The 68,937-nt window shown below is 54.2% G+C and overlaps 2 protein-coding genes and 1 long non-coding RNA gene across 4 annotated transcripts; 2 read left to right on the top strand and 1 right to left on the bottom strand.

The window, feature by feature from the left end:
• The first annotated feature begins 130 nt into the window (after positions 1-130).
• NHLH1 (nescient helix-loop-helix 1) lies at positions 131-4,217 on the top strand. The gene is made up of 2 exons (XM_042976137.1): positions 131-403; positions 3,618-4,217. The coding sequence occupies exon 2, from the start codon at positions 3,790-3,792 to the stop codon at positions 4,189-4,191; it is 402 nt and encodes a 133-aa protein (XP_042832071.1). The 5' UTR covers positions 131-403; positions 3,618-3,789; the 3' UTR covers positions 4,192-4,217.
• Positions 4,218-31,685: 27,468 nt separating this feature from the next.
• VANGL2 (VANGL planar cell polarity protein 2) lies at positions 31,686-54,764 on the top strand. Its single transcript, XM_042976713.1, has 8 exons — positions 31,686-31,836; positions 45,929-46,189; positions 46,339-46,459; positions 49,077-49,684; positions 50,387-50,523; positions 50,982-51,117; positions 53,461-53,692; positions 54,347-54,764. Exons 2-8 carry the CDS (start codon positions 46,119-46,121, stop codon positions 54,605-54,607), a joined length of 1,566 nt encoding a protein of 521 aa, XP_042832647.1. The 5' UTR covers positions 31,686-31,836; positions 45,929-46,118; the 3' UTR covers positions 54,608-54,764.
• On the bottom strand, positions 35,827-41,796 carry LOC122235973. Of its 2 annotated transcripts, none has more exons than XR_006214151.1 (4): positions 40,947-41,796; positions 36,616-36,791; positions 36,108-36,396; positions 35,827-35,868 (listed from the first exon to the last, which is right to left on the bottom strand). It is a non-coding gene; the product is annotated as an uncharacterized LOC122235973 (long non-coding RNA). The 2 variants fall into 2 exon arrangements; XR_006214150.1 differs by having other exon boundaries at positions 36,654-36,791.
• Positions 54,765-68,937: the final 14,173 nt, after the last annotated feature.

Raw genomic sequence — 68,937 nt, 5'->3', positions numbered from 1 at the left:
GGGGGAGCTGGGCCAGCCAATGGCGAGCTGGGGGTGTGTGTGTGTATCTCCATATATATATACATAGGGCTGGGCCAGCTCAGGTGTGTATGTGTCCGTGAGTGGTGAGTGTGTGTGTGTGTATGTGTGTGTGCGTGTGTGTGTGTGTGTGTGTGTGAGTGCCAGTGGCTCCAGTCCCTGACCAAGCCCACCCCCTCCTCCTGGGCCCTATATTCCCACCATGTGTAGCCCTCTCATCTGCCCTGGAGCCTGTACAGCCACGCCACGCCGCCGTCCCCGAGAGCTCTAGAGAGCTGGTCACTAACTTTGCAGACGGATGAGCTCCCAGCAGCCAGAGGAGACCGGGGCTGTCAACGCTGCCCCCTGTCCTGCGAGCTCAGACCCCCTCGCAGGGTCTTCCTAGGTAAAGGGAGAACCGTGGGCTGGGGAGGGGTGGGTGTGTCCCTTGCACTGTGGCTCAGGTCCCCTCCCAGAGCCTTCCTCGAGTTCCTCTCTCTCGTGTGTCCCCACACCTCCCTCTCCTCCATTCCTGCCCCTGGACGCTTTGTGCCTGTCTGTTCTCAATCGGGTTGAGCATGGCGGAAGGGGGGGCAGGAGATGAGCATCCCACCCCAGATGCTTGGAGCTGCTGGCCTCCCTCATCCTCGGAGCCTGAAACTTTGGGACCAGAAGTGGATTTGGGGTGAGGACTTGTTGGGTACATGGAAGCCGCTGCCAGGGCCTGAGCCGGGGAAGACAGCGGGGCCAGGAGGTGGGACGGGGATCAGACTGGGAGCACACAGAGGGGAGGGGAAGGCACGGCACAGCGGTCAGGGGTGAAGGGACACAGGCAGAGGGAGAATCTGGTGGTGACAGATGTGCTGGGAGCCCCAGAGCCGAACTCCTGAAGCCCGGAGCTGGGGAGTGGGGACAGTAACCGTGTCCCGGGAGGGGCTGACTTCGGGGCCTCCCCCCTGTTGCAATCCTCTCCTGTTCCTTTGGCCCCCGGGATGCGGAGCGTGTTCTGAATTTCAACACCAACCGCCTTCCGTTTTGTGTTGTGGTGACGGCGTGTCTGTCAGATGTCGACTTACACTTACACCCATCACCCCCCAGCGCTTAGTAACTATTTGTCAACGACAGCGGGGTCGGGGGCAAGGCTGGGGGTCCATCAGGCCGGAGAACCGGGCTGGTAAGGAAGGGAAGATGGAGACTGAAAAGGAGCCTCAGTGCTTCTGTTTCTGGCCATTGAGTCCCACGAGCTCTGAGCAGAGTGGCCCTCTGTTCCCCCTCCACACTCGTCCTAAGCAGAGCCTCGCCCATACCTTTCCCTGCTGCCTCGCCCTGACCCCCTCTAGTCCCCGGGACAAGCAAACCTTAGCCAAGTCCCAGAACGGTGTCCAGGCACCCGCGCCCCCCCCCCCCCCGCAGGCCACATCTGAACTGATGGTGGGCTGGGGGAGGACTCGAAGCGGGACGCCGACTCTGGTCCCTTCCCGTCATCTTCTTTGCAGAGTCACCAAAAGGGCCAGGGAATGGCAATGGTTGAGGGTGTTGAGGACAGAGCTAGAGAAAGGGGCTGGTCCCGAGCAGGGCAATCGTGGCCAGAAGGGACACTTCCGGACTCTAGTGGATGGGGTGGTAGGATCACGTGTCTGTGGTGGTCATGTTGGGGGTGGGGGGCCGGCAGGGACTGGGCTGGGACAGCTGTGCCGAGCTCCATATGTCCCAGTCCACTCTACAATGGGCAGTCTGCGTGCTTATCCCCTCCCCCCCCCCAGAGGCAGCAGGACTGCAGCGGGGCCCTGGGGGGGGGGGGGCTGATAGTGAGGCCAAGGCTCGCAGCTCTCCCATCACAACTGGGGAAGGTTTAGAGGGTTTAGAGTCACGGCCAACCTCTCTTGGCGCTGTGACTGCAGTCTCGCTTGTTTGTTGTTGTTTTTTTTTCCCTTTCATTTTATTATTAAGCATTTTTGGTAAAAAATGGTAAAAAAACACGTAACATAAAAGCTACCATTTTTAGTTTACGGTTCAGTAGTATTAGGTGTATTCCCATGGTGGTGAAACAGATCTCCAAAACTTTTTCATCCTTCAAATCTGAAACTCTACCCCCTTTCAACACCACCTCCCCTCCCCGCTCTTCCCCCTGCCCCTGGTAACTGCCATGCTACTTTCTGTGTCTATGAAGTTGACGACTTCGATTCCTCGTAGAAGTGGAATCGCTCAGTATTTACCTTTTTGTGACAGGCTCATTTCGTTTAGTAGGACGAGTTTCAAGTTTCATCAGTGCGGCAGCTTGCGATAGGATTTCCTTCCTTTTTAAGGCTGAATAATATTCCAATGAACGTACTCCTCGTCCATTCATCCGTCGATGGACATGTTGTTTCCACGTCTCGTGACTAGAGCTGCAGTCAACGTCCACATGCAGATATCTCTTCAAGATCCCGATTTCACTTCGTCTTTCGATATCTACTCAGAAGTGGAATGACTAGGTCATACGGCAGTCCTGTGTTTAATTTTGAGGGGAACCTCCGTTAGGCGTTTCACAGTGGCCGCACCAGCTTACGGCCCACCCCTCACCTCCGACAGGGCACAAGGGTCTCGATTTCTTCACATCCCCATCCACCCTTCTTATTTTCTGTTTTGTTTTCGTTTGATAGCAGCCATCCTAGGGGACGCGAGGTGATAGCTCACCGTGGTTTTGATTTGCTTTTCTCTGGCGCTGAATGATGTGAGCATCTTTCCGTGTTTGTTGGCCATTTGTATACCAACTTTGGAGAAACGTCTGTTCAAGTCCTCTGCCCATTTTTTATTTTTTTAAATTTTTTTTTCAACGCTTTTTATTTATTTTTGGGACAGAGAGAGACAGAGTATGAACGGGGGAGGGGCAGAGAGAGAGGGAGACACAGAATCGGAAACAGGCTCCAGGCTCCGAGCCATCAGCCCAGAGCCTGACGCAGGGCTCGAACTCACGGACCGCGAGATCGTGACCTGGCTGAAGTCGGACGCTTAACCGACTGCGCCATCCAGGCGCCCCCTCTGCCCATTTTTTAATTGAGGGATCTGATGTTTTGTTCTTGCCAGAGTTCTTTATAATATTCTGGACACTCCCCCCTCATCAGAGATCCGATTTGCATGTATGTTCTCCGGTCTGCTGTCTGTTGCCTTTTCGCTCTTCTGATTGTGTCCTTTGACTTACGAAAGTTTGCAAGTTCGACGTGGTTCCATTTGTCCATCTTTGCCTTTGCTGCCTGTGCTTCTGGCATCATATCCAAGAAATCACTGCCAAGCCCGATGTCATAAAGCTTTCCCCTGTGTTTTCTTCTAGGAGCTGTCCAGTTTTAGGTCTTTAATCCCCTTGCTCGGTTTTATCCTGCCCCCCCACCCCCTCCTCATTTCTCCTCCTTCCTGTCGCTCACCCCCAGGATTCTCTTCCATTCTTACCACCTCTCCTCCTACCCCTTTACAGCGTCCACCTGCCTGTCTCTCCCCACGTTTCCGCCTTTCTTCCCCCGACTGACTCGTACAGGACCTCCCCACTCCCAATCCTTCTCCAACCTTCCTCTTGCCCTCCCCGTCTCGGAGCTGTCTCCTTCCTCCTCCCTCGGCCCCCCTCAACTTCCCCTTCTCTCCTCCAGGCTCCGGACTGGAACCCTGACCATGGGACCTTGAAGTGGCTCTCACCTCCTCAGCTCAGTGGCAGACCCCACTCCCCCAGGCCCTTCCTGCCCCTCCCACAACCAGCTTGGAGGCTCCCGGAGGGAGGGGTGGGGAGGGGATCCTGATCTCACCGGGCAGGGGGCCTCCATCATGATGCTCAACTCAGACGCGGTGGACCTCGACCTGCCTCCCACCCACTCCGAGACCGAGTCGGGCTTCAGCGACTGTGGGGGCGGGGCGGGCCCCGACGGGGCGGGGCCTGGGGGTCCCGGAGGAGGCCAGGCCCGGGGCCTGGAGCCCGGAGAGCCCGGCCGGAAAGACCTCCAGCACCTGAGCCGGGAGGAGCGGCGGCGGCGGCGCCGGGCCACGGCCAAGTACCGCACGGCCCACGCCACGCGGGAGCGAATCCGCGTGGAAGCCTTCAACCTGGCCTTCGCCGAGCTGCGCAAGCTGCTGCCCACGCTGCCCCCCGACAAGAAGCTCTCCAAGATCGAGATCCTGCGTCTGGCCATCTGCTACATCTCCTACCTGAACCACGTGCTGGACGTCTGACGGGGCTGCCTCGGCCTGGCTGGGGTCCCCCCCGCCCCTCCCCCCCCCCCAGCTCCCCGCAGGGCCCCCGGGGCGGGGGGGAGGGGCAGGGAGGCAGGGTGCCCTCCGGCTGGGTGGCTGGGTGGCTGGGTGGCTGGGGCTGGCTGGCTGGCGAGGGCCACCTTCTCCTGCCGACCCCCCCACCCCCCACCCCAGGGCGATTCTCGTGCGCCTCCCACGGCTTGTGGTTGGGGCCCAGCTGGTCAGAAACGTTCGCCTGGGTGTTCGGTACCCAGTCCTTGCTGGCTTTCCTAGGCGGCCGCCCTTGGCCGCTCCCCCCTAGCTCTCTCCCGGGCCGCTGCCTCTTCTTCGCACCGTCCGCTTGCCTGTCCCTCCCCTTGTTTCTGCCCCGCTTCCTCCGCTCTTCCAGGGCCACTCTTACGACCAGATTTCTGGAGACCCCAGACCCCGTCTCTGTCTCCCATCCCCTTTCCAGCCTCGCCTGGCCTGGGGTGGGGAGGGGGCACCCATACAGGAAGGGGGAAGGCTGGGCTCCGAGTGGGGTGGGCTTCTACCCCAGAGATCTAACCCCGGGGACGCGGGGCCTCCGGAGATACTCCTGCCAAGGGGAATCTTGGCGGCCGAGAATGATGGGAAAACTCTCTTGCCCCTGAGCTTAGCACATGAAGACCTCGTATCGGACTTGGTAGTGAGTGCCTTGCCCTCTCTGAGCTATTTGGCCCCCTCCCTGCGCCCTCCCGCCCACCGTCCCAATTTTCTCCCTCCCTGTGTGCAGCTAGAGAAAGGGAGACCCGGATCCTGGAGGAAGGGCTGAACCCCCAGAATCAGCAGAGGGCCCGGGGCGGTGGGTGAGCCAGATCCACATCTGCTTCCTCCACCCCAGCACGCTGGGAAAATGTGAAAACCCACAGTGCTTCCTGCCTCAGATGCGGGGGGGGGGGGGGGGGGGGGGGGGGGGAGGGAATGTTCTATTACTGCCCTCCAGAAATGCTCTGCCCTCTGGGACCTAGGGCCAGTTCGTTATATATATTTTTTCTCCTTCCTTAAGCTTGCCTTCGGCAAGGGAAGACACCCCCTCCCCATCCTGCTCCACCCACCCCCAGCAGGCTCTCCGCACCCCTTCGCACCCCCTCCAGTGTTACTGAGTGCAGCCCAGGGTCGGAATGAAGGGCCAGAGGGCCCGTGTAGAAGTGAGCTCACTGCCCTTCCCGTGCTCCCTCCTCCCCCACACCAGACTCCGTGCTCTACAAGGATATTATTTATTTACGTATTTATTTATTTATTCATCTATTTATTTACTTATTTATTTATAAATATTACTATTTATTGCCGAGTTGTGCACTTTGGGGTAGAGTGAGGGGGCTCCTGGCAGCCCCGGCCGGGTCTCTCTTGCTTCCTCCCTGGTTACTCCTTTCCCTTTCTTACTCCTCTGCAACCCCAGGTGTGTGTGGGCATCCTGTCTGCTCACCACACCCATGTCCCTTCCTCAGATCCATCTGTCCAGACACCCCAGTCCTCTGGGATGGTGCCCTTCCCCCAGCTCCAGGGCTCCTGGACCCTTCCATAGTTCCCTTCACCCCCAGACAGTCCCGCCCCAGTCCTGCCTGCCTCTCTTCTCTCTCTAGCCCTCTCCCATGATCCTGATCCCCTCCAACAACGGGCCCCCAGGGTCTGTGTCCTGCATCCTGTATGTGATCCCCTCCCATTGCATTTCTGATTTCACACAAAAAGAAAAATTAAAGTGACCTCGTTCCAGCATCAGGTATGGCTGTGGATCATTCGATTGGGTTGGGAAGCTGGCCCGCAGGCTGTGAGAGGGTAGGCAGGGAAGGCCCTAGGCTTTGAAGGCTCTTCTGATGGGGCTCTGAGAGCTCAGTGTGGTGGGTAAATGATGCGAGAGAGAAAAGGAGGGGCCGGAGTGACGGGTGCAGGGAAGGGTATAATACACAGGTCCCAGACCTCCCCACCTAAAGTCCCACGTACCTCCAACTTGGTATTTATTGAGCGATACTTTCTGACCCTTCTGATGTTGGGCTTCTGCTCCTGCTCTCTATGGGCTTGAGAAAGAGCTTGAGTTCCCACTGGAACCCAAGTAAAACGGGTCTGTGGTCCATGCTGCTGGGAAAAGCCATGACATGAAGCCTGTCTGTCCTCATTATTGTCTCTGAGCTGGGTCAGTGTTCGTTGCAATTTGTTCTTGGCCCACTTTGTGTTCCCCAACCTTTAAGATATGGGGAAGAACATAATGGAGGACCTGGGACTCAGAGACGGGTAAGGAAGGGGATAAAAAGGGGCTCTGAAGGAAATCAAAGGAATCCTGGAAAAGACCCTAAATCAACTTACAGATGAGGAAACTATGGCCCAGAGAGGAGGAGGGCCTTGCCCAAGGTCACACAGTGGGTCAGGGGCAGAAGCGAAGTTCAAACCCAGATTCTTTACGTCCAGTACTGCCAACACCCGGCTCCCCTGAAATGACTCGGCCTGACAGGTGGCCTTCTGTGGACCCCGTACTTTAACGAGACGTTGATAAATTAGAGAGTATTCAGTTTTGTGCCCAAGAAGGCAAAAGGTCTGGAGACAACTTTGCAGAAAGAAAACCGCAAATAGGTGTCTCCACAAGAGTAGATTAGGGGCAATCTGATCCCCAGCCTCAAATACGGAGAGAAGAAAGAACAACAGACATCCTGGGCGGCCCCAGGAAGCAGAATCAGGACCAGGAGGCGGAAGTTGCAGCAAACAGATTTCAACTCGAAGAAAAACCTTTCGACTCCCGGAGCTGTCCAGCAACGGAAGCGCCCACCTCAGGAAGAGGCATCCGAAGTGGACGGCTGGAGAATGGACCCCAGACAGAAACCGGCGAGTACCTTCCTGCCCGGATGGAATATCGGCTAGGTAAACTCGGAGAGCCTTCCAAACGCGAGGTCGTCTGAGGAATCTGAAGGCAAGCAGTGAGAGGGAAATGCTGAGACGCCTTCCGGTCTCTGAAGGTGCCGTTTTCATCCCTGACACCAGCCGCCAAGAGAAGTTTAAGCTACACTTAGGGAGAAGCCCCCACGCAGGAAGGAGATGACATCTTTCCTTCAACACTTGCATTGAAGAGAGAGAGAGGGAGTGAGAGAGAGAGAATCCCAAGCAAGCTCTGAGAACTGCCAGCACAGAGCCCTCCCACTTCAATGGGAGCAGAGACCTGAGCAGAGAGCAGGGAGGGCTGAGCAGAGACCAGGCAGAATCTGAGGACTACACGGCAGGAGCTGGAAGAGAGCTTGGCAGTCACCGAATCCAACACCTTGTTTTATTTATTTATTTTTGTTTGTTTGTTTGAATATTTGTTTATTGTTTATTTACTCTTGAGAGAGAGAGAGAAAGAGCGCGAGCCGGGGAGGGGCAGAGAGAGAGGGAGACACAGCATCCGGAAGCAGGCTCCAGGCTCCGAGCTGTCAGCACAGAGCCCCGGACGCAGGGCTCGAACTCACAAACTGCGAGATCATGACCTGAGCCGAAGCCCGATACTTAACTGACTGAGCCATCCAGGTGCCCTTGTTCGCTTGTTTTTTTAAGTTTGTTTATTTATTTTGAGAGAGAGAGAGAGAGAGACTGAGTTGGGGAGGGACAGAGAGAGAGAGGGAGAGAGAGAGAGAGAATCCCAAGCAAGCTCTGAGTACTGCCGGGCCCAAACTCATGAAACCGTGAGATCATGACCTGAGCTGAAACCAAGAATCAGATGCCTAACCGACTGAACCACCCCCCTCCCCGAGGCGCCCCCAACCGGCTTGTTTGAAAACCGGCTTGTTTTCAAAGCCGATAGGTAGGCCACCGTCCACAAGGGCCGTGTGACTCACCGGTGTTGGTGGACTGGGGTGAGAACCAGGGTTCTCCATTCCGGGCCCTGGTGCTTGGTGCCTTCCCCTGCCCAGCAGCCCCTGCGCTCAGAGCTGCCTGCCTCCCCCCTCATCACTGCCCTGCTGGAAAGCAGAAGGGGTTACTGGGCCCCTCCGCTCAGGGATCCCTCAGGGCCTGGGGGTGGGGGGAGGGGGCAGCCGCAGCTGTTGTGCCAGCTCCGAATTTCTTCAGATAATCAATTGGCCTCGCTGCGCTCTGCTCCAAGGACCAGGACCGAGGAGCTGGAGGCGGGGAGGGGGTGGGGGGGGGGTGGAGAGGGCAGGAGGCCAGGCGCTGGGAAAGGGGACCGTCTGGGAGACCGAAGCCCCCAGGCTCTGAGGGAAAGTGGGAGCCTGGGGCTAACACAGAGGGAGGGAGGAAGGGAATGTTAGGAGAGGAGGCATCTGGGGCCCTCATTCCACGTCCTCCAAAACCCAGCACGTGGGCCAGTGGGATGGGCGCGGGGTGGGTGGGGGCGCCAGGCAAGTGGGACTGGAGCACCTCACCCCTCCTTCCTCCTCCAGCCCCTTCCCATCCCTGCCAGCCCCTTCCTGCCGTTCATGCCCTCTTCCTTCTGGTGACCGCAGGCCCTGACCCGCCAGTGCTCTGCCCCTTTCTCAGCAAACTCCGCCCCCTGTGGCAGAGCCCACAGCAGGGCCCCAGGGGCTTGAGAGTGGAGGGGAGGCTTTTAGTCACTCTTCGCCTCCCCCTTCACACACACACACACACACACACACACACACACACTCTCTCTCTCTCTCTCTCTCTTCGTAGGCTACCAGGCATACGGTCCCTTTGTGCCACACAATGGAAGCCTTGCCTGTGACCCTTTCCAGTCTGGGCCTGGGGGCTCCTCTCTGTCCTGTCGCCCCCCCCCCCCGTCCTTCCTTCATCCGCAGTGCAGGGCCTACGTTTGCCTTCTCCTCTTCCGCTAGCTGGACCGCCCCCCTGCCCCCTGCTTCCCTCTTTCTGCCTCTTGTCTGCTTGCTTGTGTCCTTTCCCGAACTCTAGAAATGGAAGGAACCTGAAGAAGGCCATGGTCCTCGGAGGCTGGTTTGGGGAGAGGAACCAAGCAGAGGGGGCCATGTTGTGATGGAGGGGACAGGGAGCCCACAACTGGCAGCCCGAGGACCTGGGTCCCAGCTCCGAATGCACCTTCACTCTTTGTCCTGTAAGGGGCCAACCACATGCCCTCCTGGGCTCTCAAGTTCCTCACCTGTAAAATGGGGGATACACTAAGACCTGCCTCACAGGGGTGTTATGAGGGTGAAATGAAATCATCCTGGGGGTGCTCAGCGTGACAAATGCTCACTTAATGGTACAGTAAGGGGCAGTAAGTAAGTAGCAGGCCCAACCTGTACTGTTGTACGGTTTGCGCACTCTACAAGGTGCCAGGCCAAGGTAGTGAAGGGGCCTGACATCCAGCCACAACCACCGGTGGCAGCTTCCCCCGACAGGGAGCCCTGGGAAGCAACCCCTCATGTGGGTTCCCGAGCATGAACTTCCGGGAGTCCAACGGAGCACCCAGGAGTCCTGACAACCCTGAAAAGCAAGACAGAGCCAGAGGCGACCAGAGGCTACGGGGACCCCAGAGAGGGAGATCCCTGAGCTCAGCCTTCCCTGGAAAGGCGAGAAAAGCCAGACTAGGAAATCCGCGCCACCCATCGAGGCGACACCCCAGCTGAGACGAGGGGGACCGAAGAAGCCGAAGAGCTGGGGGGTGGGGCAGAGCTCAGCAGGTGTGTGGGCGGGAGCACCCCTGGCTCTTGCCCCTCCTCCTCGGTTCCCCCGCTTAAGCGACGTCCGCCGAGCCCGCCTGAGAATCGCTGGTTGAACACCGCCCCCTGCCGGCCGCCAGCCGAGCCGTCTCCCTTCTCTCTGGAGCGGCGCTGCCACCAATCTGGGAGAGAGGTCCGCCCGGCCTGGGGTGGGGGGGGGGCAAAGGGTGAGGGAGGTGTGGCGGGGGTTGCAAGCCACAGCTGCGTGGTTGGCAGAGTTTCTGGAAGGCGAATGAGGGCGGGTTGCCGCCTAGGGACGAATAGGGACCAGAATTCGTAGGTGGGTCATTTACGTGTGTTAATGTGGTCGTGTCCGGATGGATTTTTTTTTTTTTTTCCTGTCTGTGTACATTTCATTGGCTGCGGGTCTGCGTCCGTGTGTGTGTGTGTGTGTGTGTGTGTGTGTGTGTTGTGTCTCCGGGGTGCTCGCCTGCTTCCGCGCTGCTGTCTGGGCGCAACATGGGTGTGCTTGATTCTGGGTCTTTTCTTACAAAATTGTATTTGTGTCTTCTTGGGGTGGGGGAGGGGCAGAGAGAGAGAGAGGGAGAGAGGGCATCCCAAGCAGGGTCCTCGCTGTCATCGAAGAGCCCGAGGCGGTCCAACCGACAGTCATGAGCCAAAGCCAGGAGCTCAACCCACCGAGCCACGGGGGGGTGGTGGGGGGGGGTGGGGAGCCTCCTTTTATTATAACCTCGTGGCTGTCTCTTCATCGGCCAGTCCCGTTTTATTCAACGCACTGCGCGTGGGTTGAACAGCCAACGTGTGCCAGACACAGTTGTGGGTTCTGGCCACAGTTCAGGCCCCTGTGGGTACAGGCCGTCTACAGGAGGGGGCCGGCGGGGAGACAGACGTCTGAACACGTCGACCCCGTGACGGTGACGAGAGTGGCTCAGGACCAGAGTGGAGCAAAGGAGGAGGAGGAAGTCAGGGGCAGCGTTGGTGAGGGGGGGAAGCAGGTCACATGGGAGCCGGGCTTTGAAGACAGGTAGGGGTGTGCCAGGTCAGGACAGGTGCTTGTGGAGAATTCCGTGGGGCGCTGTCGAGACCCCCCCCCCCAGCCCCCCACCCCCTTCACACATCTCCTCCTTCTGGGGACAGGGGCTCTCACCTCCCCCGCCCCACGAGTGGCTCAGGAACTGCCTTGGGAGGAAGACATCTGCTTTGTCTGAGCCCCCTCCCTAGGGCAGTGTGCGTGCAAGGACTAGCAGGTGAGGGTTACAGAGCCCTTGTCCCGGGGCAGCCGCAAAAGGCTGGCTCCGCTTGAGACCTCCCGAGGGACAGCCAGGGTGTTGCCTTTCAGCTCTGTCCCTGCTCGCTGCGGCTTCTCTTACACCTAACAGGTGTCCCCCAGAGTGCCCCCGAGTCCTCTCCTGCAGTTTCAGCAGGCTAAGGCAAGGTCAGCCGAGCGACGACAAGAGTCGGTGCTGAAGCAGAATGGAGAAGAGAGGACAGACCGAGGGGAGCTATTTAAACGAGACTCGGTAGGGCTGGGTGATGGATTCGACACAGCGGGCGAGAGGAGAGCCCCCAGGTCTCCGGCGCGGGCGCCTGGATGGGCGGAGGTGCTCCCTTCCAAGGCCGACCACAGAGGAGGAGGCTCGTGGGGAATGGTGGGGGCACCACGGTGGCCGTGGCGGTGACATTCCAAGGAGCGTGGCACAAAGGCAGGCGGGAACCTTCCCGCGGTGAGGTCTGGAAGGAAGTTGGCTCCTCGGGCGTTTGTCGATTAGCCAGACCTCTTTACGAGGACGTCTCCCGGAAACCTGCAACTCCGTATACCCAACACTGGCCTCCCTGTCCTCTCCACCCTCAATTCGCTTCTCCCTGGGTGTTTCTCGAAGGAGCAAATGGCGCCCCCTGCATTCAGTTGCCCTGGCGATCGCGCTTCTTTCCCTCCACTGCCACGGCCAATCCGTGGTCAGCATCCATCCCTCTTACCTTCTACATGTGACTGGGATCTGTTTCTGTTTCCCCACCAGTCTCCCCCCTGGCTTTCCCGCACTGGTCTCCTTGCCCCTTGGCTTCCTCCCGCTAAATCTGCCTTCCCGACTGCCATCTGAGTGACCCACCCTGAATGCCAGTCTAATCAAACCGGTCTACACTCAGATTCTTTTAATGGCGCCCCATTACCTCTCAAATACAATCCAAACTCTCCAACATGGCCTGGAAAGCCCTTCGGGGGTGCAGCTCCTGCTGGTCTGTCTGGCCCCACCTGCCACTTGACCTTCTCGCTCTGTGCTCTAATGTTCTAAGGAGCCTCGAGCTCTCTGGCACGCTCCATAGGGCTTCCGCTCCCGTGGTTCCTCGTCCTACGTCACCCAGGGAAGTCCGGATTCGTCCTTGGAGACAGTGCAGGTGTCTTCTCCTCGGGGACACCTCCCCACTTGGTGTGCCCTCCTACAGCCCCGAGCTCAGCACCCCCTGTGCTCCTTAGCCTTCTATACATCTCTCGACTCTTGCCCTCCCCACGCTGAACTGTGCTGAAGTCACCTACCTCCTCTCCGGTGCGTTTCAGTGTGACCTGGGGTTGAATTACCTGAAATCTCTGAGCATCTGTTTCCTCATCAGAGATAACATCAAGGCTAGCGCATAACAATGCTCCATAAATGGTGGTTATATTAGGATAATTATTGCTTTTATTACCTTCCTCCTTCCCAGCACCCACCTGTTACCATTGTTTTAATTGTTTATCTTTTTTTAAAGCTTGTATTTTTAAGTAATCTCTACCCCCCGCGTGGGGCTGGAACTCACAACCCCGAGATCAAGAGTCACCTGCCCTACTGGCTCAGCCAGCCAGGCGCCTCACCCCCGGTGACCGGTTTACCTTGAGAATATGTATTTGTTCACCTGTTCCAGTCCATTTGACATCTCAGATGGGGTTCTCGTAAGTTACTTCCCTCCAGAAGCCGTGTCTTATCTTTCCACCTCACTGGAAGCCATAGGATTTCTCATTTTATTTATTTATTGATTGATTTATTTAAGGATTTCTCATTAAAATTTTTTTTTTAATCTTTATTTATTTTTGAGAGAGAGAGAGAGAGAGAGAGACAGAATGTGAGCAGGGGAGGGGCAGAGAGAGAGGGAGACACAGAATCTGAAGCAGGCTCCAGGCTCTGAGCTGTCAGCACACAGCCCGATGCGGGGCTCGAACTCACAGTCCGCGAGATCATGACCCGAGCTGAAGTCGGACGCTCAACTGACTGAGCCACCCAGGTGCCCCGAGGATTTCTCATTTGAAAAAAGTGTTTCAAAAATTAACAAAGTAATATATGCCTATTGTAACAAATTCAAAGAATACTAAATCACACCGAGTTAAAAGTAAATGGGGCGCTGGGTGGCTCAGTGGGTCAAGCATCCAACTCATAATCTTGGCTCAGGTCATGAGATCGAGCCCCACAGGATTCTCCCTCCTCTCCCTCTCTCTCTGCCCCTCCCACGTGTGTGTGTGTGTGTGTGTGTGTGTGTGTGTGTGTTTTCTCTCTCCCTCTCAAAATAAAACGGGGGCTCCTGACTGGCTCCGTCAGTTGAGCATCCAACTCTTGATTTTGGCTCAGGTCATGATCTCACTCACAGTTGGTGGGATCGAGCCCTGTGTTGGGCTCTGTGCTGATAGTGTGGAGCCCGCTTGGGATTCTCTCCCCACCCCGCCTTGCGCACTCACGTGCATATGGGAGCTGTCTCTCTCTCTTTCTCTCTCAAAATAAATAAATAAACATTAAAAAAAGAGAATGTACCTTTAAATTTTTGATAAATGCTTCCAAACTGCCCTCCAAGACGTCTTTATCAAAATATACACTACTTCCAACCACATACGAGAGTCTGCATTTCTTCACGCCCTTCATAGCAATGTATATTACCATTCTTTTCCATTTCTTTCCAAGTTCATGGGCAAAAGGGAATATTGAATTTTTCTTTTTCTTTTTTTTCTTTTTTTAACATTTATTTATTATTGAGAGACAGAGAGAGATAGAGTATGAGCATGGGAGGCGAAGAGAGAGGAGGAGACACAGAATCCGAAGCGGGCTCCAGGTTCCGAGCTGTCAGCACAGAGCCTGACACGGGGCTCGAACCCACGAACTGTGAGATCATGGCCTGAGCCGAAGTCAGATGCTCAACCGACTGAGCCACCCAGGTACCCCTTGAATTTTTCTTTAATTGAGATTTTCCTTACTTGAGGTTGATGATCGTGATGTCATATGCTTCTTAGATGTTTGTATTTCTGCTGTGAATTGTCTATCCTTGGCCTATTGAAAAAAACTTGAGTTCATTTTTTAAATTTTATGCTATATTTTTTTCTTAAAAACATACAGTGTCTTTTAAGTAAAACAATGCTCTTGCCCTTCTTTTGTTTAACTGGAATGATCAGCGAAATCCCTCAGTTTGTGGCACATGAAATCATTAGGCCACCCCTCCCTTCTTACTGCCTCTTCTTTTGCCATTCCTGTCCCCTTCTCCTTGCCACCGCTTCCGTGGGCATGCCGATTTATTTAGTCAGTGCAGTGGGCCCTCCCTTTCATTCATTTATTGACACATATATGTATACCTGATCAATGCATCATATTGTTTTGTGGGGCACCTAGGTGGCTCAGTGGGTGGAGCATCTGACTCTTGATTTCGGCTGAAGTCATGATCCCAGGGTTATGAGATCGAGCCCCAAGTTGGGTTCCACATGGAGCTTGGAGCCTGCTTAGATTCTCTCTCTCCCTCTCCCTCTGCCCCTCCTTGGCTCTTGTGCTCTCTCTTTGAAAAAGCGTATCATAGGGGCACCTGGGTGGCTCAGTCAGTTAAGTGTCTGACTTCAGCTCAGGTCACGATCTTGCGGTTTGCGAGATCGAGCCCCGCGTCCAGCTCTGTGCTGACAGCTCGGAGCCTGGAGCCTGCTTCGGATTCTGTGTCTCCCTCTCTCTCTCCCTCTCCCCTGGCTCACACTCTGTCTCTCTCTCTCCCTCTCAAAAATAAATAAACATTTAAAAAGTTAAAAAAATATATATATGTATATGTATATTTGTATATATGTATATATATATATATATTATCTTGTGTGTTTTATATTTCCGGACAATAGCGTAGTATAACATCTCATTCTGTTGGTTTTACTTTTCTTTTTTCTTCTTACTAAACACTGTGGGTTTTTTTTAACCTTCATTTATTTTTTGAGAGAGAGAGAGAGAGAGAGAGAGACCGTGAGCGGGGCAGAGGCACAGAGAGAGGGGGGCAGAGAATCCAAAGCGGGCTTTGTGCTGACAAGACAGAGCCTGATTTGGGGCTCAAACCCACGGGAACACAGCGTAACTACAGACTTGTTGTATCACCCCGTTGGACACCCGAAACTAATGTAACATTGTGCGTCCACTGCACCTCAATAGCAACAAACAAATAAGTTCGAAACATCAACAACTTCTATTCTGGCTTTCTGTCCTTGCTGCTTGCCACTTGCTGTGCCGGCCGTAAGCTCCCTGGCACCCCTCTTGGTCACGCCTTGCAAAATTGAAGAAATCAAGGACTTTCTGCCCCTGGCCAGGTGAAAGGATGCCAGAACTGTTGAGATCACGAAAACTAAGGGAAAGGTGAAGGTTAAAGTTCAATGCAGCGGGTACCTTTATACCTTGGTCATCGCAGACAAAGAGAAGGCGGAGACGCGGAACAGACCCTGCCCCGGGTTTGGCAATGAAGGAGCTGAAACGAACCTGGCGCCCTGATCGGAATTGTAGTAAAATTTTCAGATTCTCTCTCTGTCTCTTTCTTTTTTTAAAGTAGGCTTCTCGCCCAGCGCAAAGCCCAATGCAGGGCTTGAACTCACAACCCTGAGATCAAGACGTGAGCCGACATCAAGAGTCAGACACTTAACCAACTGAGCCACCCGGACACCCCCAAATGTTAATAATTCTTTGAGAAACACACACACAGAACCTTCCATTCTGCTTTTATGTATGAGATGGAATTTAAAAACAATATAGGGTGGACTAGTTCCTTCTTTGTATCCACATATGCCCTGTGCACCTTCTACCGTGAATTTAACATACAAGATTGTTTCCCAGTTTTTTGCTGCCATGAGTATTCTTGAACTTGTCATTTCATGTATCCATTATAGGGTTATTTTTGCAACCTAGTCCTGGGAACGGAACTGGATTATAGACTTTACACATCCATATTCGGTTTCCTTAGACACGTCCAGGCTGTGCTACAGGACCTATCAGATTAGACTCCCAGCAGCCCCTGTGGATCATCTTGTTTCCCGCCACCTCACGAGCACTCGATACCAACTTCTAGATTTTGCTGCTGCTGAAGCTGCGGTGATAGGTATTCGTTTCCTGTTTGGTGTGACTGTCGGAGATTTTCCAATTGGTTGTATGATCTCTAGGACTATAGGACTGTAGGATCGGTAGGATCATGGATAGTTAAGGCTTTTGGCGTGCAGACGTTTTTATTTGATCACATTTATAACCTTGTCTTCTATGATTTCTGTATGTGGGGCCTTGGACATCCCCGCTTCAAAAGCATAAAAGAAAGAAAGAAAGGAAACACTCGATTGCGGCTGTCAACCAAGAGGAGAGGCTAGAAAGCAACCAAATGCATTTATTTGGGGCCTTCGGGATTGTAATCCCCAAGGGACAAGGCATGGAGTGGACCAAAATTGGAAGTGTCCTCCCCAATTTTGAGAGGGGAGTGCAGGCTTATAAAGGTTCAAAAGCCACAAGGTTACAAAACTTGTTTTAAAAGAATTGCGATTGGTGCTGCAGAGTTTGAATTCCCTAACGCGATGGGCGGCTCAGCTAACAGGTGTTACATTCTATTTCCGTCCAAATTAGAAGGATGTGTTCCAGGAGGTGGTCCAGGTAGAACGGACAAGTTGCAAATGACAAAAATCAAGAGTTTGTGGTGTTCCAAGATTTGAAACGGGAGAAGCCAGAGGCCCTGCTTCCTTAGTATCTTCCCCACCCTATTGTAAATGACTCAACAATGTTCACTTCACTTAGGAATCTTCTTTCACACTTTTCTTCTTTTAAGTTTATTTATTTATTTCGAGAGAGAGACAGCGGGGGAGGAGCAGAGAGAGAAGGAGAAAGAGAATCCAAACCAGGCTCCAAACTATCAGCGCAAAGCCCAACACGGGGCTCGATCTCACGAACCGTGAGATCACGACCTGAGCCAAAATCAAGAGTCGGATGCTTAACCAACTGAGCCACCCAGGCGCCTCTTTCTTCTAATACTTATATTATTATTCCTTTAGTTGTGCTGTTGTTTACCTTTAGCTGCATTTCATTAGATACAAGAAATGAGGTAGAACTCCAAGCTTACATTTTCCAAACAGTTACCTGGTTATCTTAATGCCATTTATTGAATAATCTGTCTTTTCATTGTTCAAAGAACAATTTTATTTTTTCATTTGCAATATAGTTATATATTATTTCCTTTCCTTTTTTTTTTTTTTTGAGTTTCGAGAGTTCTTTATATAATCTAATACAAGGCCGTTATCAAATACGCAACATGCAAATATTTCCCCCTGGTCTGTGACTTGTCTTTTCACTTCTTAAAAGTGTCTTTTCAGGAGCGCCTGGGTAACTCAGTTGGTTAAGCACCTGACTTTTTTTTTCCTTTTTTTGAGAGAGAGAAAGAGGCACAAGTGAGTGAGGGGCAGAGAGAGAGAGAAGCGGGTCTCATCCAAAGAGGGGCTTGAGCTCACTCCATATGGGACTCAAACTCACGAACTGAGCTGTGAGGTCATGACCTGATCCGAAGTCAGATGCTTAACCACTCAGCCACCCGGGGAACCCCTGACTTTTGATCTCAGCTCAGGTCTTGATCTCGGGGTCATGAGTTCAAGCCCCACGTTAGGCTGAGCACGGAGCCTCCTTAAAAAAACAAACAAGGGGCGCCTGGGTGGCTCAGTTAGTGAAGCAACCAACTCTTGGTTTCCGCTCAGGTCGTGATCTTGGTGTTCGTGGGATCGAACTCCGTGTCCGGCCCCACACTGACAGCACGGAGCCTGCTCGGGATTCTCTCTCCCACTCCCTCTCTGCCCCACTCCCATGCTCGCTCACTCTGTCTCTCTCAAAAATAAATAAACTTGAAAAATTGTAAAAACAAAAAAAAAGTGCCTTTTGAAAGCAGTCCTCAATTTTTGTAAAGTCCAACTTATCATTTTATGTTTTGTGACAATTAATAAAGGGAAACTTTATTAGTGGAATCCAGAGGCCGGAGGGGAAGCCATACGACTCAATGTCAAATACTGGAAGAATTGTCAGTTACAGACCCCTGCAGAATCTGGGATTCTGGATCATCACTCTGAATCATCAACAGGAAAGGATGATCAACCACAGGCCCCAAAGGAAAAGATGGACATTGGCTCTTCTATAAGAAATCAGCCCTCCTGCAACTCAGCCAGTGTGTAACCTCCTCACCCTCAACTCTTGCTTTTCTTCCGTGGACCTTGGTTCAAAACACACCCCCCCCCCCCATCTCCTTCTTTTGCAGAAAATAACAGTCCTCTTCTTTGTTGGGCTTGCCTGTGAATTTTGTCATAGTTTGTACGTCCTGAAGTTCAATTCTCCATTATTGAATAAACCTACTTTTTGCTGGCAATATAACTGACTTTATTTTTTTATTAAAAAATTTTTTTTAATGTTTATTTTTGAGAGAGAGAGAGAGAGAGAGAGCGTGAGCAGGGGAAAGGGAGAGAAAGAGGGAGACACAGAATCAGAAGCAGCCTCCAGGCTCTGAGCTGTCAGCACAGAGCCGGATGCGGGACTCAAACCTACGAGCCGCAGCGAGCAGCGAGGTCATGACCTGAGCCCAAATGGGATGCTCAACTGACTGAGCCACCCAGGCGCCTCCATAATGGACTTTGTTTTTAAGGTTTATCATCTTCTATGGATCCTAGTTTTTAGGGTCCTAAGACTGTTGCCTAGCTGAAAGTTGCACAGATTTGCTCTCCTATGTTTTCTTCCAGACATTACGTTTTACATTTAATTTAGTGATCAACTTTGAGTTAATTTTTGTGTATGATGCCAGGTATGGATTGATGTTCCCTCCCTCTCTCTCTCTCTCTCTCTCTGTCTCTGTCTCTTGGCATGTAGACATCCAACTGTTCTATATGGAAAAGACTGTCCCTTCTTTAGTGCATTGTCTTTGCCCATTTGTCAAAAATCCATTGACCATATGTATGTGGATCTATTTATGAACTCTCTATTCTGTTCCATTGATCTATCTGTCTTTTGTAAACGCCTATACTATACTATCTTAATTATCGTAGCTCTATAATAAATCTTGAATTTCTGTAAGTGTTTCAGCTGTATTCTTGTTTTTCAAAGTTGTTTTGGCTGTTCTAGACCCTTTGGAATTCCATACAACACTTAGAATCAGATTGTCAGTTTCCATAAACATTGTTGTGATGTTGCTTGGGATCACGTTAGATCTTTAGATCAATTCGGGGGGATTGAAATCTTAGTAATAGGGGTGCCTGGCTGTATCTGACTTTAGCTCAGGTCATGATCTCATAGTTCATGAGTTCGATCCCCATGTCAGGCTTTGTGCTGACAGCTCAGAGCCTGGAACCTGCTTTGGATTCTGCGTCTCCCTCTCTCTCCCCCTCCCCCACTCATGCTCTCCCTCTCTCTCTCTAAAAATTAAATAAACGTTAAAACATAAAAAAATGTAAGTCATAAGAAATCTTAATAATATTGAGTCTTCTAATCCATGGGCAATATATATCTTCCCATTTATTTAGGTCTTTTTAAATTTATTTGAGCAATGTTTTATGTTTTCAACGCACAGCTTTTGTCAGATTTATTCCCAAGTATTTTATGGGGGTTTTTTTGATGCTAATATCAATGATATTCTTAAACTTATTTTTTTGAGTGTTGATTGCTCGTATCATGGGTTAAATTTATGCCCTCTCAGAGATATGTGGAAGTCCTTACTAATCCAGGAAACCTGTGAGTGTAATCTCATTTGGAAGTAGGATCTGTGCTGCTGTAATTAGAGTTAAGATGAGGTCATACTGGAGTAGGATGGGCCCGTAATCCAATGTGATAGATGTCCGTATAAGAAAGAAATTTGGACACAGATATGCAGAGAGGCAAAAAGATATAAAACCCCACAGGGAAAAGATGGACCCATGACAATGGAGGTAGACATTGGAGTGACGCATTTACAAGCCAAGGAACACACGGATTGCCGGAAGACACCGGAAGCTAACACAGGCAAGGAGGGATTCTCCCCTAGATCCTTCCGTGAGAGCGTGGCACTGCCGATACCTTGCTACCAGACTTCCAGCATCCAGAACTCTGAGACAATACCTTTCTGCTCTTTGAAGCCATCCTGGTTGTGATACTTAATTATGGCAGCCATAGGAAACTAAGACAACGAGTAGGTAGAGACACAATTGATTTCTGCATATTGATCTTATATCCTGAAAACGTGTTAAAACTGAGTTGTTAGTTCTGGTAACTTTTTTGTAGATTCCACTGAATTTTCTGCATAGTTGATTATGTCATCTCTGAACAAAAACAATTTTACTTCTTCCTTTCCAATCTGGATGGCATTATTTACTTTTCTTGCCTTATTGCACTGGCTAAAACCTCCAGTATAATGCTGAAGAAAAGTGAGAGCAGGGGCGCCTGGATGGTTCAGTTGGTTGACCATCTGACTTTGGCTCAGGTCATGATCTCACGGTTTGTGAGTTTGAGCCCTGCGTTGGGCTTGGTCTTCTCAGCACCAAGTGCTGTCAGAGCCTGCTTCAGATCCCCTGTCCCCCTCTCTCTCTGCCACTCACCCCCCTCAAAAATAAATAAAACATTAAAAAAAAGTGGTGAGAGCAGATATCCCTGCCTTGCTCCTGCTCTTAGGAGGAAAGCATTCAGTCTTCTACTATGATGTTTTTATAAGATGTTATCCCTTAGTTGTGTGTATATGTGCATGGATGTGTGTGTGTGTGTGTGTGTGTGTGTAGGTGACTTTTATCTGACTGAAGAAGTTTCCTTCTATTCCAAATTTGTTGAGAGGTTTTTCTTCAAATCTGAAATTTATATTGGCTTTTTGCCAAATGTTTTCTTGATAGTTGTTGAGATGATTGTTTCCTGGAGTGTTTGGGTGGTTCAGCTGGTTGAGTGTGTAAGTCTTGATTTCAGCTTAGGTCATGATCCCAGGGTTGTGGGATGGAGTCCTGCATTGGGCTCCACATTGAACGTGGAGCCTGCTTAAGATTCTTTCTCTCTCTCTCTCTTTCTCTCTCTCTTCTTCTGCCCCTCTCTGCTACTCATGAACTCTCTCTCTCTCTCTCTTTAAAATAAGTAAAATAAAATAAAATAAAATAAAATAAAATAAAATGTCTAAAAAATGGTTTCTAATGTTTCAGATGTTAACTCCACCTTGCATTTTTGGTCATGATGTATTATCCTCTTTATATAATGTTGGATTTGATTTACTAAAATGCTGTCGGGGCGCCTGGGTGGTTCAGTCGGTTGAGCATCCGACTTCAGCTCAGGTCATGATCTTGCGGTCCGTGAGTTCGAGCCCCGCGTCAGGCTCTGGGCCGATGGCCCGGAGCCTGGAGCCTGCTTCCGATTCTGTGTCTCCCTCTCTCTCTGACCCTCCCCCGTTCATGCTCTGTCTCTCTCTGTCTCAAAAATAAATAAATGTTAAAAAAAAAAAATTTAAAAAAATAAAATAAAATAAAATGCTGTCAAGGATTTTTGCATCTATGTTCCTATGGGTTTGTAGTTTTCTTGTAATATCTTTGTCTCATTCTGGTGTTAGAGTAACCGCGGTTTTGTATAAATGAATTGGGTAGTATTCCCTCTGCTTCAATTCTCTGAAAGAGCTTGAGTGAAATTGATATTATTTCTTTATTAATGTTTGGTAGAATTAACCAGTAAAGCTACTTAGGTCTGGTGTTTCCTTTGTGGGAAGGTTGTTAACCACAGTTCAATTTGTTTAATAGCCACAGGCTAATTCAGATGGTCTATTTCTTCTTGAGTGAGTTGGATATTTTGTTACTTTCAAGGAATTTTACATTCATCTAAGTTGGCAAAATTTTTTGCATAAAGCTGTTAATAATATTCTTTTATTATCCTTTTAATATCTCTAGAATCTGTGGTGATGCCACGTCTCTCATTCCTGTTATTAATGATATATATATCTTTTTCTTGTTTGCCTGATAACTCTGGCTAGATTTATCTATTTTTCTTTTTTTTTTTAATTTTCTTTTTTAACGTTTTATTTATTTTTGAGACAGGGAGAGACAGAGCATGAACAGGGGAGGGTCAGAGAGAGGGAGACACAGAATCTGAAACAGGCTCCAGGCTCTGAGCAGTCAGCACAGAGCCCGACACGGGGCTCAAACTCACGGATCGCGAGATCATGACCTGAGCCGAAGTCGGCCGCCCAACCGACTGAGCCACCCAGGAGCCCCTAGGTTTGTCTATTTTTCCTATCTTCTCTGAGAACCAGCTTTCGTTTCTACTAATTTTTTCTATTGAGTTTGTTTTCTATTTCACTGATTTTTTTTTTTTTAATTTTAAGAGTGGTGGGGGGCGGGTGGAGAGAGCACTAGCAGGGGAGGGGCAGAGGGAAAGGGAGAGAGACAACCCCAAGCGGGCTCTGCCCTGTCAGTGCAGAGCCAGCCACAATGCTCAGTCCCGCAGACTGCAAGAGCCCAACGGACTGAGATACCCAGGCACCCCTCTATTTCATTGGTTTCTGCTTGTTTTTATTATTTCCTTACTTCTGTTTACTTTGTGTTTAATTTGCATTTCCCCCTAATTTTGTAAGGTGGAAGCTGACATCATTGACTTGAGACCTTTTTGTTTCCTCTTTTTTCTTTTATTTATTAAAAAAAATGTTTATTTATCGGGGCGCCTGGGTGGCGCAGTCGGTTAAGCGTCCGACTTCAGCCAGGTCACGATCTCGCGGTCCGTGAGTTCGAGCCCCGCGTCAGGCTCTGGGCTGATGGCTCGGAGCCTGGAGCCTGTTTCCAATTCTGTGTCTCCCTCTCTCTCTGCCCCTCCCCTGTTCATGCTCTGTCTCTCTCTGTCCCAAAAAATAAATAAAAAACGTTGAAAAAAAAAATTAAAAAAAAAAATGTTTATTTATTTATTTTGAGACAGAGAGGGAGAGTGACGCTTAACTGACTGAGCCACCCAGGCACCCCGCTTTTTTTCTTTTAAAGATTTGATTTTTAAGTAAGTAATCTCTACACCTACATGCGACTTGAAATCACAACCCTGAGATCAAGAGTCACGACCCTCTATCAGCTGAGCCAGCCAGGTGCCCCAACCTGTTTTCTTTTTTAACATAGGCTGTTAGAACTATAAATTTCCCTTTAAGCGCTACTTTAGCTATCAAATTTAATTATGTTGTGTCTTAATTTTCATTCAGTTCAAAAATTTAAATTTTCTCATTGACTTCTTCTTTTACCCATGAATTATTTAGAACAGTGTTGTTTAGGGGTGTCTGGGTGGCTCAGTAGGTTGAGTGTCCAACTTCGGCTGAGGTCATGATCTCACGGTCCGTGAGTTCGAGCCCCGAGTCGGGCTCTGTGCTGACAGCTCGGAGCCTGGAGCCTGCTTCGGATTCTGTGTCTCCTTCTCTCTCTGCCCCTCCCCTGCTCACACTCTCTCTGTGTCTCAAAAATAAATAAACATTAAAAAAAAAAAAAAAGAACAGTGTTGCTTAGTTTCCAAGTATTTGGGATTCTCTAGGTATTCTTCAATTGTTGACATATAATTTAATACCACTGTGGTCAGAGAATATATTTTGTGTGATCTCATTCCTTTTAAATTTACCAAGACTTCTTTCATGGCCTAAGGTATGGTCTATCTTGGTGAATGTTCCTTGCACACTTGAAAAGCATGTGTATTCTGCTGTTATTGAGTGGAATGTTCTATAAATGTCAATCAGGTCAAGTTAATTGATAGTGTTGGTCAAGTCCTTAAATATCTTTACTGACTTTCCGATTTTTTTGTCCTATCAATTATTGAGACATAAGTATTGACACTTCTGACTATAATCATGGATTTGTCAATTTCCTTACAGTTCTATCAGTTTTTGCTTCGTGTACTTTGACTCTCTGTTATTTAGGTACATAAGTGCTTCCAATTACGTCTTCTTTAAAAAAAAAAAAAAAAAGAAGATTTTAAAGCAATCTCTACAACCAACTTGGGGCTTGAACTCACAACCCCGAGATCAAGAGTCACATTCTCTACCGACACAGCCAGCTGGGTACCTCTCAAATCGTCATGTCTTCTTGATGAATTGACTTGTTTATCATTATGAAATGACCCTCTTTATTCATGGTAATACCCTTTGCCCTGAAATCTACTCTATCTAGTTTTAATATAGCCATTCTAACTTCATCTTGATTGGTGTTAGCATGATATATATTTTTCCATCCTTTCACCTTTATCTTTTCATGGTTTATAGTTAAAGGGGTTTCTTGTGGGCAGCATATAGTCAGATACTGCTTTTATAATCCAACTGGCAAACTCTGCCTTTTAATTGGTGTGTTTAGACCATTCACGTTTAATGTAATTATTGATATGGTTGGGTTTAGATTTTCCATCTTGCTGTTTGTTTTCTCTTTGTACCATCTGTCCTTTATTCCTTTTTTCTTTTAATTGGTGTGTTTAGACCATTTTAATTGGTGTGTTTAGACCATTCACATTTAATGTAATTATTGATATGGTTGGGTTTAGATTTTCCATCTTGCTGTTTGTTTTCTCTTTGTACCATCTGTCCTTTATTCCTTTTTTCTTCCTTTCAGCCTTTTACTGAATGATGTAAATAACTGAAAGTCCAAATATAAAATATGGTAAGAGAGGTTCAGAGAAAGATTTGGGATCTTAGAGAAGGGAGAGATTAGATCAGACTGGTGGTGTCAGGAAAGGTTTAACAGAGAAAATATCATTTGAACTGGACCGTGAAATATTTTGGATAAAGGTGAGGGGGTTGGAAGGGCACCATATTGAGGGAGTAGGGTGAGCAAAGAGGATGGAGGTAGGAAAGTATGTGTTTGGTTCAGGGAAAAATGGATTATCCAGATGGCCAGAGGAAGAGCGGCAAGAGAAGATATGGAGGGTGCTTGTGTTATTGCCAGCTTCCTTTGGACATCCCCACCCTGATGGCCTCCAGGCATCTAGGACACCTGTCAAATCAAACACATTATTTGCCTGCGAACCTACTCTCTCTCACTAGCCCATAATTTGATGCGTGGCATCACCATTTTCCTTGATATCTATACCAGAAGCCTCTGAGTCATCTTAAATGCCTCTTTGTCCCTCCACTGTACCCATCCCACCCACAGGTCACCTCTCAAATTTGAACTTTCCTTTCTAACTCCTCCCCACCCCCCACCCCCCGCCCCAGTCTTGGAGCCAGCACTTACTGCTTCTTGTTCTTGTATTCTCTCTTCCTCTCTCTCTTCCCAACTACCACATTAGCCTTCTCACTGGTCTCTCCATTTCTAGATTCTTCCTTCACACCATCTTTCGCACAGCCACGAACTCCCTCTCACCCCTGAAAGTGGATGTGAAATTCTATATGTGTGGTTTTTTTGTTTTTGTTTTTTTTTTTGGTGGGGAACTTTCATCAAAGTCTCAAAGACAGCAGCAGTCTACAGAAAGCTAAGAGAGACCGTCCTGTTCTTTATTTCAAACAATTAATGCTCTGTGAATACAGGGCCGTTGACAGACTACTGAACGAGACGTCAGGAGACCTAGGTTCCAGCTCTGGTGCCTCTACTAATTAGTTGTACCATTTGAGGGCAAGGTGTTTTCCTGCAGCTTTTCCTTGTCCATAGAATAGAGAAAGATCCCTTCCAGTCTCAAAATGTTATCATTCTATTACTTACAAGTAGATTCCTTCAACATCAAATATTCCACTCAGGCTCTTCTCCTCTTTTCTGTTCCTCTAGACAAACATTTACTGTTGTGTACCATTCACTGAGCTAAGTTCTGCGTTTAGAAAATAAATAAAGCCCTGTTTCTTCCACTTCAGAAGCTCACAGACCAGCTGGGCAGACAGATATGTAAATAAGAAATTACCATACAGTGTCGTAAAATGCAGAGCTTTGGGAGCACAAAGGAGGCCCTCTGGGGGAGGGGCATCTAACTTTGCTCGGGGAAAGTTGGAGAGGCCTCAAAGAGGGACCACAGCTGAGTCTTGAAGGGTGAACAGAATTTTCTAAGCAGAGGAGGAGGATGACATTTCAGGCAAAGGAAACACCATATGAAGGTACAGGGAAGCGGTCATGGGAGTCCTGAGTTGGCAGAGTAACCCATTCATGAGGAAAGTTTGAATGTATCTATGTTGACTTTTGGGCTTTGAATGCACAGAGGGTAACAGGAGAGAAGGCTGGAGGGGGAGAGGGAGTCAGGTACTTGAGGCCCTTCCTCACACAGAGTGTCAAGAAGGTTTGACTTCATCTTGCAGATGGTGGGGAGCCGTTGGGTTGTTCTAGGCGAGGGAGTGACCGTCAGATTTCTCTTTCAGAAACATCACATTGGCAAGGCAGGGGAAGGTACATCGGTAAGGGAATGATACACGTTTGGAAGTGAGAAAGGTCTGAAAAGGCCAAGGGGGTGGGAGTGGAGGGAAGAAAACGTGTTCCCTTTAAACCTATTACACCCAAAGAAAAGCCAAGTTAAAATGTCCATCAGGAATGGATAAAGAAGTTGTGGTTTATATACACAATGGAATACTACTTGGCAATGAGAAAGAATGAAATATGGCCCTTTGTAGCAACGTGGATGGGACTGGAGAGGGTTACGCTGAGTGAAATAAGTCATACAAAGACCGATACCATATGTTTTCACTCTTTTGTGGATCGTGAGAAACTTAACAGGAGGGGAGGGGAAGGAGGAAAAAAAAAGTTAGAGAGGGAGGGAGGGAGGCAAACCATAAGAGACTCTTAAAAACTGAGAATAAACTGAGGGTTGATGGGGGGTGGGAGGGCAGGGAAAGTGGGGGATGGGCACTGAGGAGGGCACCTTTCCGGATGATCACTGGGGGTTGTATGGAAACCAATCTGACAATAAATTTCATATTAAAAATAACTAACTAACTAAATAAATACGTTAGGATATATCCGTAAAATGGGGGGAAATGTCCATCAGGATGCTGGCAACATGAGATCTGGACTTAGGAACACTGATAAGTACGTACTGATGGAAGCCACGAGACAGAATGAGAGTCTTCTGGGGGAGCATGTGAGGTGAGAGTAAAGGGGCCAAAGCCTGAGTTCTGGGAAATATCAATATCTGAAGTCAGGAGGAGGGGAGATCGAGAGGATGACTGGGATCCAAGGAGCCAAGGAGTGAAGAGAGGAGGGAGGACGGTGGTGAGGAATCTACTCTTCCAAGAGGGTGGAATGAGAAGGAGGAGAGAAGGAGGGTTGCAGCAAAGGGAGCCTTACAGAGGGGAGGTGCCTATTTTTACTTAGTTCTGCCAGCTGGGCATGGATGAGCCAGGAGGCCTAAGTCAGACGCAGGAGAGACAGATGGACGTAGGAAAGGACAGCATCTAAGGCGAACCTGGAGGAAGTAGTCCTTGGCAAGGGAGGTGGGGCATTTATTCTGCCGAGGAAGAAGGAAGGGAATCAGAAAGAGTCTGACTTAGCGGTTCTCACATTAGAATCGCAGAGGTAACTTAAAAAAAAAATGCCGATGGCTGGGTGCGCCTCGGAAGTCTCTGGTTTAATTACTCTGGGATGGGTCCTGGGCATTCGTATGTTTTCAGAGCTTCCCAGGTGATTAAAATCTGCAGTCAAGGTTGAGAACCACGGGTTTAATTGTAGGTAACCTTGTAGATTGGTGATAGCGGGATGGGATTTGAGGAAGCTCACGCTTGATACAGGTTGGATGACAGGGGATGGCAAAGGGTTGGGACAGGTGAGGACTAGGGATAGAGAAGGGAATTAGAGGGAAAGGGAAGTAACACCGATGTAGTGACTTTTACGTGCCATTCACGGCAAAACGAATGAGGCTCGGTTTTGCTTCTCAAAGAGATCAGGAGCTCCGTGAAGACAGAGACACCTCACAACAACCCTGTGGCAGCACAAAATTCTTAACCAGCGGAGGAGTTTTGCTATTTTGTTCCCTTTCTCACTGAAAGTGAAAAAAAAAAAAAGTCACTCGTTTCACGGTAGAGACTGGGTCTGGAAATACTTCTGCAAGCATGGAGGGTAGCCTTTCCAGGAACGTGGGTGCTGCTGAAGGAGCTCTGATTATCCTGGGAGATAGAACCGTTCCCAGTTGTATCAGCAGGGATGTACCATGATAGTAGGTCTGGCTGGGATGTGGGCATTACTGGGGCCACCTGTACCCGGGGGTTGGAGAAACTGTTCCTCACTCCCACGGAAGGGCTTTGATGGCCATCCCACTAGCTGCGAAGCTTCTGGGTTTAAGCAAGGTACAGAGGAGACCCCTTTCTCAACAGTGGTGCCTCGAAAAGGCCCAACTTTTCACCAGAGCGGAACACCTGATGTTGGTGGCCGGGCTCTGGGCCTGACTTCCGGGAACAGTTTCATCTGTACCAGAAGCAGGCCCTCTCTCTCAGCTGGGACATTTTCCCTTAGAGAGTGTCCATTGCTACTTTATGAACCTTTTGCATCCTCCGTGGAGGAGGACCAGGACCAGGGCTCCTGAGTGGCCTCTGGTCAGCCTGTTCCATTCCTACTGCCTCAGGCCCTCGAGGCGGTGGGGAAATGAAAGAACTTTTACTGAGGGCCCTGGCTTTTGGGGCAGAGCCCCCTCCTTGAGCCAGATTCCAGAAAGCACTAGGAATCTTCTGAGGTACATAACAAAGAGGGGGAGTTGGGCTGGGAATTGACTGGGGCATGATGGGTATGTATGTGGAGGGGTTCCTGCTGTTACCCTTATTAGTCCCATTCTATAGACACAGGAATTGAGCCTCGAAGAAATGAAGAAACTTGCCCGTGTCCTCAAAGCTAGGAGCTGTGCAATCTGTTCCACTCCTTCAGGCTCCTGCCCTCCCTCTGTCACTGAGGGTTGGGCCCCTTGGGAAAATCCCAGCTGGATGTCACTTCAGTGTCGTCTTCTCTCCTAAAGAATTAGGCTAAGGCTAAGGGGTGGCTCGGTTCAATGAAGCATCTGACTTCAGCTCAGGTCATGATCTCAGGGTTCGTGGGTGTGAGCCCCACGTCGGGCTGCTTTGGATTCTGTGTGTGCCTCTCTCTCTCTCCCCACCCCCCCCCCCACTCCGCTCATGCCCTGTCTCTCAAAAATAAATAAGCTTTAAAAAAATCAAAAATTAGGGGCGCCTGGGTGGCGCAGTCGGTTAAGCGTCCGACTTCGGCCAGGTCACCATCTCGCGGTCCGTGAGTTCGAGAGTTCGAGCCCCGCGTCAGGCTCTGGGCTGATGGCTCGAAGCCTGTTTCCGATTCTGTGTCTCCCTCTCTCTCTGCCCCTCCCCCGTTCATGCTCTGTCTCTCTCTGTCCCAAAAATAAATAAAAAACGTTGAAAAAAAAAATTAAAAAAAAAAAAATCAAAAATTAAAAAGGAATTGGGCTAGGTCCCTTGGGCCCTAGGATACGCGGGCCTCCTCTTTGGAGCGCCCATTTCTTCCCTCTGTGAGTTCAGGATGTATGAAATCCAGATGGGCGTCCATTCTAGGGGTGACCATGGAGGGCAGTCCAGAGAATGGCTGCACGGGACACTTCGCAGCGGTTAGAGTGAATGTTGGACGTCTCCTCTGTAAGCCCGTGCTTTTGTTGCAGAGGCAGAACCGAAAGCCCCCAATTTCACCTTTAGAGAAGAAAAAGGAGAAACTGAGTTTATTCCAGGTTGATGCCTGACATCTGTTAATCCTGAAGCCTTATCTGTTGACGTCTTTGGTTTTGGCTTTAGGCGGGGCCAGTCTACAGAATTATCTGTAATTCCGGGGTCAGAAGCCCTGTTTCTGATTCTTCGGGCCCTTCTGAAGCTTGTGAAACAGGCTAGCATCATGTGAACATACCTTGCGTTAACCTGCTGGATAGTGAGCTAGCAGGGCAGCTGCGGGAGCCCCATCACTGGGTCAAGTTATACACTGGCCGCCTAGCCCTGGGGGTGTGCTCTGGGTAGGCCTGGGGACGCCTAAGCCTGCTCTACCTCCCTTTCCCCTTCCTAGCTTTCCTGCCACTTGTCCCTCAATAACTGCCCATGACAGGCACCACGCTAAGGAGTACCTGGCCCCACTCAGGGACTTGGGTACCGGAAGTAATGATTCTGCGTATTTCATGTAGTCTCAGTACTGAGTCACTTGCTCATGCAGGATGTGGATGGGTGGGGGGATGAGGAGAGGCAAGGGTTTGGGCAGAGGAGAAGGGAACTGCTGCTTAAGGTTTTCCATCTTTCAATGGTCCCAATGCGGATGAAGACGGCTCTTGTCCTCGTGGCTGGTTAGGTTAGAATGGACAATTGTAAGGGACGATAGGGCTCAGAGAAAACATTTCATCAGGGAGGAGCAAAACTCCCCAAATAAGTGAGGCACGGAGGCTGGGAATGTCCTTCCCTTTGGACTTCTGAATCACAGGGTTGGGCGAGAAGGTATCGGGCCTGAACACTGGAAGATGTTGAGATGGTGAGAAGGCCAGGACCTGCCCGTGGAGGTGTGACCGTGCTTTTGAAGTATTGTGATCCTAGGTAAGTGCTGGTTTGCACAGCAATAGGATAATATAATAATACTTCAAGGTTTCGCTCGCTCCAAAGGGAAGGACTTCCCACGTTTATGATGGGGGAGACTCTTGGTGGGGTTCAGAGCAACTGCCCCACTTCATGAACCCTAACTGGTTCTGTGGAGTGCTCCGAAGCAGAAATGCCCCAATTATGTGGGGGTATTTTGTGATACCCTAGAATCCCTGTAGAGTACCCCGACTCCGAGGTATCTGAAGCCAAGGGCCCGCCTGCCTGGGGTTGGGGACCTGATAGGCCTTTGGAGTTTTCCTGGGAGAAGGGCCCCCTCTCCCCTTCCTCCAAGCTCCCAGGGCCTGCGCCTCCCCCGCCCTTGCTCCCCCAGGGCACGGTTCCCTTTGTAATTAATCCCAGCACTCAAACCAGGAGGGGAGGGAAAAAGTGTTAATGAGGGAGCGTCCCGTACTGACGGGGCGGTTGCCGCTCGCAGCTAGAACCCAGAGTAATTAAATTATTTTTGGTAGCGAGGGGGATGCGGTGGTGCGGGTGTCAGGGAAATCCCCGTATGCACGGGAAGCGGGGAGCGTCTCCCGCCACTAATTAACATCAGAAATGACTCTCCCTTCTCGCAGCCCTCGTGGAGGGGAGGGGAGTGCGGGGGGGAGAGGAAATCGATCTTTCCATTTCCCAGACCGGACTCCGCGTAGCCGGGTCCGTGGCCCGCAAGAATGCACACCTCCATCCCCGGAGGTCTGGGGACTCGGTCTCCGACCCTCGGGTCGGGGAGAGGCGCCCCAGGAGGGAGGGGCTGCGGGCTGGGCCCCGGCCGCGGATCGAGGCCTCCCGGGTCAGCGCTCGCGGCCGGGGTCGCAGGGCCGCGCGGCCTCCTCCCGGGGTCGGGAGGGCCCCGCGCGTCCCGGGCGGCCGGCCGGCCGGGGAGCGGCGGCTCCGGGAAGAGCCGGGCCGCAGACAATGGGCGCGGCGGCGGGAGGGGCGCGGCGGCGGGAACAGCCGGGAGGCGGCGCCCGGGAGCGCGCGCCCCCCGCCCCCGCCCCCCGCCCGCTCCCCTGCCCGTCCCCTCCCCGCTCCGCCGCCGGCTCCGGTGCGATCCCCGGCCCCCGGTTCCGTGCTCCTGGCCCCCGCCATGGGAGCCTGAGCGCCCCCATCCCCCGGCCCCTGCCCCCGGGGCCCCGAGGGGGACAGGCAGCGGTGTGGGACGCAGAGGGGGTGGCCGGCACCGGAGCCCCCTCCGCGCCTTCCTCGCCCGCGCTGCCCGTCCGCGAGCGCGGAGTTCGCCGCGACCCGGAGCGCTGCGGATACAAAGGCGCCGGGCCGAGCCCACCGGCACTTCGCGGCGGCGGTGAGTGCCGGGCCGCGGGGGCGCGGGCAAAGTTTGCCAGAAAAAGAAAGGAGGACGAGAGACGGGAGAGGAGGACAATCGTGCGGGGGGCCAGAGGGTGCCCGGCCCCCGGGCGGGCGGGATGGCTTGTGGGGGAAGGGGGGGCGCGGGGCACCCCCCTTCCGGTCCGTTTCCCCACTGCAAGGCGGAGTGCCCCCCCCAACTTTGCGGAGGGCCAGGGGCTCGTGGGGAGGGGGCGGAGCCCGGGCCTGGAGAGCCAGGGACTTTCCTGGGCCCGGGGCTCCGGCGGGGGCCTTAATGATCCCGGGGGGGGGGGGGGGAGCCGGTTGAAGCCGGAGACCGGGAGTGTGTGCTGGGGGGGTGGGGGGAGAGGCAGTGCGAGACACAGGAGCCCGGAGGTATCGGAAGGCGGGGGTGTTTAGGGGTGCAGACACACCTCAGGAGTGTGGGGAGGGACGGGGCAGGTATGCATTCCGGGTGTAATGTGGAGTCTGGGGACCGGCCGAGGAGAGTGGAGGGGGGTGTGTGTGCTGCTGAGGACGGGGCTGGCGGGCAGGGTACCCGGGCACCGTGGATGGGGGCCCAGGGACAGGCGCCGGCATCCCTCTCCCCACTCATACTTACCCGTTTGGGGGGCTGGGGGCCCTGCATTAGTGAGTTTTAAAGCATTGGTGGAGGATCAGTGTGCGTGATTCTTTGTGTGTGTGTGTGTGTGTGTGTGTGTGTGTGTGCGCGCGCGCGTGTGTGTGCGCGCGCGCGCGCCGTGATGTGCTACGTGTTCCTGCAGGTGGGCCCCTGGGTTTGGAGGTGTAGGGGTTTTTCAGCGGCTGTGTGTGCACCCAGAGAGCGGCTGACCACGTATCTGCCGTGTGTTTGGATATGCATTTATGTGTACACTCCGGGGAAGGGCTGTGTGTCTGTGTGTGTGTGAACTGCGGAGGGGTTTCTGGGAAAGAAGGGTGTAGGTACTGAGGAGGGTGGGTGTGTAAGAGCTGAATGGGGCATACCTGGCTGGGTAGGTGTGTGTGCACCTGTGTGCCAGAAAGGGGGTGAGGGAATCTGTTCTCTTGGGTGTAACCTGTGTTGATGGTTAAGTACCAGCGTGTGGACCCGCCTTAGGCGGTGTGTGTGCTCCTGAGTGTGTGTTGGGGGTACTACCTCTTGCCTCTGCAGGCACATTTTCCTGGCAGAAAGCCCAAAGGGATGGCTGTATGGACGATTCTGAAGCTTCTTGGTTGGCTCTCCCTGGATTCAAAGGTAGCGCCTTAAGTATCTGAGACCTACAAGTGGGAGTGAGTGGGCCACCTTACGAGGTGCCCGCTTGGGTAGGGGGGGGTTTTCTAGAAAAGGGTGTGTGTTGTGGGGAACAGAGAAGAGAGGTTCTGGTTGTAGTCCTACAGGAATCTTGAGGCCCTGGAGGAGTTGGGGAGGAAAATAAGAGGGACTTCCTCCTTCCCCATCCTAGCTTGGGTTCCAGTGTGTGGAGAGGCCACATTCTTGGCTTTCCCCGCCCAGGCTCAGCCCCCTCAGGCCAAGGTTCTCCCGGGAAAGCTGCCTTGGGGTCGGTCTTTGACTTCGGAGTGCACTAACTGCCCTGCCTCCAGGATTCTCCAGCTCCTGAGGAGTCGCGATTTCGGTCTGGGGTGGAGGCAAGAGGACGCAGCCTGCTGGAGGGATGAGACTGGTGTGGAACAGCCCAGGTCCCCGTCCCTGGGGTTGAGACGGTGGCATGGGAGCTCTGGGGAGGCTGGTGGGCAGGGGAGGGGGGTGCATTTTCAGGAGTTTCTGCAGGTGTGCGCGCGCCCGCCGTGTACGTATCCAGTAGATTCCCTTTTCCCTGGTGAGGAGCGTGGTTAGGGTGGAGCTGTGGGCTGGGGTCGGGGCTGGGGCTGAGGGTGAGGAATCGGGGCTGAGCCAGTGAGAGCTTGAATGTCCGCGTGTGGGGGAAAGGGTGGGCGCCCCTGGCAGGCTGTCCTGGTGTTTGGCGGGAGGTCACCACTGTCGGGGAAGGGGCTGTGTCCCTCCCCACAGAAGCAGCAGCTACCTCCTTTGCCCGTCCTCTCCCTTGTCCTTTCTCTTTCGGGGTGAAGGGAAGGGGCTGGCCGCCTTCTCCTCTTGAGGACGCACGCTTCTTCCTCCCGTGTCCCTCCCAGACACGTTCCTCTTGCCGCCAGGGCTTTGGGCGAGACACCCGCTTTTAGGGGCTGAGGTTTCGACTGCACACGTTTCTCAGGGTCGCCGAGGAATTGGAATCGGAGTGCTTGAGTCCCTAGGGGGCATGTGCAACCGGGATGTTCCGTCTTTAGTCCCCAGGGCTCCCTGGCTTTCCTAGGACTCTGGGATGAGGGTGGTGGGAGTTAGGACACGTTGGGACTAGGGCTGGGGGCAGAGTGTGAAAGGCCTGATGCGTGAGGGCTTCAAGCCCGACACCTGTCTGACGGGCAGGGCTCCCAGGGTGAGTGAGGCACGTGAATCTAGGATGGGGGGGGGGGGCTCTGGCTCCGTGCACGCCTCCTGGCCCGCTCTTCCAAGGAGGAGGCACTGTGGTCAGAGAATGGACGATGCCATCTCGGGCCATACTTCCAGTCTGGAACCAGTGGCCACATCGGCTCCTCCTGCCCCATTGTGTCGCTTCTGTCTGATTCGTCCAGGACAGGGCTCTCTCACGTGCCCCCTCTGCTCCTTCAGAGTCTAAGGAAGGGCCCCCTTTCCTGGACCTAGGGCAGGACAGATTTTTATCTGTTCATCTGGTTGCCAAGAGGCCCTTCCGGTTAGAGGGGGGGCGTGTACTTGGCTAAGAGGAGCTTTGGGGGGGAAGAGAGAGGAGCTCCGGGACTCCCCTCGTGTCCTTGGGGTTGTAGGGACTCCAGTCCTTGCCTAGTCTGCCCCCAACGGCTCCCCACACCCGACAGCACTGGTTGGAATTAGTATTTCACAGTGGCGTGACGTGGGGCAAGTTCTTGAACCGCATTCTTTAGCCTCTTGGGTGTCTTCAGACGGTGTCCTCCAACCCCAGATGGGACCTTCCTCGAGGAACCCAGGTTCGCCCAGTGGCCTCCTTCCTCGGGTTGCGGCTTGCTCTTAACGTCCTAGTTACGCCACCTCCTAGTTCTGAGGCCTCAGACAGAAGAGAGAACTTTTTGAAGCCTCGCCCGTAAAGTGGAGTTAATAATACGCCCTGTCTCTTCGGTTTATGAGGACCGGGTGAAGTAATGCAGCGCGAGCCCTTCGCATGGTGCCCGGCCCAGAGGGAGCACTCAGTACATGTTAGCCGAGTGGTTCGGGTTCTGACGGAGGGGGTCGTGGGAGGCAGTTGTGGGTTGGGGAGGAGAGCGAGGCTTTGGTTCTCCTCTGGCAGACCCTGCTGGCTGCCAGGCGCTGTCTGAGCACAGGGGAGAGGGGATGAGGCGGCCTTTCGCAGGGGAGACGTGCCGGAACACGTCGGTTCACTGTAGCCCGGTGCGTGCTGTGTGGAGGTGTGTTTAGGAGGCCAACGGGGCCTGGAGCAGGAGTGCTCGGCCCTGGGGTGGGTATCAGGAAAGGCACCGGAGGAGATGTGCCCTGGGCTGGCCGGGGGTTTTGAAACTGAGGTGAAATTCACATCCCGTAAAATTACCATTTTCAATGTTTTTTTGTTTTTTTTTTTTTAAGTGTCTTTATTTACTTCAAGAGAGAGAAAGTGTGCGTACCCAAGCGGGGGAGGGCAGAGAGCGAGAGGGAGAGCGAGAATTCAAGCGGGCTCCATGCCGGCCGTGCAGAGCCCGAATTGGGGCTCGATCCCACAAACCTTGACATCATGACGTGAGCCGAGATCAAGAGTGGGACACTTAGCCCACCGAGCCACCCAGGCTCCCCTAAAATTACCCTTGAAAATATTTTTTTTTTTTCCGTTTATTTATTTTTGAGACAGAGCATGAGCAGGGGAGGGGCAGAGAGAGAGGGAGACACAGAATCTGAAGCAGGTTCCAGCTCGGAAGCTGTCAGCACAGAGCCCGACGTGGAGTTCGAACCCACGAACCGTGAGATCATGACCTGAGCCGAGATCAAGAGTTGGACAGTTAACCCACTGAGCCACCCAGGCGCCCCTAAAATTACCGTTTTAAAGTGAGCATTGGCATTTAGTGCCTTCACAATGTTGTGCAACCGTGGCCTGTGAGAACCTTTTCCCTACCCCATCCCCCGCCCCTGGCAGCCACCAGTCTCTATTCTGTTTCTGTGGGTTTACCCATTCTGGATATTTCACATAAATGAAATTTTACACAACGTAGGACCTTTTTATGTCTGTCTTTCTGCACTCGGCACAAGCTTCTCGAGGTTCCTCCACGTCGTAGCGGGTGCCAGAATTTCACCCTCTTTTTTCATGGCTGAACCCTATTCCACTGTGTGGACGGACCTTTGCAGGATTCAGACTCTGAGCTAGGCAGACAGGGAGGGGACTGAGGAGCCTCTGCAGGTTCGGGCTGAGCGGGCCAGAAGGATCGGGGGTGTTGCTGAGCTGTGTGCAGCGTGGGGCTGTTGGATCTTGAAGTATGGGTGGGGATTTGTCCTCAGTTTCCCTGCCTGTAAAAGGAGGTCCTGTGAGGTTGGTGGGGAGGGAGGTGATAAGGAGGAGGGAGGCTGGGCTACTCTTGCCTCTTGGTCTGGGTGGAGGATGGGACTTCATTTAACTCGCTCTTTCCTCCTCTCTCCTGGGCAGTTCCCTCCCGTAGCTGCCCTCATCCCTGTGGGTACCCCTTTCAACGTTACTAGGGCATCAACTTCCCCTCTCTCCAAAGTGACCTGAAAATTCTTCTCTCCCCCCTCTCCGGGTTGGTAACCTTGTTTGTGGGGAGGTTTTGGTAGCCAGGCGAGGGAGAAGCCCGGGAGAGACTCCCAGCTCAGACCCCACCCCCAGCAGCAGCCTTCCGTTCTTTATTCTGCCTCCTGGCGATCTCCCCGGGCAGCCCTCTTGTGATCTGGAGAGAAACGAGGTGGGTCAGGGAAAATCTTTCCATCCCTGCCTCCACACTGCTTGGTACAGAGTAGGAGGCAGAGGCCTCGTCTGGTGGGGCCCTCTGGAAATGAGGTGTTGCTGTGCTGGTCTGATGCCCCCGGCGAGGCTGGTAATTACAGACATGACAGCTGGGAACGGGTTTGGGAGAAGCAGGCTTGGAATCGGCAGAGCCCAGGATCCCCTGGTAATCGGGGTGGGGCGGTGAGTGGGGAGAAGCTGGGGGCTGGGGCGGGGCGGCAGGCTTGGGGTCCCCCTGCCACTGCACACACAGCGCCCTGGCGTTGGAGCCCAGGCCCTGCCTTAGTAGGTGTGGAAGGAGGGATGGGTAGGGAGGGATAGGGGGATCCGAGACCACACCCCACCCCACCGCACCCCAGCCCAGCCCAGGAAAGAGGCAAGAGAATGGGGAGAGGGGTTCTGGCTGCCCCAGGTTGTGGTGGAAATTAGGGCGGGGTCATCATCTGGGGTCTGGGGCCGGCGCTGTAGCCAGAGGGGCTGGGTGGGGTCTTCTCACAATGAGGTCATGGGAACAGGAAGTAGGACGACTGGATGTGCAGCCTCTAAAGGACAAAGAGGGAGGAGGTAACGTTTTATTGAGCATCTTTTACGTCCCCGACTCCATGATACTCTGTATATGTTATTTTGTCGAAAACTCTTAACCAGAAGTAGGCACCATTACTCCATTTTACAGGCACGAAAACTGAGGTTTAGAGAAGGGAAGCAGCTCACCTTGGATAGCATAGCTCCCCAGAGGCTGTGCCTGGCCCACCTGCCCGCATTGCCCCTCCATTTTCCAAAATGCTCCCTCCGCCTTCCCCTGCTTCCTTCCAGTTGAATCGGATTTGCTCATCACCTTTGGTCTTGAACTCGAATAATTCCCCTATCTCCTGAAGGGCGCACAGGGAGTCTCCAGGTCAGCCTGAGTAGAGAGGTCTACCTCGGGGGGTGGGGCTGGGTGGAGTCCCCTGGAGGAATGGGTCTCCTGGGAGGAGGACCTGATTGTCCCCAGCCTGGGGCAGGGCTAGGGCCTGGGCAGAACCTCTCCAGGGGCTGGCCTCTTCCTCCGGGGGAGGGGGGGAGCGGGTGTTGGGGGTCCGGCCACTCCAGCCCATGGGGTCTTGTTTGTGATTGGGAGGGGCCTGGCCCTCATTGTCTGCAGAGTTTTCCAGCAACCCCCCACAACATCCCTGGACCCCCACTCTCCCCAGAGAGAGTGCAGTGTTTGTGTGCGAGGCTGGGGAGGGGCCTCTGGCTTCTTAGGGGAGGTGGGGGTTGGAGGAGAACAGGTGCTGAGCCCCAGGTGTGAACGCAGGAACTTAAAAAACAACCAAGTGTGAACAGGGACACTTGTTTTGTCCCTGGCTTTCCTCCAGGAGTGGGGGTGGGAGATGTAGGGGCTGGAGGCTGCTGGGACCCCTTAGAAGAGTAAAAACCTCAGGGGCTGAGAGTGGCACGATGGTGGAGGTCGGTAGGTACGTGGGCCTTTCAGCTGGCCCGGTCTCCGGTTCTCCTGCGTGAGAGCTGGGTCACTGCCAGTTCCGGCCCCGCCCCCCAAAGCACGAGAAGGTTTCCAGGCTGGGGAGACCCAAGCCTGCCGCAGGCACCTTTAGGCCCACCCTGCTGCCCGTGTCCCCACCTCCCAGCTCCCCTACCACACGTGAGCCCAAGGTCGCTCCCTCCCCAAGTGGCTGCTTTCCACCTCCTCCTCCTTGGCAGGGGCCGGTGTACAGGCTCAGAAGGTCTCCCGGAGGCAGGGTCACTTGGGGCCTGCCTAGGACAGTAGGCCGTGAAGGGGAGGCATTTTTTGTTTTCCTGGAGGGCGGGGGGGGGGCACGGGGTAGGCGGGAACTGACCCGCGGGTCCACGCAGCCTGCCTGCTGGCCCCCCAGGGTCCCCCTTCTGTCCCTGAGGACAACTCGAGGTGCCTGCTTTCCTCCTTGGCTCTCCCGCAGCTCACCTGGTGGGCAGGTAGGGGCCAGCCCTGTGCCCCAGCCGACGGAGGAAGGAGCTCAGAGTGGGTGGTAATTGTGGGGCCTGCCCACTGGTGCAAATTAAACATCGAGGCATCTCGAAGCCGTGGTGACCCTCTCACCAGCCTAGCATCCTGTCTCCCCTCTGGCCCCCATCTGGGACAGATGCCAAAGAGATTACTCACCCCTTCTGCCGTATACCCTCCCCCCTGCCCAGTGTTCCCTTCTCGACTGGCTGCGAATGGGTCTGGGGGTGGCCGGGGACTGAGGAGCTGTGGTGTGGGTGCATGTGTGTGCACTGGGGTACGGTGTGTTGGGGGAGACACTTGGCGAGCTGCGGGGGGTGGGGTGGGGGTGCCAGAGAGAAAGCGAGCAGGTCTCTACAGAACCTGCCTGGCTGGGGCGGGTGGAGCTGGGTGGGGCAGGCGGGAGCCGGTCCAGGTTTCAGAGGGGGATAGGAGTGTGGGTGTCTGTGCGTGAGTGTGTGTCTCAGGGTGTCTGTGGCTATCAGAGGGTACCCGCATCGCCCCCTCTTAGATGGAGGCAGTTGAGGAGGTGGAGGAGAAGGGCTTGGCCCTGGCTCCCCCAGCTCCCTTCTAGCTAGAACGCAAGCTCAGGTATCCTGGCTGGGAGCCCGGCGTGGGGGCGCTCCTTGCTCTGGGGTCTGGGGGTGAGCAGCTGCTCTGGAAACATCCTCGCCTGGGCGGCCCAAGCACAGCCGTCCCTGCTTCCCAGCCTAGTGAGGGGAAGGACCCTGCCCCGGCCCCTGCCCCGGGGCTCTCGGGATGGTGAGTTCCTGTCTGGGGCTGTCCTGGGAGAGTGCCCGGTAAGCAGGGCGGGGGCTCCCGGCTCCCCAAACCGGCCCTTTCCTCTCCCTCGGGCCCCTTGAGATCCAGCTGGCTTTGGCCTCACCCAAGGACACTGGGGCCTTTTTCAGGGCACAGGAGTGAGGGTGGGGGCGAATCTCCATCCCATTTTTGGTCTAGGGCCTGGGGCTGGTTCTGGCCTGCTCTGTGTGCCCTAGTTCTCTTTGTGGTGGGGAAACGCAGCGTGGCCTCTGGGATGGACCGCTTGTCCAGGGCCTAAGGCCGGATGGGACCGATGAGGGAGGGGAGGGAGCGAGCGAGGGAGCGTCAGAGCCTCAGTTGCTGGGGGAGGGGTGCGGCAGAAACCACCCCTTGGAGGGGAAGGGGCTCTGGTCTCCACTGTCTTGGCCCGGGCCTGTCTAGTCGTCCCCTGTCACTGGTGAGAAGAGAGGCTGGGGCAGGGATCTGTGCCACTTGTCCCCATCCTGGCTACCCCAAGGACTGGGACTTTCCTAGAGGAACCCCGTCTCTCTCTGAGAGGCAAACGCCTCAAAGCTAAAGCATTAGTAAGTTCTTTTCTCCTTTCTCTTTTTTTTCTTTTCTCATTTTTCTTTTCCTTCTCTTCTTTCTTTCTCTCTTTCTCTTTCTTTTCTTTTCTTTTCTTTCTTTCTTTCTTTCTTTCTTTCTTTCTTTCTTTCTTTCCTTCCTTCCTTCCTTCTTCCAATTTATTTATTTTGAGAGAGAATGAGGGAGGGAGGGAGAGAGAATGAGTAGGGGAGGGGCAGAGAGAGAGAGAGAGAGAGAGAGAGAGAGAATCCCAAGCAGGCCCTGCGCTGTCAGCACAGAGCCCGACACAGGGCTCGGGGCTCGATCTCATGAAACTGTGAGATCAGTGTGTGCTTTCCTCCTGGAGGGGGAGGGGAAAGGGAGCTCAGGGATCGTGGGCACAGTCAGAGGTTCTGGCACCTTCCGGTCCTCCGCGGGTACCAGATGAGGTGTCTGCATTTGCTCTCATGGACGCCTCCCGCCCCCACTGGTGACCATCAGGGCCTGGATGGAGACTATCGTGGCAGAAAGAAAAGGCCTCCAGTCTGAACGATGGTTGTGACTTTGGGCGTCCGCCCTGCCTCCCAGCAGTCTGATGATGAGGTGGCAGCCTGCTCTGTCTTTCCGGCTAGTTATCTAGTTCTTTGGATACTGGGCTGGAGGGGTGAGGGGGTGGGACACCTGGTGCCTCCCGGGAGGTGGCCAGCCGCACCGTGAGCGGAACGCACATTCATACCCTTGGACTGTGGTGGGGAAGCTGGGGACCCTGGGCCGGGGGCGCTCACGTGGCCACACCTGTCTGGGTTGATTGGGGAGGTGGAAGGCAGGTGCAGTGAGATCCAGGCTCTCGAGTAGGAATCACAGACCGTTAATGGGCCAGTGTCTGTAGACATCTTGTCCTACAAGGGTCTGAAGACGAGATGGTGCCCGACCCCTTGCGTCCAGACAGGACCGGCCTTCCCTCGTCCTGGGCTGAGAAGAGGAAGGCTGTGTGTTCAACGAGTGGGCCGGTCACAGCTCTGTCGTGGCAGCCAGAGGCAAGCTCTTGGCATCTTGTCTTCCCATCCACTTCCCCCGCCACGGGATGATCTAGCCCAAGTGCCTTCTGCTGCACAGCTGGCCTGCAGCCCTGTCTTCCAGAGACCCGAGGAAGAACGGGTGGCCTTTCTAGGCACATGTTTGGGTCCTGTCCCCTCCCCACCTTTTCTTTTCTGGCTGAGTCACTGCAGCTCCCAGAGTGCCTTCCTCCGGCCCCACCCTCACCTCTGCCCTGCCTCTTTTCCCCATCCCAGGCCCGAAGGAGCTGGGACTGGGGGGCCGGGCGGCCCTGGTCCAGAGAGCCGGCAAAGGAGGCACTGATCTTAGCCACCTGCTGGCTGCCCGTCGGTCCTCAGCACCTGCCCACAGAGGCCCGTTCTCTGTCCGGTGCCTTGTCCACCTGGGCTGCTCCTCCGAGTGGGGCAAAGGGAAGGGTCCAGTCTCAGTGTGCATTTTGGTCAACACCAGCCTCCCCCCCTGTAACCGCCCCCCTGCACCCGCAAGGCCTTGTTCCCTTGCCTGTTGCCAGGTTCTGACTGTATTTTTTCCAGAGGCCTCCGATTGTTTCCTGAAGAAACCTGATCCCAGAACTCAGACAAAAGCTGGGGCTGCCAGAGGAGAAACCCCATTCTCTCCCCCTCTGCCCCTAGCCCCCCCCACCCCCCCCCACCTTCACAACCTCCCTCGCTTTGGATGCTGGGTATGGGTTCCAGGACCCGGCTGCCATCACCTAGGCAACAGGGGGCTTTGGTTGCCATGGCGATCAATGTGGGAGAAGCTGGGCAGCCGGGACAAAAGCCCCCACATTCCCCCCCACCCCTCCCCCCAATCCCCTTGGGATGGTACTGAGACACATTCCATTAATTTTATTTCTGAAAGGCCTTTTGGGGGGAGAAGGGTCTTGTTTTTGTGACAGTCACTCTTCCCTCCCTCTCTCTCTCTGGCCTCCTTTTAACCCCAGATAATCCATGGTTGGTTTGAGCAGGGACTGAGTGTGTGTGTGTGTGTGTGTGTGTGTGCGCGCGTGTGCGTGTGCGCGTGCTCACGCCCCTTGGGGGTGGGGGCAAGGTGAACGCATGGGGACACATCCCCTTCCACGGCCTCCCACGTGCAAACCAGGGCCCTCACGGTCCACCTCTGCCATTTCCACTTGTTGGTCTGATCCAGGGCTCCCCTCCCCCCACCCTCTTCCCTGGGAACGCCGCCCACCCTGGAGACCCTCTAGACCCCTGATTCCTGAGCTGATTAAACAAGGGGAACTTCTGCCCTTGTCTTCGCTTGCCTCCCATCCCCCTCGCCCCCAGCCTCTCCAGATTCGGGTTAGCTTCCTGGCAACTTGAGGGGTCAGCAGGCAAGGGGCTCAGAAACTGGGTTCATTTTAGTCCCTCTGTTTGGTAGGGGAGGCACCTAACGTTTGGGCACCTTGAGTTGGGTTGGAAGGGGTGGGTAAAGCAGGGTTTACGCTGGGTCTTGAATAAGCGGTGGGTGAAGGGGGGTTGACACTGGGAGGAAGGTGGGGGCTCCAGGCCGAGCAGCTCCGAACAAAGGGTTGGGAGGGGCTGGCACCCTTCTCTGGTTTGAAATTTATCTATAGGGGAAACACAATGGCATCAGCTTCCCTCCTGAGTGTGTTTGAAGTGGTTCTGGTCAGGACTGTGTGTGTGTGTGCGTGTGACTTCTTTATTTAGTAGTACAAACAGCAGGATTTATTTATACCACCTCTTCCCTAAATCGCAGAGGAAGTGTCTGGGGATTGGAGTATGGGCGACCCTGGAGCCACAGCATATTAATTCCTTAACTAATTACAAGCTGAGCAGTTTATAAAAGCGCTTCTTTCACCCCCCGGGGTCCTCACAGCAGCCTCATCGAGTACGTGTTGTTACTTTCCTATTTTACCGACGAGCCTACCAGGCTGCAAAGCACAGAGAAGTGAAGTAACTTGCCTGTGGTCACAGAGCTGGTTGGTGGGAGAATCAGGTTTTGAATGCAGAGCCTTGATGCAAATTCTGGGCTCTTTTTGTGCTTGAGGCTGAGGAGGTGGAGAGTCCTGGTTCCGGTGTCTCTGTCTAGACCCCATCAAGAGCAGTTCTGACCCCCTTTACATCCCCCCCCCCCCCCCCCCTGCAGCCCACTTGCTCTCTCAAACCTCCTGGTGGGGACTAGATTAGGGCGGCACCCAGCCAGAGGGATGCGTGTGAGGTGTTGGGAGACTGTGTCGAGACCTAAACCAGTAGAAGGGTCCTCAGGAGCCGGGGTGGAGGGGGGCGACGTGTGATTTGCAGACAGGGTGCTGGATGGGGGCCCTGTTCACGGCAAAGGTATTTCGAGCGGGTTAGGGTTGGGTTCATGTGTCATGGCTGTATCCCCTCGGTGTATCTCCGTCCCACACTGGCCTTGACGTGGGGCTGTTGACAAACATCGCCAGGCCACGGGGGTGCCTCTCGAGAGCTGGTGGCGGCGGAAGGAATGGACGTAGTATTGATGTCACCGCCCTGCAGTCACGACAGGACCCCGAGAGTCAGAGGGGCAGGTCCATCCACGGGGTGGGCGTCAGTTCTTGGCCGTGTGCGCACCGGACGGTGGTGGACAGAAATATGTCTCAGTCGTCTTTCCTACTCTCTAGTTGTTGATAGTTGAGTTTAGTTGGGGAAAAGTTAGCAACTACACAGAAGCAAACCCCTTTCAGTTCCCCTCATAATTGAGTTTTGGGTAGCAGGTGACCCAGTCGGTTTTATTTCTGCCTCCAAACACAAGAGCCAGCTCTTCTGGCCTCCCCCACCCCTGGCCTCCCTCCTCCTCTGGCCTCCCTCCTCCTCTGGCTGTCCTCCCCCTCTGGCTTTGCCTTGTCTGCCCCTTTGCCTGCTCTTCCCTACTGGGATCCCCAGGAACCCTCTTATTTATTCCTGTCCCTAGGTGACCCTATCCATGCCCGTGACTTCGCTCACCTCTAGCTCAGACTCTCCTGAGTCTGGCTCCTCTGAAACCCTGCTGCTCACCTGACCTGTCTCCTGGCCGTGACCTTAGCCCGCTGGGAATGGAGCTCACTGCCTCCCTCCCCAGACTTGCCTCCTCCCCTGCCTTCCTCTCTTGCTCAGGCCAGGGATCCCGGGCGCTCCCCTCCCCTCAGCCAGACCTCAGCGGGCCCTGTTGATCCTACCACCACCGCGTCTCGCACCGGCTGTTTGTCACCTCCTCCAGGGCCGCTCGCCGCCTCCGGCCGCCTTAGTAGCTTCCTTCCTTGTGTTCCCGTGTCTGCTCGCCCCTCCCCCAGTCCCCGCCTGCACAGCTAAAATCCTTCGCGGGCTTCCTGTGGTCGTCGTCCTTGTGCTTGGGGGAAACACGAGCTCTGCACCTGGCCCCTGGCCGCCTCCAGCCATCATCTTCGTCGGCTCCCGCTGCCCTGGCCTTTTCTGGTTCCTGGAATCCACCAAGCTCCTTGCTGCCCTCCGTCTCCCCAGGGCGGTTTCCTGCCTTTGTCACCTCTCTGCCTGGCTAAGTGCTGTTCTCCCTCAGGCTCAGGTGTCGTTTTCTCAGAGAGACTTTCTAGAACCGCTCAGTGCAAAGTCGCAGCCCCCGGCGCTGCCTCTCCTGGTTTTCCGCCCTGTTCCTGCCATCACTCCTGCAGTTAGCCATTCATACTCCAGTTTACTTGTTCAGCGTGCCTGTGCCCCGCCAGCCTGGAGACCCGGGGTCCGGTCCCCCGCTGTCCTCCCCCTCCCCCCCCCCCCCCCCCGCCACTCCCCGGGGCCTCGCAGGGTGCATGGTGCACAGAGGTGCCCGAGAGCGAGCTGATGGCCCGGCAAGGGAGGCTGGGAAACGCGCGCGTGCCTTGGTGGAGGGGGCCCGAGGGCAAGATGCCAGGTTGGCTGTTAGTTGGTGGAGGGTGGGCTCTGAGGGCCCAGCAGGATGCGGCTGAGGGTCGGGAAGCGGGGAGGAAGAAGAGCTCATTCTCTGCAGAGGTAGAAGGTGAACGGACTGAATACACACGCTGCCCCTGGGGACACGCACAGCCAGGAAGGCTCCCCAGCGCATGGCCCATTTCAGCACTTCGGGCCTTCGGAGAACGATTTCCGCGGTCTTCTCCTCCCTGCTCCCCCGCCCACGTTATCATAGTTTCCATCCCTCACCCCGCTCCCCTGGTGTGCATGAACACACACACACACACACACACTCCGTGGAGCAGCCAGCCTGACCCGGCCTGTAACTCCGGGTAGGTTTGACGTAGGCTCTGGCTAGATTCGGACAAGAGAAACGGCTGTGAGCAGCCCCTCCCCCCGTGGGCCCTTTCAGAAGTCACGAGTGGGGGGAAGATGAGGGGGAAAGAGAGGCCTGGACAGAGGCCAACTGCTTTGTGCTCTGTGCGGTCTCCGTCGGTCCAGCCCGTCCGCCTGGCCAGAACCTGCCGTCTCTGAGCCACGGCTTTCCTGGCCGAGAACAAGGAGAGGGTTGCCCTGGTTCTCCGCTCCGGGGGGTCCCGGGCTGGGTCATTCCTTGCGGCCTCTGCTGCCCGTCCGCCCTGCGCCCCGAGCCGCTGGCACAGCCTCGGGGTGCGCTTTCTGGGAGGCAGGGCAGGAGGAACCGGGCCCACTGGACGGAGCGGGAACCGGGGCGGACTGGTCTGGGGCAGCGGCTGGGCCAGTACAGCTTCCTGCGGCAGCCGCTCTTCGGGGCTGGTCACCTCTCTGCCCTGACCCCACGGGAGCTGCCGCTTCTCCTGACCGACGGCTTCCTCTTCTCAGGCGCGTCGCTTGATTTTCTCTGAGACAAGCCCACCCGTCCAGCAAAATAGAGTCCCTCAGGGTGACGGTTGATTTCCTGAAGGTGCCCCTTGGCCTGAAGAAGCCGGTGCTGAAGGAGGTGGCTGTGGGGCCCCCCAAAAGGCCCCAGCCTGTGGCCCTGGAGCGCTACAAGGCCCGGCGTTCGGACGCCATGGACACTGAGTCCCAGTACTCGGGCTATTCCTACAAGTCGGGCCACTCCCGCAGCTCCCGCAAGCACAGGTGGGCAGACGTGGGGGCGACACGGGTGGCGGAGGGTCAGGGGGGTGGGGGGAGAGGTGGGCGTGCACAGGGGTGGTGGTGGGGTAGTGGTTGCTGAGAAGACGACCCAGGTCCCCCCTCTGACCTGTGCCCCCGGCCGCCTGCTGCAGGGACCGCCGGGACCGACACCGCTCTAAGAGCCGAGATGGGAGCCGCGGCGACAAGTCGGTGACGATCCAGGCCCCAGGGGAGCCCCTGCTGGACAACGAGTCCACGCGAGGGGATGAGCGGGTGAGCATCGGGGGGCGTGGGGGCCAGGCCAGGTGTTTTCAGGCCGATCCATGAACCTGGAGGTCCGTCAGAGGGGAAAGGGCCTGGAACCCTGGTCTCTTCGGGCAGTGGCCCTATCAGGGAGGGCATCTCGTGTCACACGTCCTGTGCTTGGGGTCCCAAAGGAGGACCTGTTTCAGTAGAAGTGAGGGAATTTAGTAGAGATCCCTTTGGAAGCCGCAGCCCCTTCCTCCTTTTCTCAGAGAGCTAGGGTGACCTGGGCTGTCCAATGGGAATTGCCTGGTTCCTCTGAGCTGAGGCCCGCCGGTCAGATGGGCTGGGAACCTGGGGCAGGAGGGGGCGGTGGGTGCGGCCTGGGGGGGGGGCGTGGGCAGCCCTGAGTTTTCCTGGAGCCTCAGGCAGGGGCTCTGCCGCGCCCTCTGGTGTCAGGCTGCAGAACTGCACCGTCTGGGTCTGGAGCTGGAAGCAGGTGTGGGAGCAGTCGGTGGAGAAAGGGGGAGGTGAGAAGGGGGGCCGCCGGAAGGACGCTGGTCACTCGGGGCGGGGTGAGCAGGTTGCTCCTGCTCTAAGCTCTGTGGCCCTCTGTGCTCACCTAGTAGGAAGGCCAGCAGGCAGACCTCCGTGCTGGATTAGGGCAGGGGCAGGATTTGGGGTGACTCTGAAGGCACCTCCCGCTCTTCCTTCCCCGGGACCATCTCTGGCTGGAGACTCCCAGCTCCTCTTTCCTCACAAGAAAGCTCTGTGACCGACACGGGGACTTCCTGGGTCTTGGGAGCAGATGAGTACCTGGGGGAAATAGCCCCCCTCCCTCTTTCCCAATCCCGTCTTCTCCCTGAGACCTGGCGCCCTGAGTTCTCGAAGGGACCGCGAGACACGGTCAGCTCGGCCGCGGTGGGGGAGAGGGCAGGCGGTGTGTCTGGAGGTCAGCCTAGGGTGAGGAGTAGACCTTGAGTTGAAAGTGGTCGGTACACCCACTTTGTACCATCAGATCAGGCTCCTCTGTCCTTGGGAGAGGAGATTCGTCAACCCCCTGATCGCTGACCCTGCCGGGCATCTCCTACACTCCCCGTCCCGTGTCTAAGCCCTGTGACTCCGTATCCCCGGGCCGTCTAGGAGTGAAGGGTGTGGGCGCTGATGGCCACTGGTGGTCTTGGGGCCCTTCTGTGGGAGGGTGGCCAGCGTCTGCAGAGATAGCTCCAGTGGACCAGACTCAGGACACTTGGGGACCTTGGCCTGTCTACCCCCTTGCCTCCAGGAACAGGCGGCCACTGTGCTGTGGGCATTCAGATGGCAGGGCTAGCGGGGCAGACCCGAGACCCAGAGTGGCCCTGAGTCTGCCCATCTCCCATGCCATGCACCGATCACCTGCCTTCCTCCCCGCTCCCTGCGTCCTCCGCCCTTCACCGCACTGCTTGTTTCGGGTCACTCCCCGAATCAGACACCTTGAGTGGCTCTCGATGTCGGGAGGATAGGCTCTCGGTGGTCAGCCTGGCCTGTCCAGACCCCACGGGCTGCCCCCGGCTCTGCTCCTGCACGCGGACCCTGCTCACTCAGTCTGCTGGCTGCCTCAGTTCACACTAACATTTCATGTTCCAGGGATTCACGGGGGGCTTGTCAAAATGCAGATTCTGGTTTAGTCCATGCGGGGTGGGGCCTGAGACTCTGCAGTTCTGAGAAGCTCCCGGGAGATGTCTACACTGCTGGTCCCCAGGCCCTGTTTTCAGTAAACAGGCCTTAGGGACTGTTTAGTTCAGTGATTCTCAATTTTGGATGAACGTTAAAATCATCTGTTTTTTAAAAGAGGGTTGACGTCCTCCTGGGCGGGATCTGGGCATCGGTGTTCTTTCCCAGGCTCCCTCATGTGTGCAAGGAGGGCCCAGCCTCAGATGGGCCAGCCCCGAGGTGCCAAGCCTGGGCACACAGTGGAGCTCACTAAATACTTTGGTGGTTGCATATGGGCTGACTGCCCTCTCTCCTCTCTCTTGCTCTGCTGTCCCCCTCTCCCCTCCCCCTTCCTTTCTCCCACCCCTCCCCCCTCCCCTCCCCCCTCCTCTCCCTTCCCCCTCCCCCTTCCCTCCCTTCTCTTTTCCTCCCCCTCCCCTTCCCTTCCCCCTCCCCTTCTCCCTTCCTCCTCCCCCTCCCTTCCCCCACCCCTCCCTGTCCCCTCTCCCTTCCTGCTTCTCCTCCCCCTCCTTCTTCTCCCTTCCTCCTCCCCCTCCCCTCTTCCCCTCCCCTCCCCTCCCCCTTCTCCTTTCCCCCTCCTCTCTCCCTTCCCCCACCTCTCCCCCCCTCCTCTCCCTTCCCCTCCCCTTCTCCCTTCCTCCCCCCTCCCCCTCCCTTCCCCTCCCTTCTCCCTTGCTCCTCCCCCTCCCTTCCCTTCCCTTCTCCTGCCCCTCCTCCTCCCCTCTCCCCTCCCTTCCTGCTTCCCCTCCCCTCCCCCTTCTCCCTTCCTCCTCCCCCTCCCTTCCCCCGCCTCTCCCCTCCCGCTTCTCTTCCCCTCCCCTCCCCCTTCCCCCCCTCCCCCTTCCTTCCCCCACCCCCTCTCCTCTCCCCTCCCCCCTCCCTTCCCGCTTCTCCTCCCCCTCCCCCTCCCCCCTCCCCCCTCGTCCTGCCGTAGGATGACAACTGGGGGGAGACGACCACTGTAGTGACGGGCACCTCAGAGCACAGCATCTCCCACGATGACCTCACGCGCATCGCCAAGGACATGGAGGACAGCGTCCCGCTGGACTGCTCCCGGCACCTGGGCGTGGCGGCGGGGGCCACGCTGGCGCTGCTCTCTTTCCTCACGCCGCTGGCTTTCCTGCTGCTGCCCCCGCTGCTGTGGCGGGAGGAGCTGGAGCCGTGCGGGACGGCCTGCGAGGGCCTCTTCATCTCCGTGGCCTTCAAGCTGCTCATCCTGCTGCTGGGCAGCTGGGCGCTCTTCCTCCGCCGGCCCAAGGCCTCGCTGCCGCGCGTGTTCGTGCTGCGCGCGCTGCTCATGGTGCTGGTCTTCCTGCTCGTCGTCTCCTACTGGCTCTTCTACGGGGTGCGCATCCTGGACGCCCGCGAGCGCAGCTACCAGGGCGTGGTGCAGTTCGCCGTGTCGCTGGTGGACGCCCTGCTCTTCGTGCACTACCTGGCGGTGGTCCTGCTGGAGCTGCGCCAGCTGCAGCCCCAGTTCACGCTCAAGGTCGTGCGCTCCACCGACGGCGCCAGCCGCTTCTACAACGTGGGCCACCTCAGGTGCGGCGACGGGCCGGGGGTGGGGGGAGGCCGAGGGGGGAGCAGGTGGGGAGGTGGGGCCGGCCGGAGGGCCGAGGGCTCTGCCTGCCGTAGGTCTCCAACAGGGTCCTGGGGCGGGAGGGGCTGGGAGTCGGGAGCGGGGAGACAGCAGAGGAACGTTTGGTCATCAGGGACCTCACAGAGGGCTGGACCGAGGGGCAGAAAGGCGTGGGGCACGGACGGGGCTTGGGGGATCGCTTTTCGAGCCCTCCCTGGAGGCGCCGCCTCTGTGAGCTGTTGAGTGGGTGGTCACGGAGATGAGCTGGCCAGAGGAGGGACCCCCGGAGGAAAGGTGCCGGGAGAGTTCCTCTGCCCGCCCCCACCCTGCCCCAGGCCTTACAGAATATCAGGGGCACTTCCTGGTCCCGTAGGGAATCTTGGGGGACTTGGACGGGGTGAGGTGACCGTTTGCTGGAGACCCAGGCCCAATGCCCTCTCTCCCCTGGGCTTCAGCACCGCAGGGGACTAGCGGGCCCAGCCCTGGGGAAGGCTTGGGAGCCTGGTAAGTAGACCTCAGGCCCTGAGCCAGGCTTCCTGGAAGCAGCCTGTCCCTGTCCTGTGTCCTTTCCCACCCTGCCAACCTGCCCTGATGTCTCCCTCCCCCCGGCACCCCTTGTCTGTCCCTTCTCCCTCCCCCCCCTCCCCCCGCCCTCTCCCCCACAGCATCCAGCGTGTGGCCGTGTGGATCCTGGAGAAGTATTACCATGACTTCCCCGTCTACAACCCTGCCCTCCTCAACCTGCCCAAGTCCGTCCTGGCCAAGAAAGTGTCTGGCTTCAAGGTGTATTCCCTCGGAGAGGGTGAGCGGCCCTGCTCCCCTGCCCTCCCGTCTGCTCCCTGTTTCCTTCTCAGACTCTTCCCCGCTTCCCCAGCCCCTTTGTTCTGTCATTTCCCTTGGCTCCAGGTGGCTGGTGTTAGCTGCTGATGCTACTCGCTGTCCCTTTATGCCGTGGTGTGTCCCCCCCAATCTGACTTCTCTGCGTCTGCTCACCAGCCCTGGCCCCGAGCCCTCAGCTCTCTGACCTCCAGGTCCTCCGGCACCAGGAGGCACGTGTGCAGGACCCGTGCCCTCCAGGGCCCTCTCTGTCGCTTTCCGGGGGGGCCTCTCCCAGTCGTGGCCAGGAGGGTCGGGAACGGGAGGCATCGCAGCGGGCGGGCACAGCCTCTGGACCGGTCAGGTGGCTGCGCCCTGACTTCCCGGGCTGGGGAGCGAGCGTGCTGTGACGCGACCATCCCTGTCTCTCCCGCTCCCGTGCAGAAAACAGCACCAACAACTCCACAGGGCAGTCGCGGGCTGTGATCGCGGCGGCCGCCCGGCGGCGGGACAACAGTCACAATGAATACTACTACGAGGAGGCAGAGCACGAGCGGAGGGTGCGCAAGCGGAGGGCCAGGTGGGTCCCTGGGCCAGGACAGGCTGCCCCGGGGCCTGCCGGGTGTGAACAGGCCGGGCAGAGCCAGGCCAGGGCGTTCTGCGGCTGCGGGGAACGCGTGAGCAATCGCGACGGGGTGCGCTGGGTTCCTAACGAGTTCCCGTCAGCTGAGCGCTGTCCCACAGCACACGCTTCTCAGCTCACGGTCGCGGGGGTCAGACACAGCCGTCAGGCACGGCTTAGCTGGGCCCCGCGCTCAGTGTCACAGGCTGAAATCAAGACGACTCCCGTCTGAGCCGGGGTCCTCTTCCAAGCTCCTCGGTCACGGTGGAATCAGTCCCTTGTCATCTGGCCTCGGCGGCAGCCGCGGTGCTGCGGTTTGCTTTTTCCGGCCACAACAGGTCTCCCCGAGTTCTGTACCGCCTGGAGAACGCTGCGCTTTGAAGGGTCTCATGCAGTGAGAGCGGGCTGGCCAGGGTCACCTCCTCGTTTATAACGACCAGGACAGCCGACTCGACACTTTAATTACGTCTGCAGAATGTACGGAGACAGCAGAGAGAGTAGCCGGGACGATGGGAATCTGGTAGGGTGAACGAACGGGCCATCTGTGACTTCTCCCTGCCACAGGGGAGTAAGTAAGGCCCAGTAAACGAGGTGAGCCTTGCCTGCAGCAGCAGGGACGGAGGCTGGATCGGACCTCCTCCCCGTGGATCTCGTAGGCCTGCTCGGCTGTTGGTGCCTTGTTACCTGCAACAGATGAGGTTCTAGTACAGATCTTGGTACGTCTTTTTTAACTTTGTTTATTTTGAGAGAGAGAGAGAGAGAGGGAGAGAGAGAGAGTGAGAGCAAGCAGGGGAGGGGCAGAGAGAGGGAGAGGGAGAATCCCAAGCAGGCTCCTCACTGCTAGCGCAGAGTCTGACTTGGGGCTCGAACCCGCGATCCGTGAGATCACGACCTGAGCCAAAACCAAGAGTCAGACGCTTAACTGACTGAGCCACGCAGGGTCCCGTATCTTGGTACGTTCTTAGGTACTGTCCTCTCTTTTTCCTGTTCACGCTGTAATGTAAACTTGTCATACCTGAAGGGTCTTCGCTGCTGCCAGGTCCCACCGTGGTCTGGTGGCATTTCCAGGGGGCCTCAAATAGCAGAGGGCCCCAGGATTTGACCCTCGGCCCCTCCTCCCACACGGTCTCCAGGCTTCAAGGGAGGAAGTTATCCCTTACCTGTTCTGACATGAGGCTGGTGTCCCTGCCGTCGATGGGAGATCAGCAACCCCATTTGTCTGCCGTTCGGCGTGTCTCCAGCTGTCTCAGAAATGGTCCTGGTGGGAAGGAACCCAGAGGTGGCACCCCCCCCCCCCCTTCACCTTTTGCCCCAACCAGGCTTTTGGATCTCCTGTGTTGCCAATGCGGTTCTTGGCCCGTGGCCGATGTCTCCCTCCCCTGTTACCTTGGTTGTAACCAGTAAAAGACTTCTTCCTTGGTTTTCAAAAGGAGCTTTACTGAGAGACCCTCGGAGCAAGCGCGTGAATAACCAGAGAGGCCGAAGCGGGACATGTTCCACGTGTTTACTTAGTCCCGAGTACGCCCCCTCCCCGCTCCTTGAAGTTCCTGGGGTCCTGGCTTTCCGGACGTTGTGTGCTTTTAACGAAAATTGACTTCTTTTTCGTGCTTCCCCCTTAACGCCCTCCTCGAGACTTGCCCACGTTGTCTCTGTGTCCCTCGTGTCGCTGCCTAGTGGTTCACAGATGACTCCCCGCCCCTAACCGGCATCTGGGTTATAGGCCTTCCTTTTTTTTATCCTGTTTTGACGGCTGAGTAGTACTGTCTGAACATGTGAGTTGTCTGACGCCCAGCAGGTGTCCCGGTCCCTGGGGCCCTGTGTGTTCACCTCTGGCATTTTGCTGTCATGTTGCTTGTGTGCCCGCCCCCAGACAGATGTTGACGTTGCCCGTGCTTGAGTAGAAGGCTGTTCTCTGGATGTAGTTGCGTTCTGCTGGTTTGGCACCCGGGGAAGGGTGACTTGGGGGTCTCGTGGAGGAAGGCATCAGGAAGGCACGTGCCACCCTGTCCCAGAGTACGGTTCTTGGCTGTGTCTGGGTTGGACGCTGGGGTCCCCGCGCCAGGCTCACTGAGCTCTACAGCTGTTTCCTGCCCCCACCCCCACCCCGCATCTGTGCACATGCACCCCCCCCCCCCACGCACACACGCACACGGCCCCCCTGAGCCCAGCCCTTGGCTCCAGGTGGGTTTGTGGTGCTTCTGGTGGCGGGGAGGGGCACAGCCTCGCCCAGGCGGCTGGAGCAGGGGGTGGGGGCTGAGGGAGGGGGAGGGGCGGTTGGTCCAGGCTCCCCCTGTCCCCCAGGCTTGTGGTGGCGGTGGAGGAGGCCTTCACTCACATTAAGCGGCTGCAGGAGGAGGAGCAGAAGAACCCCAGGGAGGTGATGGACCCCCGGGAGGCCGCCCAGGCCATCTTCGCCTCCATGGCCCGTGCCATGCAGAAGTATCTACGGACCACCAAGCAGCAGCCGTACCACAGCATGGAGAGCATTCTCCAGCACCTGGAGTTCTGCATCACGCACGACATGACACCCAAGGTAGGCCCCCCACCGTCCCCCTGCCCGCCCCCCCCCCGCCCCCGGGTCCTCCCCCCCCCCCCACCGACAGCAGCCTGCCTCGCCCCTGTGCTCTCACCACATCCCAGCCCCCACCCCCCCAGGTCTCTTCTCTTACCCCTGGCCCTGCCCCTCCCGCCTCGTTCCCAGCTGGTGAGGAGAAGGGACAGTTTCTCCTGGGGAATAGGCTGTGGCCTGATTCCCGTCTCCGAGGTGGCAGCACCCGACATCCCCCCTTCACCCCGTGACCTCCAGCTGTGCTCTTTTCGAGCCATGACCCTCCCTCGGCTTTATCGTCAGCCTCCTAGAGTGGCGTCCCCAGCCACCCTTGGTGAACAGGGTGACCGCGTCCACGAGAGCTGGATGCAGGGGCAGGAAGAATGAGGAGGCCTCACGGTCCTAGCCCCGTGCAGGGAAAGCGCGGGGACGCCGGTCCTGACCCTGCGGTGTCCCCGTCACCTCTGTGGGCTCCCGCTGCCCTGTGCTTAGAACCAGGGTCCAGAGCAGATGAGCTCGGCGCCTTTCCACTCGAACGTTCTAGAGCGCGTGGAAGCAGAGCGAGCCGGGTAACGTCGAGGGTGGCGGGGGGGGGGGAGGGGGGGAGAGGTGACCACACAGCCCTCCGCCCCTCCTCAGGCCTTCCTGGAGCGGTACCTGGCGGCCGGACCCACCATCCAGTACCACAAGGAGCGCTGGCTGGCCAAACAGTGGACACTGGTGAGCGAGGAGCCTGTGACCAGCGGGCTCAAGGACGGCATCGTTTTCCTCTTGAAGCGCCATGACTTCAGCCTGGTGGTGAGCACCAAGAAGGTCCCGTTCTTCAAACTCTCCGAGGAGTTTGTGGATCCCAAGTCGCACAAGTTTGTCATGAGGCTGCAATCTGAGACGTCGGTGTGACTGAGCAGCGGCAGGGGTGACGCCAGGGCTCCCGCGGGTCGGGGAGAGCTTGGCTCTCGCCTCCTGCCGCCCTGCCTCCTCCCGCTCCCTTTTGCTTTTACTTGAATTGACTCCCCCCACTCTCCCGCCGCCCGACTGCTCCCCCCTCCTCCTTAGTCGCCCCCCACCCTCCCCCCCACCGTGAGCCTGGAGAGGCCACCTGCGTCAGCAGTGCCTGGGATCCTCTCTCTCTCTCCCCTCCCCCGCCAGCCCTTACTTGGTGTCATCGTGCAGGAATCCGTGCCTGTCCCCCCTCTCCCTCCGGATGGCATTCTCTTCTGAGAGGGCATGGGGTCCCCCGGAGCCCCACCCCCAAACCAGGCTCTTGTGCAGTTTTCTCCTGTGGCCCCGACAGGGTGTCGCCAGGGGACAGACAGGACAACACAGAGCCACCGTGCCAAACGCCTCCAGACGGTGGGTCATCCGCTGCTCCTGCCCGCCCAGCTGGCCCGTCACAGACGCCGAGTTTGTGGGGCAGGGTGCTCTCGCACCCCGCCCCGCCCAAGCTAGCCCGAGTCAGGGGTCTCCCTGCCAGGGTCACTGGCTCCGGCTGTCAGAACCTCCCCCTCACATCCACACGTATTCAGAGCGAGGGACGGTCCCTAAAGTCTTTACCCTAAAGTCTCCACCTTCTGCCTCCCATGGCCACAGCCAGACTGAGGCCGAAACCCTCTGTGACCACTTTCCCTGGGCCATGGGGGACTGTACCCATCCTTTGGGTCTTTCCTAGGCAGCCTCCGAGGGAAGGACAGGAGGGACCCCGGGGAACATGGCTGACCCCTGGCCTCTGAACCTGCCTGCACCTTCGCTCCCGCCTGGCTGGGGCAGGTCCCCCTTCCCGGTGAAGGATGACGAGTCGACTGCTGCACAGATTGAGTGGCTTGCAGACCATGACCCGACCCCCGCGGTCTTAGACCGATGTTTTTCTTTCCTTCCCCCGCCCCAGCGTGTCTCTTCTTGGCGCCAGGGGCCTGTTGTCTTGTCTCTCTTTGGGGGGGATCTCTCTTTGGGGGGGGAGCCAGTAACTCCTCCTCGTCCCCTGCCTTAAGCCCACTTCTTTGCCTCAGGGGTCTCCTTTCCTTGGCTGGCCAGGGTCCCCTCCTCTCCCTGCCTGGTTCTCTGGGCTCTTGTCTCCCTCAGTACTGGGGTGAGGGCCCAGGATTGCTGCCTTCGTGGGCATCGGCCCCCCCTCACCCCAGTGAGCTTCCGTAGTCTTTCCACCCGATCTGATTTCTCGCGAGTTCAGGTCTCGTTTTGAGCCAAATCCGCTGGCTTTCTGAGACCTATTTTCAGTGTGAATCTGAGCCTTTAACTCAGACACCTTTAAATTACGTAGTTTTAGCCAAGAGGACCGGAAGCGGGAACACCGGTATACCTCCAGCCTGGGTCCACGCGGAGGACCATTCTGGCGACTGGGCTGGAGCCGCCCTGGGCCAGGCCTCGGAATAACTTTCAGGCCCGTCTTCTCCTGGCCAGCCTGCCACGCGGAGCACCCCCTCGGGCTAAGATCCCCACCGGTCTCTGACCAGGGAGGCTTCCAGTGTGGGCAGGGCGGCCCCGACGTGATGCAGCCTAGTGATCACGTGTCTCCCCTGTCCTCTCTGAAAAAGCACATCTGTCCGTCCGCCGCTTACTAGAGAAGGGCTCTTCAGTTCACGCTTAACCCGGTCCCCACAGATGTGGGTTGTGGGGCTGACTCAGGCACTGCCTGAGGGAAATACATCCTGTCCTGGGGGTCGTGGGAAGGTATCTTCTCTCCAAGGACCTGGGCTTAAGAGGAGTCCCTCTGGGTCACATTTCTAAATACCTCACTATCCTGGAAAACGGGGCCCGGATGGTGATTGGGGTCGTTGCCTTTGTGGGCAGGCGTGGGGTGTGTCGGGACGTAAGGACCGAGTTGGGGCGGGCCCAGGGAAAGGGTTTGGGATCTTTGTGGCTGCCCTAGGTTAGGGGCGGGGGAGTGTTTATTTTAAGAACCTGCCATGTGTTTAATCACTGTGATTTTTTTCATTCCTTTTTCCTAAAACAAGAAAAATCCCCCCCCCCCCACCACCTCTCTAAGCACTAAGGGCTGTGGCTGAGAATGGTAGTGTTTGGGTCCTTTGCGGCAGAACTGTGGTATTTTGTCTTCTTCGATGATTGTTATAATAATTATTATTTTTTAAAACGTCAGGATGAATTGTCCAGTGTGTGGCTGTGTTTGTCTTTTGCTTCTCCTACGTGGGGAGCGGTCTTCATGCTGTGAACTGATGTGGGGTGCCTCTGAGCCCTGTCCCCCGCTTTGCCTGTCCCATCACGTGCTGGGTTTTCTTACTTTCCTCCTGGGGGGGGGGTGAACTTACCTGTGCCCCCCGCCACTGCTCCCCCAGAACACCGGAACTCCAGGGCATCCTAGCTCATCCCACTGCCCCCACCAGGCCTGCCTCTTCATCACTTTGGAACCTTCTCGTTCCTCCCTCCACACCAGGACGCTGTGCCTCGGGCCTTCACCTACCTCGCCACTCTGCCTCAGCCCCCCACTGCTCCCTGTCTCTCCAGCGACCCTTCACGCTCTGGTTATTTTTATTTCCTTTTACTTTCTCGTGTTTTCTTCCCATCCCTCTCCACCTGAGCCTTTCATTCTCCACTGTTCCTGCTGCTCACCCCGCTACGGTACCTGTGAAGAGGCATCGGGACCCCCCCCCAGAACCTTCTCATTGGAAACATCCGTTCCCAGAGTCTGTGCTCCTCTCCTTCTCTGTTGGGCCCCTCCGTGCTGTCTGTCAGTCTGTCTGTCTGCTCTTTCCCCTGCCCTTCCCCCCAGGGCAGCATCTGCTGATGGATTCGGTCCTGGTGTGTGATTGTTGTGATCTGTTCTTCTGTGCGCGAACGGAAAGGGGCTTTTTTGGGTCCCTTCCGAGTGAGATTGTAAATGTAGAATTTGCCACTGTTGAATCTAGGGTTTTTTTTCCCCTCCTCTTTCTTTTTCTTTTTCCTTTTTTTTTTTTTTTTTTTTTTTTGGGTTACAGAGACCTTGTGCATGCATGTAGAAAATTGTAAAATGTAAATTTTTTTTTAATATATAAAAAGCTTGTTTTTACAGTTTGCAGTGGATCTAAACATTATGGCAATTTTAGGGATTTTTTTTTCTTAAACATAGGAACTAAAACTGTACAAATTTTTTTTATATAAAATAAAGACATTTGACTTTTGTGGGGGCATTGTGTTGTTTTTCTTTTTTTACTGGGGTGGGAAGCAAAGCAGGCAAGGGTCTGCTCCTTGTTAGGGGGAGAGTGGCCAGCAGGGGGCGGTGTGAGCCCATCGTTACTCTGCGGCCCCTCGGATGTGTGTGTGAGACTGGAAACTACCTATTCTGAACCCAGATTCTGAGAAGAGAGAAACCTAGGAAGTGAAGACCCCGCTGTTCCCTGGGGTGGTTGTCAGGATAAGGAGGAAGGAAAGCTTACTTTCTGGGTGGATCCATAGGAATTTCAGGCAGTAGTTGATGGTTTCAGTCAACAGTGATAACTCGTCACTTTTCATTGAGGAAAATTCTGAAGTCTCTGTCTTTTTTTTTTTTTTTAAATGTTTATTTTTGACAGAGAGAGAGAGAGACAGAGCACGAGCCGGGGAGGGGCAGAGAGAGAGGGAGACACAGAATCCGAAGCAGGTTCCAGGCTCTGAGCTGGCAGCACTGAGCCAGATGCGGGGCTCGAACTCACAGACCACGAGATCGTGACCTGAGCCGAAGTCGGACCCTCGTCCGACTGAACCACCCAGGCGCCCCAAGTCTCTCTCTTCTTTTTCAGTATCTTCTTATTTCTACCATGCTCTCTCTAATCTTTCAGGCACTGCGCAAAAAAAGAGCATTCTAGCAATAGTCCTTTATTTACAGTGAAAATGTTCCGTTGGCAGTGGGCTTGTAGTTAAGCCCAAAGTCATCGTCGGGTGATCTGGACCCTTCTCCCCGCTCTGCCCAGACCCACGCTCCTCTGGGACTCTGGGCACCAGGCTTAGCACACGAGCGGCCTTCTGAGGTCAAAAACAAACAAGCAAGGGAATGTCAACTTCTCCGTGTGGAGTTGGCTCATTTCCTGGATTTAGTCTTCCTCTCCCCAGCCCATATTTTGCCGTGCTGAGGACGCAAGGACAAGAAACCGTGTCCTGGAGGAAGAGCCAAGTCTCCAGCAGGCGCCAGACCAAGTAACCCGATGCAAGGCTGTGTGCTGTGTCCCCAGAAGAGCACACACAGGCCCTGCTGGCCTCCAGGAAGCTCGGGAGCCTCCCGCCAGGAAACGTAAGGAATTTAAAAATCAGGAGCCCGTAACACAATCTCCTTGAGCGGAGGGGCTTTATCGGTTTCGTTCACCGAAGTATTCCTGACATCTGCACCATTCCTCGCATACAGTTGGCGCTCAATAAAAAGAAAATTACTGAATGAGTAATGAGCTTAAGAAACTAACAGTACCATGCGGGCATATAAAGGGCGTCGTTCCCTTTTTCTCCCTTTAAAATTGTACGCAAGTCTTTTTCATGAGAAAAATGAATAAACACGTTTCCCTTGAAGTGGCATATCCCCTGCTCTCATGACTGTCCTTCTGGTAACAGGACTAAAGAGTTTCACTTACTGGTTTCAATTCATCTTGAGGCCAACTCTGTGATTTCTTGTGACCAAACTTCTACCCTCGCGTGCTTCGGAAATTATCCTTTCTCTTCGCGGCCAAATACAATAAATGCTTTTCGGTTTAGCGAGTCTTTATTCGGTGGCGGTGATGCCCCCAGCCTGGCACTAAAGCACGTTGGTTGGTAGAGATTGTGGATGTGTACCTGCCTTCGCTGACCCAACCTTTGTGAGCCCTCGAGGCGTCTGCGTTTAACCTCACGGGCCTCCTCCACCAACACCGGACCCAGGAACCGGTAGATTTAAGACCCGGTCTCAATACTTGATCTATGGGATCATATTTTCTCTTGAGGGTTGGAGAAAGCAGAAGCGATAACCCCGGCCATTTGTCACGGAACAAAGGACATTTGGAGCTGTTGGCCGAGAGGATGTATTTTCCATGGAAGTATTGCACATATCACTGAGGACAGGGACTTGGCTCGTGTGCTGTCGGGATAACGCCCCACTTCTCCCGGCCGTTCCTGCCCAGACGTGATTTTCCAGCTTTTGCCTCTGAAATGAGACTAAAGGGGAAACCCGGGGCTGGGGCACTGGGAGCGGAGACGGGCACCGTTAGATCTAGTCCCTTAGCAAATCTTTACTCCTTTTTTTGTTCAGGCCAGCTTGATGGCTTCTCCATGAGAAAGAAAGGGTTAAAACAGTCGCTGGCTTTTTATGTGCTAGTTTAAGCACGGGATGGAAAATACCCTTCCAAGTGTCGGAAAGGACGGGGAGGGAGGAGGTCGGCCTTCAGAAAACCATCACGGCATTAGTGGACAAGCGGTCACGGAAGGTTCTAGGGAGGTATTAGAAGACCGTGTCCATCGTAGAAAGATCTTGGGGAACAGTTGTCACTGCACCAGCTTTCCAGTTTCTCTGTAGGCTGCGAATGGCGTGTATCCCTCATTACCAAGGGCAGGGTAGACATTAAATCCTAAGAACTAACAATAATTGCCAAACTGAAGGATGTGCGGAAAAGTCGGAGAGATAAATAAAACACTGTCCCTTCCTCCAATGCCAAGGACTTTGGCCAGTAAAACTGCAGACATTTTAGTACTTTGCCGTTGGCAACCCAGGGAAGCAAGCTCTATCTACAGGCGGTAAGTACCCCTGGGCAAGGGACACGCCGAAGCCAACACTTGGGGACAGCGGTGAGCGTGATCGGTGAGCTGTTTGATGTGTGTTTTTCAGTGGTGACTGGAAAAGAGCCGTCTGCACCCTCTGGTAATCCTGTCACGAGGACAACTTTGGTTGAACAAAGGAGAATTAGATCTTCAGTTGTGTCCTGTCCTCTCTGCTTGCCTTGTGGGCACAGTTAGCCCAATCTGCTGGCTTCGCCCAGGACAGATAATGTGATTCAAAGGGAAAGTGCAGACTTTCAGGAATTACAGGCAGTGAAATCGCTCTGGGTGACGCGATGGCTGTGGGTGCATGTCATTCTGAACGTGACCAGACCCATAGCATGTACAGCATCAAGAGTAAAACCTGATGTCAACTGTGGACTTTGGGTAATGACGATGTGCCCGTGTGGGTTCATCACTTGTAACGAATGTAGCACTCTGGTGGGGGGTGTGGATGTGCGGGGAGGCTCTACACGTGTTAGGGGTGGCGTGCATTTGGGAACTCTCTGTGCCTTCTGCTCAACGTTGTTGTTAACTTTAAAACAGCCAAGGGGCGCCTGGGTGGCTCAGTCGGTTAAGCGCGTGGCTCTTGATTTCAGCTCAGGTTTTGCTCACAGTTTGTGAGTTCGAGCCCCGCACCGGGCTCTTCGCTGACCTTGCAGAGCCTGCTTCCGATTCCCTATCTCCCTCTTTCTCTGCCCCTCCCCCAATCGCTCTCTCTCAAAAACAAATAAACGTGAAAAAAAACCTGCCAGGTATTTTATCAGCAAAAGATGAGACTATTTGAAAATAACAGAGAATTGCAGTCCAGGACAAGCAAGCTACGCCAAAAACCACAGGCAAGTCCCGAGAAGCAAAGAATAGGAACATTATTTTATGGAGAAGGAGGAGGAAGTTGGGAGGGGTTGTTTTGAACAAAAGTCCCCTCTGGAGAAGCAAGGGTTTAGGATAATGACAGTTTCTCATCGGCTGAGTTGCAAGGGTTGTGGATTTCTTGTAGGAGATGAAAGGCCAGTTGGGGCCTGTAATTGATGATTCTTTCCTGTAAGATTCTTCTGTTAGGGTCTGTGATTGATCATTCTTCCTGTAATTGACATCGAATGGTAGGACCCAGCCTACCAGAACTTCCTTCTGGCCCCCGGAGTCTGCTGTAAGTGAGATTTTGCTTCATTAAATTTCACACTGTGAACCTTTCAACTGCTCTAAAAAAATAAAGTCTGGTCAAAAGGTAAAACTTCCAGTTACAAGTTACATAAGTCCTGAGGATATAAATTACAACATGGTGACCATAATTAACGCTGCCGTATGATGTATTTGAAAGCTGTTAAGGGAGGAGATTCTAAAAGTTTTCACCACAAGGGGAAAAAAAAACCCCATTTTTCTTTTTTTCTTCCTCTTTTCTTCTTTTTCTTGTACCTGTATGAGATGATGATGGATGTCAACCAAATTCACTGTGGTCATCATTTCACAGTATATCGTAGGTCTAGTAATTCTGCTATGCACGTTAAACTTTTCCATAGGCCATTTGTCAACTAGAGCTCAGTAAAACTGAAACAAAAAGAATAAAGCCTGCTAAGAAAACAAACCCAAACCGAGCATAACCTTACTTGGTTGTAGACAGAGATCCAGTAATGAAAGTTAACAGTATAGGCACTTGTGAAAGTGTATGCTGTTTCCCCCGGACCCCCGAAAGGGAGTCATGGAACTTGGGACTGATAAAACCCCCCGAAAAGGAGAGTCTGGTGGTCCATCGGTGCCGTTACATCTGGAAATTTGCATGAACGGGCTTGAACGTGTCAAGAGAGAGGTGGTTTAACTTAGGTGCTGTTTTCACTTCTTTCAAGTTCCTGTTGGTGTTTGTTCTGTTTGACATAGGGATGTGTGATTTTAGGGTGACGTTGGCTGAGATAGTTTTTACTGCAGTAAGAAAGGATTGCTGGAGATACAAGCTTTCTGTTGCAAGATGGGTGAGCCGCGGGGGTCTGCCGGGGAGCGTGGGGACCATAGTGAATGACGCTGTGTTGTGTACCATTGAATTTGCCAAGAGAGTAGACCTTCTGTGTTCTCACCGCACACACACACACACACACACATGCGCGCATCACACACAAGGTGACTATATGAGGTGACAGATGTGTTAATTACCCTGACCGTGGTAACATAGTCTCACAAAGCGTACGTGTGCCAAACGCGGTACACTTAAACTGTGTAAAATGTTGTTTGACAGTTACACTTCGAGAAAGTGGAAAACAGCCCAGCGGTCGAAGGTCTTGTCTTCTGCCTGTGGACCCGCATCCTAACGTGCAGCCTCAGACCCCAAAGATGAAGCCCCGTTGCCCAGGAAGCTGACCCCGACGATTTCATTTTGAAGGACCGGTCGGCAGTTCCGCACTTTGGGGAGCCTCTTGAAGAGTTTGACACCGGGGAACCGGTCTCCTAGGATTGGAAGGATCAGGTGGTTTTTATTCTGTCTTGAAGCAGATTCTGATTCTGATGCAACAGGCTTGGGATACGGCCTGAGAGTCAGCATTCCTCACAAGCTCCCCAGTGTCTGAGACGCTCAGGTTACCGTCAAAATAAAAAAGACCGGGGGCGCCTGGGTGGCTCAGTCGGTTAAGCGGCCGACTTCGGCTCAGGTCATGATCTCGCGGTCTGTGGGTTCGAGCCCCGCGTCGGGCTCTGTGCTGACAGCTCAGAGCCTGGAGCCTGTTTCAGATTCTGTGTCTCCCTCTCTCTGACCCTCCCTTGTTCATGCTCTGTCTCTCCCTGTCTCAAAAATAAATAAAACGTTAAAAAAAAATAAAAAATAAAAAAGACCATAGACCGGGTGGCTTAAACAACAGAAATGTATCTTCTGGGAGTTCTCAAGGCTGGAAGCCCCAGATGGAGGTTCTGGAACCGTTAGGTTCTGGTAAGGACTCTCTTCCTGGCTGGCAGACAGCTGCCCCCTCACTATAGCCTCACTTGGCAGCGAGAGAGAGCTCTGGTCTCCTCGTCTTCTTAGGAGGACACTAATCTCATGGCCTCATCTAAACCCGATCACCTCCCGAGGGTCCCGCCTCCAAAACCATCACAGAGGCTTCAACGTAGGTGTTTGGGGCAGGACACAATTCAGTCCACAGCACAGTTGTCGCCGTCACTGTTCTGGAGAACTTACTTGGAGCGGCAAGACCCTAAAAGAAGCTTTTGTATTCCTGTGACATTTCGAGGGGCCCAAACTTGCCTTACTTACCACTAAGATACGTCATTTGTCGGATTCTTCAAGGTTGGCCTGATGTGTAGAATTTATGCAAAAGCTTACTGATTCAATGAGACATTCGTAATGACCTAAAAAAGAGCCAAGCAGGGGTGCCTGGGTGGCTCAGTCGGTTAAGCGTCTGACCCTTGGTTTCGGCTCAGGTCATGATCGCACAGCTTGTGAGTTCGAGCTCCGCATCAGGCTCTGTGCTGACAGTGTGGGGCCTGCGTGGGATTCTCTCGTTCCCTCTCTCTCTGCCCCTCCCCTGCTCACTGTGTCTCTCTCTCAAAAATAAATAAGTAAACTTAAAAAATTAAAAAAAAAAAAGAGCCAAGCTGGTGAGATTTTATTATTAAAGGCCTTAGAAATTAAAGGACCAGCTTCCAATATAAATTATCGCTGACCACAAATTTCTTGCCAACATGATCAATAGAACAGAAGAAATTCAGTTTTACCAAGTGTGGAATTTCAGATAAGATGCCTTAATGTGTTTCAGTATTTATCTTAATTGCAACAGGTACAGAATGAAATATATATCCATAATTTAGAAATACCTTTTTAAAATTATTACTCTTATGGTTATTTATTTTTTATTTTACTTTATTTTTTTTAATTAAAAAAAATCTTTAATGTGTATTTATTTTTGACAGAGAGAGAGAGAGAGAGAGAGAGAGAGAGAGAGCATGAGCAGGGGAAGGGCAGAGAGAGAGGGAGACACAGAATCCAAAGCAGGCTCCAGGCTCTGACCTGTCAGCACAGAGCCCGATGCGGGGCTCAAACTCACAGACTGCGAGATTGTGACCTGAGCTGAAGTCGGATGCTTAACCGACTGAGCCACCCAGGCGCCCCAATTAAAAAATTTTTTTTAATGTTTATTCATTTTTGAGAGTCAGTGAGACACATAGCATGAGCAGGGGAGGGGCAGAGAGAGAAGGAGACACAGAATCCGAAGCAGGCTCCAAGCTCTGAGCTGTCAGCACAAAGCCTGACGCGGGGCTCAAACCCACAAACCATGAGATCGTGACCTGAGCTGAAGTCGGATGCTTAACAGACTGAGCCACCCAGGCGCCCCTATGGTTATTTATTTTTAAAGTTAATTTGTTTATTTTGAGAGAGAAAGAGAGAGAGAGAGCAGGGGAGGGGCAGAGAGAGAAAGAGAAACCCAGGCAGACTCTGAGGTATTAGCTTGGAGCCTGATGTGGGGCTCAAACTCACGAACCTCAGACTCACGAACCGTGAGACCATGACTTGAGTGGAAATCAAGAGTCAGACACTTAACCCACCGAGCCACCCTGGTGCCCCTCGAGGTACCTTCTCAAGTTTCTTTGTCAAAATCGTTGTGATCGCTACACAGGCTTCAAGATCATTATGATCTATGGCTGATGTTGCTGGGAGCTGCCTCATCTGTGTCCCGTGCTTTCCTCGTTTAGTCATTCAACAAACACTTGTTGAGCCCTTCTCTGTGCCCGGAGCTGTGCTAGGTATGAGCTGTGCTAGGTATACGGCAGGGAAGAATACAGATGTGGTCTTTGTTCACAAACAGATATGGCCACCGAAATAAAAGTTACAAATGAATCCTTCGTTCTAAGAGTAAACTAAAGGGGCGCCTGGGAGGCTCGGTGGGTTAAGCGTCCGACTGCGGCTCAGGTCACCATCTCGCGGTTCATGAGTTCGAGCCCCGCGTCGGGCTCTGTGCTGACAGCTCGGAGCCTGGAGCCTGCTTCGGATTCTGTGTCTCCCTCTGTCTCTGCCCCTCCCCCCCTCAAAAATAAATAAACATTAACAACATTTTTTTTTTAAAGAATAAAATAAAAGGAGAGAGAGAGGAAGAGTTGGAGCATCTAACATGCCCTGCTGATACACACACCCATTATTCAGTACTAAAGAAAGGAGGAACTTTGTGGAAATCCCTGATGGTTAGACCACACAGCCCATGCCTGGTACTTGCTCAAGGACCATGGTTCTTCCCGAGGCGAGTCTCTGAGTTGCCAAAGCTTGTGCATAGTTGCTGAAACAGTATATATCGTTTGAGGAAAATTCTGAGTTAAGCATTTTCAGTTCAGAATTTTATTTCCCCTTGAATTCTTCAGTAAGCCACATAGAAACTCTGCTTTCCAGAATTCCTGGCATGGCACGTATTGTAGGTAAAGAGAGGCCCAGGAAAGCCTGCTGGGTGCTTCTGGTCGGCTCCCACAGAGTCTTGGCATCCCGGAAGGTCGTGGCGGGTCCAGACGTTACATTTTTATCAATTAACTAAAGGGAAATAATGTTTTGGGGATAGAATCAAACCAGCCTTCTATACGAGAGAGTAATTACAGGTAAGAATGATACTCTGTTCATTTATAACAGCCAGTGGATCTGGTTTGGGAAGCGGGGTTCGTCATCTGTATGGGCACATTTTTGAGGAGACCGATCAAATGGGAAAATCAGCGTCTTGTCTGATAAGTACAAAAGCAAACAGGGAATTGGGAGCTCCAAAGAGACATTACTGGATGTGGCTGTTCTCTGTGTCCTTTTCTTGTTATCTACACGCCGTCCCTGGGGAACCTCATCTGGTCCCCTGGCCTTACTTATTTTTTTTGGAAATTTATTTACTTATTTACTTATTTCGATTTTAGAGAGAGAGCAAGCAGGGGGAAGAGCAGAGGGAGAGAGAGAGATTCTTAAGCAGGCTCCACACTGAGCACGGAGCCCAACCTGGGACTCGATCCCCATGACCCCGGGATCGTGACCTGAACCGAAATTAAGAGTCGGATGCTCAACTGACAGAACCACCCAGGTGCCTCTGGTGCCGTGGCTTTAAATGCCATTGTGCCCCAGGGAGCACAGCCAAACGGTAATGAGCTTGGACTCTGGTGTCAGCCTGCCTGGGATTTTCTTCTGCCTTTACCACTCCTGGTTGAACAACCATGGGGAAATTTTCTGTTCCCTCATCATTAAAATGAAGATAATAGTACAGGGCCAACCCCACAGGGCTTGTGAGAGTATAACTAAGGAAATCTTCATAAATTGCTCAGCGAGTGCTTGGGACATTGGAAGCACCTGATGAATGTTAATCGTATGCCAAGTACTCCCAAGTCTCTCTTCCTTGTCCTGATTTCTACCCAGAACCTGGATCCAAGAAGAAATCCAATTGCTTTTTTCACAAAGACATCTAGGAGTCATGTCAAACTCAATATGGGCCAACAGAACCGATTCCCTGTTTACATTGGCTTCTTCCCTGGTGATCATGTTTCATTAAACGCATCACTGTCCACCTCCTGGCTCAAACTAAAACCATGGGAATTATCCTTAATTCCTGCCCTGCCTTCTTTCCCCACATTCAGTGCTTCTCTCTGTTCCAGAACATGCCATGCTCATTTTCGGCCAAGGACCTTTGCATCAGGCGTTCTCCGCCTGGAATGCTTACCATTTGACCTTCACTTACCAGGCTCTCGTCATTCAGATGTCAGCTTAATGTCACCTCACAGAGAGGCTTTCTATAAACAACTGTCATAGCCTTGGAGGATAAAGATCGTGCTTCTCTCTGGGGGAGATGGCAGTGACTTAACCAGATCCTTGAGTGCGGCTCTGTGTCAGGAAGCAAGGCTTTGCACTCACTTTTCAGCGTCAAGTGACCGCCGGTGGCCCAGGCTCAAGTAGACAGACTTCTGGTTTTGTCTAGCCCCAGCTCTATTTCTCAACCCCCGATGCTGCGGAAAATGTTGGGGTTCGGAGCCGATGGCCGAGAGAGAATTCTTGAGACACCCTCGGTACGAAAAGGTGGTTTATTAAAGCACGGGGACAGGATCTGGGGGCAGAAAGAGCTGTACTGGGGTTGTGAAGAGTGACCTTCAAGCTGGGACGGGGTTAGCGGTAGCAGAAGTCCGAAGGTATCTTGGAAACAAGGTTTCCAGGACCTTGAGGGGGCTAGCTGTTGCTGGGAACGGGTCATTTACTACTGTCCAGTAAAAATTGTCGTGAGACCCTTCAGATGTGTATCAGGAGGGCGTAAGCTTGGACTGTGATTATCAGCATGTGTCTGGGGTGGCGGTGGGAGGGGCGGAGGGTTTCCAAAGGAATTCCAAAAATTCCAAAGGAATTTTTCTATGTTCAAGCTGACTTACAGGAACCTGGGGGTGGGGGGGCTGGGCTGAGATTGCCTTTTGCCCTTAGCGAAGTGTCAACGGCGAGGCAGCTGACAGCTCTCAGACGAAGGTCCCTCAGCCTGTCTCAAGGACTTGTCGACGGGCTGTAGGCAGTAGGGACATTTCGCTTTTCGTTTGCCTGTGGTTCCCACATCGCCGACACCACGCGTGTTAGCTCTGGGGGTATCTTGACTAATTGGCCGCTGCCGTGGGGCTCACTGGTACACCTGTCGGCCTGACACCCCCTCCTCCTCCCACTCCGGAAGATGAAGAGAAGCCGAACACCACCGGACAGCTCGCTTCAATCTTAACTCTCACCCCTCGGCCTCACTGACAGGTGGCACAGTGGGGACCCTTGCTCCCCACCTCTTGCCCGTTACTTGGATGAGAGCATTTGCTACCAGATCCCAGGCAGCCTCTCCTGTCTCCCAGCCCAGCCCACAAAGGGCCCTCGTACTTCCTCTTCCAGAAAGTCGTGTTTCTGTCAGCATCTCATTCTCATTGTCCACACTGTTAACAACTGTCAAAGATCTGAGATTTGTGTCCCACTTGCAGGCTAACAAGCTTGCCTGCCACCGTTTCCTGGACGCTGACAGAAGACACGAGAGCCCCGGGTCAGAGACAAAGGACTTTATCGCTCGTGGCCCAGCAGGCGGCCAGAATTCATGTTTGCCTTGGCTCGCCTTGCCTCCAGCTCCCACTGGCTGATGCTGAGAAGCCCGGTGAGTGTTCTGCATGTAGCAGTTTTGTGTCACAGCTGAGGAACCCCGGTACTTTAAAGAACACTTACATGGGGCACAAATACCTTCACACTCTGGCCGTTTCACATAGTTCTTCCCTAGACTTTCCTTTTACCGGTCTTCATGTTTTGTTTTTTCTTTTAAGTCTCTGGTCAGTCGGCCAGCCTGTTAGATGTGGCTCACGAGCCGCACAGATATGTACCTCAGGCAATCTCTTTCCGACCAAAGTGGACTATTCGGTGTGTTCCTTGGGGTGCTTCCTACTGGAGAGATTTTCGCTCATCCCTGACTTGGAAGCCACCACTGAGTGGGCTGTAGGGGAGAGGCCATTCTCTTCCCTTTAGAGCTGGGCCGGAGCACAGACCCAAGACCGTACATTTTCTTCCTCCGTTAATGGTTCAGAGGGAACCCACCAGGAGGCTGTAG

The sequence above is a fragment of the Panthera tigris genome, chromosome F3 (genome assembly GCF_018350195.1).
Source record: "Panthera tigris isolate Pti1 chromosome F3, P.tigris_Pti1_mat1.1, whole genome shotgun sequence".
Taxonomy (NCBI): Eukaryota; Metazoa; Chordata; class Mammalia; order Carnivora; family Felidae; genus Panthera; species Panthera tigris.
Note: the sequence above shows the minus strand (reverse complement) of the source record. Positions and strands in the feature narration are given on the sequence as shown.

What these genes read in the sequence shown, in the direction of transcription:
- NHLH1 (XM_042976137.1), top strand. Translation starts at nt 3,790, where the DNA reads ATGATGCTCAACTCAGACGCGGTGGACCTCGACCTGCCTCCCACCCAC.
- VANGL2 (XM_042976713.1), top strand. Translation starts at nt 46,119, where the DNA reads ATGGACACTGAGTCCCAGTACTCGGGCTATTCCTACAAGTCGGGCCAC. An exon ending in GGTGTATTCCCTCGGAGAGG is followed by an intron (nt 50,524 to 50,981) that starts GTGAGCGGCCCT and finishes GCTCCCGTGCAG; the next exon opens with AAAACAGCACCAACAACTCC. An exon ending in CGCACGACATGACACCCAAG is followed by an intron (nt 53,693 to 54,346) that starts GTAGGCCCCCCA and finishes GCCCCTCCTCAG; the next exon opens with GCCTTCCTGGAGCGGTACCT.